At 43.0% G+C, this 64,832-nt stretch overlaps 3 protein-coding genes across 4 annotated transcripts in view; all 3 read right to left on the minus strand.

The window, feature by feature from the left end:
- Positions 1-2,102, minus strand: part of LOC132833000 (histone H3-like centromeric protein A) — a 16,667-nt gene extending 14,565 nt beyond the window's left edge. Inside the window, exons 1-2 of the mRNA XM_060851271.1 lie at positions 2,073-2,102; positions 820-1,002 (exon numbers count right to left, since the gene is read on the minus strand). Coding sequence (XP_060707254.1) covers positions 820-997 — 178 coding nt within the window. The 5' untranslated portion in view covers positions 998-1,002; positions 2,073-2,102. The remainder of the gene's footprint in view (positions 1-819; positions 1,003-2,072) is intronic.
- A 10,751-nt stretch (positions 2,103-12,853) lies between these two features.
- LOC132833001 (E3 ubiquitin-protein ligase TRIM69-like) lies at positions 12,854-42,192 on the minus strand. 2 transcript variants are annotated; one of them, XR_009647009.1, is made up of 5 exons: positions 42,002-42,192; positions 41,114-41,136; positions 37,142-37,257; positions 18,492-18,742; positions 12,854-13,299 (listed from the first exon to the last, which is right to left on the minus strand). XR_009647009.1 is itself a non-coding variant. In XM_060851273.1 (4 exons), exons 1-4 carry the CDS (start codon positions 42,185-42,187, stop codon positions 13,292-13,294), a joined length of 333 nt encoding a protein of 110 aa, XP_060707256.1. In that variant the 5' UTR covers positions 42,188-42,192; the 3' UTR covers positions 12,854-13,291. The 2 variants fall into 2 exon arrangements, 1 of the variants encoding a protein (XP_060707256.1); XM_060851273.1 differs by lacking the exon at positions 18,492-18,742.
- A 43-nt stretch (positions 42,193-42,235) lies between these two features.
- LOC132832952 (E3 ubiquitin-protein ligase TRIM52-like) lies at positions 42,236-43,066 on the minus strand. The gene is made up of 2 exons (XM_060851200.1): positions 42,656-43,066; positions 42,236-42,424 (listed from the first exon to the last, which is right to left on the minus strand). Exons 1-2 carry the CDS (start codon positions 43,064-43,066, stop codon positions 42,236-42,238), a joined length of 600 nt encoding a protein of 199 aa, XP_060707183.1.
- Between the last annotated feature and the right edge of the window lie 21,766 nt (positions 43,067-64,832).

The raw sequence follows: 64,832 nt of genomic DNA on the forward strand, positions 1-64,832 counted from the left end.
CTTTTATGTTGCAACAAGAGGAAATACCACAAATGGATCATTTTTTTCTCCCTTCATCAATCTGTTCAACATTGCTAATACACACCTCAGGATCAGGTGGGACACGAACCTAGCTCTCCTGCTCCAAGCTTAGGGACAATACCACCACATGTAAACACTCAATTCTTCACCCATCATCTATCCAGTCATGTAACCTTCAGGCATCAATTGGCATGCATCAAAAGCAGAAGACACTTCTCAGAATTTGGACCCCATTTTGACTATTATCTGTTCTTGGTGTGCCCTTCCCAAAATACATCACTTCACACTTTGCTGGCCTTAATTATATTTGTTATTTTTTAGGCAATCTGACTAGTCCACTGTTACTTTCCTGCATACTTCAGTATTTGTCCAGCCAGTCAACCACAACAACCATTTCCCATCATCCACAAATTTCTAAACCATACCACCCACCCCCACCTCACCTCACCTCTTCTGCTCATCTGTCGTATTTGATTGAAGTACATGTGCCAGGTGTCACCAAGCAACACCTTTACTGTCTATTTTTTAATCTTTATTTTCTTCCCCATTTATTCTCAATAAGTCGGACTGAAGGGTCTGTTTCCGTGCTGTACATTTTTATTACTCTATGACTTACTTCAGTTCACCTTCCCATCGCCAAGTCAGTTAGATCGGTATAGTACATCATCTTATATTGGGATGGTTTGCTTTCACTCCTACTTTGAAGTGCCAGGTCAGTCGCCTCAAAGTATTAGGAGTGAGAGGCTAAAAGAGTGTGCAGTGGCGCAGCAAGAACATCAAATCCTAAATCGGCCTTACTCGGTCTACTCGGGATAATCGGGGATCTCCTTCGGGGACTCATTAGTGTCCTCCTCCCATGTGGCGATCGTACAGGAGATGCTCTCGCAGGTGACCGTGCAGGGGGCTCTCTCAATGGTGATCTCCTCCTTGGCGTTTGTCCCCTCCGTCTGGCAGCTCCACGCGGCCTCCCGGTCATTGTTGCTGCAATTTAAAAAGTTAAAGAAATTAAGCTATGCCTAGAAAAAGACAAACTGCATTCAACATAGGGCCTTAGCTCCAGGGTCTTACTGTCACTGACTTATTTGGAGGAAATGGCTTCCATTTCTGTAGCACCTTCCATAATCCAGCTGCCCGTTTAGGAAGGAACAAACAACAGTAAGTCCCTGTTTTTCAGTCATGTCAACCCGTACTACCAGGAAAACATTTGTTTTTCTTCAAAATCGTGCAATGGGATCTTTTATGTCCATCAGAGAGAGGGCAGCTAGTATCATACCATCTCAAAATGAATCATACTACTGTTCCCTGCTAGCACCACTTCATATCACCCCACTCCACAACATTCCTGTTAGCACCTGAATTGGGTCATCCAGCATGTATTAAACAATCCCTTTACCAAACTTAAGTGACATTCGACAACATGCATTGACATAGTGCCTTGAAGCATACCAGGTAATTTCTCAGGAGTGGTTTGCAATTAGCAAGTGACATTGGGCCACATGGAGAGATGAGCATCCCTTTGGTTAAAGAAGTTCAGAAGGGCAGTCAGTCAATGTGAAACATTGACTTTGTTTTCTCTCCACAGATTCTGCCAGACCTGCCCAGTTTCTCCAGAAATTTCATTTTCTGCGTTTGGCCAAAGGAGACTGTTTAAAGCAAAGAAAGAGCAAGACTCAGCTGTTTAGGGAGATTTTCCAGAGCTGACGGGCTGGGAGGTCGAAGCTAAGATTGCATTGAGACATGCTTTGCAGGCAAATCTGATCTGCGGTCGCCCCACAGGTTTTAATTCTGGGTTTAAGACCAGGAACTAAACTTGCTGGCTTTAGGTACAGCTATGGGATTGCTACAGAGATGGGATTGTAAAACGTGATGCTTGCTGCCTTGCAAATTTTTTCACGGTGGATTTCTTTTTTGTTAGTGCATATATTTCATCCTCGGTTCATTTCAGGAACTAGGCCCGAGTCTGACAGCTCTCTGGGACCTACACGCCTGGTGGGGTACCCTCTCTCCCCCCACCGAACCTGGGCTCACCTGCACCCCATTCCCTCCCTCACCTGCTGCCCCTGATCGCGCCTGCGCCCCACTCCCTCACCTGCTGCCCCTGATCGCGCCTGCGCCCCACTCCCTCACTCACCTGCCGAACTCTGACCGACTTGGGACCAAATTCAAAAAATGCGGCTCGCGTCGTCGCCGAGGCAACCGAAGAGCTGACGGTTGGAAGGCGGGGCCTGACGCCACGGCGAAGAGGCGGTGCCAATGCCTGCCGCGCGCCCCCAAACCGCCCTCCGCCAATCGGCGCCGGTGTTCGGGAGGGTTCCTCTTCCTTGGTGGCGGAACCCGTTGCTGATTGGGGAGGCGGTCCACGCGATCACACACTCCATTGGACCGGGGTTGTGCCCCAGGATGATCGGCAGCTAAATTCACCAATAGCCAAACGGAACACTTTGAGATTGACAGATCGGTATTTGAATTGCTGTCATGAAGGAGACTGATGGAGAGTCATCAGTGAGGGAGGTTGGTGGTTGGAGTGAACAATGGGCAGGTACAGGAAACAAAGTTATAAGATGTTATTCTGTGCTTTACAGTCTGTTCTCTGGGCCTCGCTGAGACAAACACTGTTAAGTCGGTGAAAGACACGCTTTAATTTGCCTTAAACTTGAGTGTTGCGGATTGGCACATTCCAAGGTTCAGGAGCACATGCTGGGGGACACACTAAAGTGCAACATTGGGGAAAGACTACCGTGTATGGTCCTTCTGCCAAAGCAAAACTAGACGGTCCATTCAGTAAATGAACCTTGTTGACCGCTCAATTAAATACCAAGAGGTTAGTTGTGAGTAGGGAAAAAGTTCAATGTTTGTTTCATTCTCTGAAAGCAAAGAGAGTATAGATCTGAAAGGCTTCATTAACTATATACAAAATATTTCCTTTGATGAATAAAGTATATATTTGTAATGGAAAAGCTTATTAATTGGTCTGATTGGGAATTGGAACTCCTTTTGAACATTGGTAGATTTATGGTTTTAATGGGTCACACTGGTGACTTAAACACATTCACTTGTACGGTATCTTTCACATCCTCAGCAGAATAGTTAGCTCCTTTTGTCCAGTCTGAACGGCTCGATCTGATGTTTGTTTTCTTTATTGCCTTTCAAGGGAGGTAGGTTGTGATTTGTTCCCAATCCTGAATCACCCTTGAACTGAGTGGCTTGATGGATCATTGGAATGTGGGCGGCACGGTGGCACAGTGGTTAGCACTGCTGCCTCACAGCGCCAGAGACCCGGGTTCAATTCCCGACTCAGGCGACTGACTGTGTGGAGTTTGCACGTTCTCCCCGTGTCTGCGTGGGTTTCCTCCGGGTGCTCCGGTTTCCTCCCACAGTCCAAAGATGTGCGGGTCAGGTGAATTGGCCATGCTAAATTGCCCGTAGTGTTAGGTAAGGGGTGAATGTGGGGGTATGGGTGGGTTGCGCTTCGGCGGGTCGGTGTGGACTTGTTGGGCCGAAGGACCTGTTTCCACACTGTAAGTAATCTAATCTAATCATTTCAGATAATAGGTCTGTGTCTGCATTCACAAAGAGGCCAGATTTTTTTTTCCTCTAATGGGCATCACTGAACCCCACTCCAAACAATTAGTAGTGGTTTCATGGCTATTAATACACTCCTAGTTCCAGAGATTTATTGAATGCAATTAATCTGATTATTTGACTGATTATTAAGAGTGTCTCGGTGGTTAGCACTGCTGCCTCACAGTGTCAGAGATATGGCTTCTATTCCAGCCTCTGATGACTGTCTGTCTGTGTGGAGTTTGTATGTTTTCCCTGTGTCTGTGTGGGTTTCCTCCCACAGTCCAAAAATGTGCAGGTTAGGGTGAATTGGCCATGCTAAGTTTCCCATAGAGTAGGTGCATTAGTCAAGGATACATATGGGGAATGGGTCTGGGTGGGTTACTCTTTGGACAGTCAGTTTGGACTTATTGGGCCGAAGGGTCTGTTTCCATACTGTAAGTAACCTAACCTATTAGGGGCAGCACGGTGGCTCAGTCGTTAGCACTGCTGCCTCACAGCACCAGAGACCCGGGTTCAATTCCCGCCTCGGGCAACTGTCTGTGTGGAGTTTGCACATTATCTCCATGTTTGCATGGGTTTTCTCCGAGTGCTCCAGTTTCCTCGTTCAGTCCAAAGATGTGCAGGTTAGGTGAATTGACCATGCTAAATTGCCCATAGTGTTAGGTGGATCAGTCAGGGGTAAATATAGAGGGGTGGGTCCTCCTTCGGAGGGTCGGTGTGGACTTGTTGGGCCGAAGGGCCTGTTTCCACACTGTAGGTAATCTAAATCTGAATCTGCAGTGGTGGGATTTGAACCCAGCTCCCCCAGAACATTGCTTGGGTTTCTAGATTAACAGGTCAAGCAGCATCCAAGGAGCAGGAAAATCAATGTTTCAGGCAAAAGCCCTTCTTCAGGAATAGAGGCAGGAAGCATTCAGGGTGGAGAGTTAAATGGAGGAGGAGGGGAGTGGGGATGTGGAGCTGGGGAGAAGGTAGCAAAGAGTACAAAGGTTAATTGGGGTGAGGATGGAGGTCAAAGGGGAGGGTGGAGTGGATAGGTGGGAAAGGAAGACAGGTCATGAAGACAGTGCTGAGCTGGAAGGTTGGAACTGAGGTAAGGTGGGGAAGGGGAAATGAGGAAACTGGTGAAGTCCACATTGATGTCCTGTGGTTGAAGTGTTCTGAGGCGGATGATGAGGCGTTCTCCCTCTGGCTTCAGGTGGTGAGGGGGCGGCGTTGGAAGAGGCCCAGGACCTGCATGTCTTTGGCAGAGTGGGAGTTGAAATGTTGGGCCACGGGGCGTTGGGGTTGATTGATGCGGGTGTCCCGGAGATGTTTCCTGAAGCACTCTGTGAGGAGGCGTCCAGTCTCCCCAATGTAGAGGAGATCGCATTGGGAGCAATGGATACAATAAATGACATTGGTGGATGTGCAGGTGAAACTTTGGATGTGGTAGGTTCCTTTGGGGCCTTGGATGGTGGTGAGGAAGGAGGTGTGGGCGCAGGTTTTGCAATTCCTGCAGTTGCAGGGGAGGGTGCCAGAACGGGAGGTGGTTTGTTGGGGAGCGTGGATCTGACCATCCTCCCGTCCTGGCACCCTCCTCTGCCACAACAAGAATTGCAAAATCTATGCCCACACCTCCTCCCTCACCACCATTCAAGGTCCCTTCCACATCCATCAAAGTTTCACCTGCACATCCACCAATGTCATTTATTGTATCCATTGCTCTCAATGCGGTCTCCTCTGCATTGGGGAGACTGGACGCCTCCTCGCAGAGCGTTTCAGGGTTCATCTCCAGGACGCCCACGCCAATCAACCCCACCACCCGTGGCCCAACATTTCAACTCACCCTCCCACTCTGCCAAAGACATGCAGGTCTTGGGCCTCCTCCACCGCCGCTGTCTCACTACTCGATGCCTAGAGGAAGAACGTCTCATCTGCTTCGGAACATTTCAACCCCAGGGCATCAATGTGGACTTCACCAGTTTCCTCATTTCCCCTCCCCCCACCTTACCTCAGTTCCAACCTTCCAGCTCAGCACTGTCTTCATGACTTGTCCTATCTCCCTTCCCACCTATCCGTTCCACCCTCCTCTCTGACCTATCACCTCCATCTCCACCCCCATTCACCTATTGTACTCTTTGATACTTTCTCCGCAGCTCCCGCCCACCCCCCCTCCCCTCCCCATTTGTTTCTCCACCCTGGAGGCTTCCTGCCTCTACTGAAGAAGAGTTTTTGCTTGAAACGTCGATTTTCCTGCTCCTTGGATGCTGCCTGACCTGCTTTTCCAGCACCACTGTGATCTAAACTCTAGTTTCCAGCATCTCCAGTCCTCACTTTTTTCTAGATTATCAGGCTAGCCACAATACCACTCGGCCATTGTCTCCTCATCCATCCAGGTGGTCTTTTTAGTGAACATTTGGTGTCGATATTTTCAGTTCCACCGACACCCTTCACCTAGACATAGTCCCAAAAACTATTTGTCCCTGGATTTTATTTACCTTTTAAATCTTATTCAAAAACCTGCACTTGTGGTTACTACACACCTCTCAGAACCTCCTAGTCTCTCCAAAGACTTTTGAAGGACTTTTGTCCGAAACATCGATTTTACTGCTCCTCGGATGCTGCCTGAACTGCTGTAGTCTTCCAGCACCACTAATCCAGACTCTGGTTTCCAGCATCTGCAGTCATTGTTTTTACTTTGAATCTCCAAGCCACAGCCAGCATGGATGCAATGGGCTGAAGGGCCCTTGCTTTGCTGTTCGAGAACTCTCCATAGTCATTAGTGGTCATTCCTTCAATCATTTGGTTTCTGATTATCCAGTCTGCTTTGAATGTTTTGAGTGTTAAAGTGAATCACATAAATTCAACTTCTTGTTCAGAAACAGTATTCTTGAAGTGGCCGTGGCTGAGAGATGGTCGTGATGATGAAGGACATAGATATGCTGAGTGGACTAATTGTTAGAGCTGTATGGTAGAAGTTGTATCAAGGCATTGGGAAGACTTGGGTATCCTGCAATGGGAAGGCGAGCAGAGTTATTTGATAAAATGGAACTTGAATGTTGTCAAAGCTTTTCATTTTCCACTTGACAACATTCAGATGCATTTTAAATGTAAATGTTACAGCCTCCACCACTTCATCCATACTACCTTCTGTGTGAAAAATTTGCCCCTTGGGTCTTTTTAAATCTTTCCCCTCTAACCTTTAATCTATGCCCTTGAGCTCTGCTCTCCCCACCCTGGAAAAAAATATTGGTTATTCATCTTATCTATGCCCCTAATAATTTTATAAACCTCCATAAAGTCACCCCTCAGCCTCCGATGCTCCAGGGAAAATGGCCCCAGCCTATTTAGCCTCTCCCTATAGCACAAACCCTCCAACCTTTGCAACATTCTTGTAAATTGTTTCTGAATCCTTTCAAGTTTCAATATCCTTCCTATAGCAGGGAGACCAGAACTGAACACAGTATTCCAATAGTGGTCTGACAAATGTCCTGTACAGCTGCAACATGACTTCCCAAGTCCCATATTGAATGACTAATGAAGTCACACATATCAAATACATTTTTCGCTATCCTGTCTACCTGCAACTCCACTTTCAAGGAACTATGAACCTGCATTCCAAGGTCTCTGTTCAGCAGCATTCCCCAGGACCCCAAGTGTATATGTCCTCATCAGGACAAACATGAATGGCAAATTTGAAATGATCTCAAAAAATTTACTCTCCAGGAGAAAGAAGTGGTGATCAGTTGCCAGGTCAGCTGTTTGATGTATGCATTGCCAGGAAGAAAGCAACTGGAAACGAGAGACTCTCCAAGCTCCTAATAATTCAAACAGGTCATGAATCTTGCATATATTCTATTTGTATGAAGTGTGTCTCTTTAGCTGAAAAAACATATTCCTTTTATTGTTTTTAATAAGCAGAGTTCAGACAATAATCAATCAGCTCGTGCTTGCACATTCCATAAACAAAATAGTGCTGTGCGATATGATTCTTCAATTGGGCAGCAAATACTTAGCAATCCCAAGTGCACCAATGGCTGTACAAACCGCCAATTTAACATACATTGTCCAACTTGCAGCGTACCTCATTTATGCATGTGAATTGACCCACTATAAATAATAAAGTCCACAACAATTAACAGTGTGAGACGACAAACATTGTCAACACACAGTTGGCAGTGTAGAAATGGCAGTTGAGCTTTCCAGCTTATTTAGCAGCTGGGACAAAGACAACTCTGAGATTATAATTTGCTCTTTTGATACATGCTGCCTTGGTCCAGGGTTTTCTGTTTGAATTAAGGTTTAGTGAGCAAATTACCTCAGAGTTTGTGAGAAGATTTGTAGCTCGGGTGCTCGTCATCTGCATGTGTGGCTACTGAGGATAGCTGGTCGTGTCGTTTCGTGACTAGTTGGTGTTCATGGATACGGATCATTAGCTGTCTTTCTGTTTGTCCTATGTAGTGTTTTGTGCAGTCCTTGCATGGGACTTTGTACACTACATTGGTTTTGCTCATGCTGGGTATCGGGTCCTTCGTTCTGGTGAGTTGTTGTCTGAGAGTGGCTGTTGGTTTGTGTGCTGTTATGAATCCTAGTGGTCGCAGTAGTCTGGCTGTCAGTTCGGAAATGCTCTTGATGTATGGTAGTGTGCCTAGTCCTTTGGATTGCGGCATGTCTTCATTCCGTTGTCTTTCTCTTAGGCATCTGTTGATGAAATTGTGCGGGTATCTGTTTTTGGCGAATACATTGTATAGGTGTTCTTCTTCTTCTTCTTTTTGCAGTTCTGGTGTACTGCAGTGTGTTGTGGCCCTTTTGAACAGTGTCTTGATGCAACTTCTTTTGTGTGTGTTGGGGTGGTTGCTTTCGTAGTTCAGGACTTGGTTTGTGTGTGTGGCTTTCCTGTATAATTTTGTGGTGAATCCTCCGTTCAGTGTTCTCTGTACCATCAGATCTAGGAATGGGAGTTGGTTGTCCTTTTCTTGCTCTCTAGTGAATCGGATTCCTGTGAGTGTGTCATTGATGATCCGGTGTGTGTTCTCTATTTCTGTGTTTTTAATGATTACAAAGGTGTCATCCACATATCTGACCCAGAGTTTGGGTTGAATTGGCGGTAAGACTGTTTGTTCTAATCTTTGCATTACCACTTCTGCTATGAGTCCAGAGATGGGTGAGCCCATGGGTGTGCCGTTGATTTGTTCATATATTTGGTTGTTGAATGTGAAGTGTGTTGTGAGGCACACGTCCTGCATCCATGAACACCAACTAGCCACGAAACGACACGACCAGCTATCCTTAGTAGCCACACATGCAGATGACAAGCAACATGAGTTCGACTGGGACAACACTACTATTATAGGACAAGCCAAACAGAGAACAGCCAAGAAATTCCTAGAGGCATGGCACTCATCCACAGATTCAATCAATAAGCACATCGACCTGGTCCCAATATACCGACCACTGCAACGGACAGCTGGAACTGATAACCGAAAGCGGCAGATTCAAACCACTACAAATGCTGGAGGAAAGATCACAGAAGCGCTTCACAGGAGGCTCCCAAGCACTGAGGATGTCACCTAGACAGGGGATGAAACGTCTGCAACACAAATTCCCAGCTCGGCAACAGAACCACAACAAATTACCTCAGATCGATGGATCCACAGCATAACAGGGACCCCAACACAGATCATTGAGGGAACGTTTCTAAGATAGGAGAGAAATTTGGAAAATTATTTCTACTCTCCTCCATATATTACTGCAATTTAACTCTTGGTGAGGTGAGGTTTTTTGCACTTGACATCAAGGCAGAAAATGTCATCAAGGAGACCAAGTGAAACTGAAGCTAACTGGATTCAGGGAAAAAATTCTTCTCTGGTTGGAGTCAAACCTGGATCAAAGGAATCACCATAGAATTCCTACACTGTAGAAGCAGATCGTTTGGCCCATTGAACCCTCAATACTCCATCGAAGTGCATCCTACTCTTTCTCTCCTGTAATTCTGCATTTTCCAAAGCTAATCCACCTAGCCTGCACATTTTAGCATGGCCAATCCAACTAACCTGCACATCTTTGTACTGTGGGAGGAAACCCACATAGACATGAGGAGAATGTGCAAACTCCACACAGACAGTTTCCTGAGGCAGGGATTGAACCTGGGTCCCTGGTGCTGTGGCGCGCTGTGCCACTTAAGATAGTTGTGGTTATTGGACATCAGTCAACTCACATCCAGAACATCACTGGAGAACATTGTCAGGATAAATCAAATCATTTTTTTCAGCGCTGTTATAGCACACATCGAGAGCAGACAGGACTTCTACCCAGAGGTAGAAACACTACCACTATACTGCCAGAGCCCTGATTCTCAGGATTTTTCAGATCTGTTACTAAGCACCTCTGGAGCAGGTGGGACTGAATGTAGTGCGTCTGCAGACCATAGGTAGGAACACCACCAATGTGCCACAAGGGGTCCCTGACTTTCTAAAGACAGTGAGCTCACAAAGCGATTTTCAGCTGCTTCACTAATGGCCTTCCACTGTGCAGTTACAAATGTTCAACAAATTTGCAACTCCTCAGATATTGAAGCAGTCTGTGTACTTGTGCAATAAGACCTGAACAATATTCAAGATATGTTTGTGCCACATCAGTGCTCAGGTAGTGACCATCTTCAACAAGAGAAAACCTAACCTTTGCTCTTGATGTTCAATTACATTAATTTCACTGAATCTCCCACTATTATCATCCTGGAGCTTACATTTGACTAAAAACTGAACTGTGCACTATCCATTAGGCACACATCAGAAATGTCTTGGAATTCTCTCTGCTTGCTTGACTGAATGCAGTTCCAAGAATGTATAAAGTTTTGCATTATTCAAATCAAAACATCCGACTAGATTGGCACCCCATCCTCCACTGAGCATGTGGTCTCTGCACCAGTAATACAATGTCAGCAGTGCTTAACATCCAGAAGGTTCACTCTAGTAACTCACCAAGGGTCCTTCAACAGCATTCTCCAAACCTGTGACCTCTGCTATTCTAGAAGGACGAAGGCAGCAGAAATATGGGACCATCACCGTAGCAAGTTCTCCTCCAATCCAGGCACTATCCTGTCTTGAAAATCTGTAACCGTTTCTTTGTTACTGGGTCAAAGTCCTGTAACTCCCTTCCTAACAGAACTCCCTACATCCCAACAGCTGCAATGGTTCAAAAAGGCAGCCAAGCAGAACTTTCTCCAGTCGACCTCAGGATAGGTAGTAAATGTTGGCATAGCCAGTAACATCCACACAAAAAAAATTCTGTGACCGATGGAGATGTTCAAGCACTAGGAAACCCCTCAGTGGTAAGGCAGTAAGTTTCATGCTTACAGCCTATTGAGAGAAGCCTTTGACACCGTGTTATAATGTGTTAGTGCCATTGAGTAGTCCGACAGCCTTTGTGATGTTCTTTATCTAAAATTTCTGGGCTGAATGATACTGTTGTGTTTTCATAGGGATATATGGAATATATTTTATATCTGACAATTGGACATTCAAAATTACAAATCTGAGACTTGAGTTCATAGTTACAAAAAGAATACTGAATTCATGGAGCTATTAAATGTTGATACTTAAAAGGTACTGGCAAATGTGTTCTCCTTTCTAATGTCTAAAGTTCCCTACAGAACAGACATACAAGCTCCATGCTGTGAGAAAAATCTTAATGAACTTTACAGGGTGGATACTGACAGGGCTATTTCCCCGTGATTGAGGAACCTAGGACATGTGCGCACTGTCTCAAGATAAGGAATCAATCATTCTGAACTGAGATGAGGAATTTCTTAAGTTAACAAGTGAAAATAAATATATATTATGTTCAATATATTTCTATACTTACCTCACTATACCTGAGAAAGCTGCAGATGTAGAATTGCTGAGTATACTCAAGTCAGAATTTTAAGTACTGAGGAAATTAAGCGATTTGGGAATCGTGCAGAAATGTGGAGCTGTAGATGATCAGCTGTGATCTTGATAAATGGCAGTGTTCTGGATCTGCTTTGATTTATCCCTCTCTCACCTCTCCCTCTTTTATATATAATCTTTTCTTTTTATAGTTTGCATTGCCTTTAACAGACTTTGCACATAACTCATTCCATTGGAAACACAGGTGATTTACTATTAATTGTTAATAGATGATTAAGGTAATCCAGTGATGGGGCAAATAAAAATGTTCAGTTGTCTGTAAGAGCACTTCTGGATATGAAAAAATTATAAGAAAAAAAGACTAGCAGGACTGATGAAAAGGAACGAGACTGAATCGGTTCAGACTACAATTCATTGTAGTTTACATGAATGAAGTGGGGTGGAGAGGGGTGCTGACTCCCAGAAAAATCTTTAAAATTCTAATGAGTAGGCAAAGTATATTAGGAAGGATGTTCCTGATGACTAGGGAGTCCAGATTGCAGTTTAAGAATATAGGGTAGGGAATTTAGGACTGAGATGCCAAGACATTTTTCACTCTGAGAATGTTAAGCCTGTGGAACTTTGAGCCTTTGGGGTGGCATGGTGACTCAGTAGCCAGCACTACAGTTTTATAGCGTCAGGGACCCAGATTCGATTCCCAGACTTGAGTGACCATCTGAATGGAGTTTGCACGTTCTTCCCCGTGTCTGCGTGGGTGCTCTGGTATCCTCCCACAATTCCTGAAGAGGGGCTTATGCCCGAAACGTCGAATCTCCTGCTCCTTGGATGCTGCCTGACCTGCTGCGCTTTTCCAGCAACACATTTTCAGCCTAGTAACCTCCCACAATCCAAAGATGAGCAGGTCAGGTGGATTGATGATGCTAAATTGCTCATTGTGTTAGGTGCATTGGTCAGAGTGAAATGGGTCTCGGTGAGTTACTCTTCGGAGGGTCGGTGTTGATTAGTTGAGCTGAAGGGCCTATTTACACACTGTAGTAAATCTAATCTAAAAAAGACTCTTGCTTGCTACAGTAGGCCTCTAAGGCCATAACACTGACTGTTTTAAGGAAGGAGTTAGATTAATGTTTACAATTAAAGGAATCAGATCTAACCATGAGGGTGCTGCATTTTTTGTGGATCATACTGAGTGGCAAACCAGGCTTGACAAGCCGAATAGTCTACTCCTGCTCCTATTTCCTAAGTTCTCTGTTTAGATAGGTGACAAGGCCCAAGCAGCCCATCCTAGCTTCTTATGTATCCACATTCGCAGTTAAATCAGTTAACTATTGTGCAACTGTGATTTATTGTAAGATTTTAATTCTCTGTTTAATCCAATAATAATTAGAATTAATGGGGCATTATGCTGCATATGCTTTGTGGCTGTATATGTCATTTTAAGAAGCATTAAGAAGATTTATGCTAGCTGGGGATCTTCTTGCTGGGACAGATGGCTCCTGAATGATGTTCTTTATATTCGAACTCTTCCTTGGGATGGAACTGTTCTTGGAGAAACACTTCACTGGCATTTTCCTTGCTACCTTTGTAGGCAGGCATCTTTCTGGCAGCCTCTTCCCTCCCTTCGTGAGTGGCACCCTTCTTTCCGACTTCAGACAGTGGGTGGGTAGCCTTGGCTTATTGGATAAGCGCCTCACTGGCAACCCCTTCATTCGTAGCAGAGGTTTCATAACTGAGCCTCTGAGAGGTAACCACCACAGTGGGAATGATAACTTCACCGGTAGTTGCCTCAGCGAAAACCTTCTTTGTACTTTTGGCTTCTGCTTTTTCTGTTTCATTGCTTAAGCGTCTGAAAGTAAAGCACAGAATAAGAGCTTAAATTTATTAATAATAGCCTGCATTGGCATCCTCACTTGTCTTGTGATAGGTATCTTGATGCACTTTGCTCTTGTTAGGACAAGATGGTCTGATTGGCCTCATGAATAGTGCTGGAATCATTCAATGACTATCAGGAGAGGAATAGGTGATAATGAAGCACAAACAATATATGTTTAAAGACTGTGGCACAGTGGCTCAGTGGTTAGCACTGCTGCCTCAGTGCCAGGGACCTGGGTTCAATTCCTTACTGAGGTGACTCAATCTGTATCGGAGAAAGTGAGGACTTCAGATGCTGGAGATCAGAGTCAAAAAATATAGAGCTGGAAAAGTGCAGCCAGTCAGGGAGCATCCGAGGAGCAAGAGAGTCAATGTTTCGAGCATAAGCTCTGCATCAGGAATGAGGGGGGTAGCCCAAGGGGTCTGAGAGATAAATGGGAGGGAGGTAGGGCTGGGGGGCAAAATAGTTGGGAATGCGATAGATAAATTGAGGTTCGGGGAGATGGCGATAGGCTAGAAAAGAGGGTGGAGCGGATAGATGAGAAGGAAGATGGACAGGTAGGACAGTTCAAGAGGGTGGTGCTGAGTTGGAAGTTTGAATCTGGGATAAGGTGGGAGGAGGGGAAATGAAAAAACTGGTGAGATCTACATTGAATGTATGTAGTTAGAGAGTCCCAATCTGGAAGATGAGGCGTTCTTCGTCCCACTCTGCCAAGGACATGTAAGTTCTGGGCCGCCTCCACCACCAAAGTCTAGCCATCAATGCCTGGAGGAAGAACATCTCATCTTCTGGATTGGGACTCTCTAACTATGGGCGGCACGGTGGCTCAGTGGTTAGCACTGCTGCCTCACAGCACCAGAGACCCGGGTTCAATTCTCACCTCGGTGTGAGTTTCCTCCGGGTGCTCCGGTTTCCTCCCACAGTCCAAAGATGTACAGGCTAGGTGAATTGGCCATGCTAACTTGCCCGTAGTGATAGGTGAATTAGTCAGGAGTGAATGTAGTGGAATGGGTCTGGGTGGGTTGCTCTTCGGAGGGTCAGTGTGGACTTGTTTGGCTGAAGGGCCTGTTTCTACACCTTAGGGAATCTAATCTAAAAATCTAATCTAACTACACGCAATCAATGTTGATTTTACAGTTTCTTCCTTTCCCCTCTCCCCACCTTATCCCAGATCCAAACTTCCAACTCGGCACCACCCTCTTGAACTGTCCTACCTATCCATCTTCCTTCTCACCTATCTGCTCCACCTTCCTTTCTGGTCTATCGCCATCACGCCCAACCTCCATCTTTCTAACTCATTCCCAGCTACCTTCCCCCCCAGCTCTAACTCCCTCCCATTTATCTCTCTGCCCCCTTGGGTCACCCACTTATTCCTGATGAAGAGCTTATGCTTGAAATGTCAACTCTCCTGCTCCTTGGATGCTGTCTGACCGGCTGTGTTTTTCCAGCACCACATGTTTTTTACTCTATCTGTGTGTGGAGTTTGCACATCCTCCCATGTCTGTGTGGGTTTCCTCTGGGTGCTCCTTTTTCCTCCCACAATCCAAAGATGTTCAGGTTATGTGGATTGGCCATGGGAAATGCAGGGTTACAGGAATAGGGTAGGAGGGTGCATCTGAGTGGGATGCTCTTTTGAAGGTTGCTGTAAATTCAATGACTTGCTTTAAACTGTATGGATTCTATGAATCTCTCACCGCTTGTTTTGACATTGCTTGCTGTTGTATTTTTGCAGTATATTTTCTTTCCCTCTGGCTCACCGCTAATCTTTGCCACATGTTCTTCCGACTTCCATGTTCTTCCATCTGCCTTCTCTTGCCCACAAACTCACCCTTTAAGCTTCTATGCATCTTTCTTCCAATTTCTATTTCCACCAAGTTTTGTATCATCTGCGAACTTGGAAATGTTACAATTGTCCCTGTGTTAATATGTCTGATATAGGTTGCGAACAGCTGGGAACCCAAGCATTGATCCATGTGGTATGTCACTGATCACAACCTGCCAATTTGAGAATGACTCAGCAAGTTTTCATAAGATTTGTAGCTCAGGTTGATGTTCTGGATGAGCTGCAAGGTTCATTTCCAGACATTTTGTCACCCTACACAGTGCTTCGCCTGAGGCCCACTGAAGATGTTACCTCGTAGGGTGACGAAGCACCTGGAAATGAACCTTCCAGCTTAGCAAGCAAACCTACATCCTGAGGATGACTCATTTATTCCTAAACCCTGCTTTCTGCCTGCTAAACAATCTTCATTTTATTGCTAGTTTATTATCCCATTCCAATGTGCTTTAATTTTGTTTGCTAACCTCTTGAGTGGGACTTTATCAAAAAGCATCTGAAAATCCAAAACTAATAACCTGCTCCCTTTCCCTTGAAGTGGTTGGATTTGTCCCTCAACAAACCAATGGTATGGTTAATCTGTTCAATTGGAGATAGCTCACTTTTTTTTCTCCTTCTCAACCTGCCTGTTCTGTTACATTTTGTACTGAAGGTAAATACAGAAATCGGACATTCAGAACTTCCAGAAGTAGAATATTTTGAGCAATTTCCCCTCTTCTCTTCCCCTCCCTCCGTCTCAAAAACCGAGCATCAAATAGTTATATATTATCACAAATAATCAGTCATGAGCATCCGCAGTCAGCAAATTATTTGTGTCAGCAACATATCATTAGTAAAAAAAGGACCAAATTAAGCTGATGCTGAGCAATGATTTGTCTAATGATACTGAGATAGTGACAGAAACGTCTCGGTCTGTAAAAGTGGACACTGAAGTCCCAGGCTAGCAAGAACATTGGTGAGAAAATTGGATGCTGAGTGTGAGGAAAACCCAGGTGTTTGCTCCAAAGATGTTTAGACGTCAGCAAGATTTCCTAATCGACCTGTTCAGACATATTACAATAGACCTCAGGAGCAGGTGGGATTTGAGCACCCTGGCTCAGATGTAGATGCACTGCCAAAGCATCACACGAGCACTATAAACAATGCTGACTAACATTCTGGTGACAAGCAGCTTCTAAAAAAGTCAGCATGACCTTTTCTCATCACCTTGTTCAGATTGCTATGACACACACCTGGAGCAAATAAGACATGAATGTAGGCCATCTAGCTCAGAAGTGGGGATACCACAACTGCACCAAAGGAACATCTAGAAGTCAACATTAAGCAAGTTCTCGAAAATAATTGCAGCTGTGCAATGTGAACAAGAAGCATTGACATGGCGACAATGGCGAACCTTCACTGAGGTTTGGCTGTGTGTAAAGCTCGTTTTGGGTCAGAGGAGTGGAAAAGTATGGCGCTGGAAAGCACAGCAGGTCAGGCAGCATCCGAGGAGCAAGAGAATCGACATTTTGGGCATAAGCACTTCATCAAGAATATTTTGGGTAACAGATGAATCTTCCTTTCTGATATTTAAAGATTGTTTTTGTTTGTTTCAAATAGTTCTAGCATAGTGCAACAAACTCTTTTGTCTTTTGTATGTAATAAACTTTGTTCTTTTAAAAACTACTTTGGCAGTCTCTTGTGAAAATGATTAGGAGACACCGGTGTTGGACTGGGGTGCACAAAGTTAAAAATCACACATCAGGTTATATTCCAACAGGTTTATTTGGAAGCACTAGCTTTCGGAGTGCTGCCTCTTCATCAGGTGATTGTGGAGAATAAGACTGTAAGACAGAATTTATAGCAAAAGTTTCCAGTGTGAGGAAACTGAAATTATATAAAATATTGAAAAATACCCAAATTGTTTGTTAAGTCTCTCATCTTTTAGAATGGCTATGTTGGTATCAGTTCTTTTATTTGTAAATCACAAAACATTTTTAAAAAGTTACATTCTCAAGTGCACTTTAAGAATTGGTGTCATGATGGCCCAGATAATGTATTGAACATGTTAACTCCCTGTGAGGCTGTCTGTGCCACAATGATCAGACTGATTCTAATCTAAAAACGGATTTTCAGAATCTTACATGGATTCATCCAGTTTTTGAGTAAAGTAAAATGTAATTCTGCAAGTACAAATTCACCCCACAAAATTATATGTGTGTGTGTGTTGGGCTGGGGGAGGTGGTCGGGGATGAGTATCTGTGAGAGGGTGTGTGTGTGTGTGTGTGTGTGTGTGTGTGTGTGTGTGTGTGTGTGTGTATCGTGCAATGTGGTCACCTGTGTGGTGACATGAACCCAAAGCCTCAGTTGAGGCCATCCCTATGGGTACCGAACTTGGCTTCAATACCTTATCTGAGCCAACATGACACCAGTTGTTAAAGTGCACTTGAGAATGTAACTTTTTAAAGAAGTTTTGCGATTTACATATGAAAGAACTGATACCAACAAGACTTAACAAACAGTTCGGGTCTTTTTCAATATATAATTTCAGTTTCCTCACACTGGAAACATTTGCTATAAATTCTGTGTCTTACAGTCTTATTTTCCACAGTCACCTGATGAAGGAGCAGCACTCCGAAAGCTAGTGCTTCCAAATAAACCTGTTGGACTACAACCTGATGTTGTGTGATTTTTAACCTTGTGAAAGTGTTTAGTGATTCTCTATTACTGCAAACAAGTAACAAAATCAAATCTTAAGGTTTCCGAAGCCAGGTTTCACTCAGCGATCTGATTTGACCGATATTAGCATCAGCTGGGATCATAACACCATAAGAGGCAAGAAGCAGGAAGAGACCATTCAATTCCTTGAGGCTGTTCCACCGTTCAGTCAGGTCATGGCTGATAATCCACCTCAGTACTATTTTCTCACCTCTCCCATTTCCTTCAATTCCCCAAGAGAACAGCATCTTTTATGTCCTCCTTAAATATGTTAATGGAATGTTTTGGGCTACTCGTCATTACTGTTTTACAATGATTCTTAAGTCCTGCCTCATTGACCAAACTTTAGGTTACCAATTTCATTGTGTTTCTTTGGTAGTTTAGTTAAATTTCTGTCTGATGATACTGCTGATAATCATAATGAGATACAGATTAAACCCAATGCTGCATCTGTTGATGCCAACTCTAAGCCAAATGGATGTAAGCTATCATATCCTTCCTAAAGTATGTCCAGAATTGAACATAATACTCCCAAGCTGTTTTCTTTCAGGATTTGAGATATTGTGAGAAATTGACTAACATCCAGTGTTTAAAATGAGCAAAAGATGTGTCAAAGGTCAGTAATACCCACCGCTTTGAAGTGCTGGTGAAGTTTCTCTCTCTCTCTCTCTCTCACACTCACTGGGTAGAGTGTTGTGATGATGAAATGTATTGACACCATCCCCTGTGCTTTTGGTCAGTTGTTACATTATCAGCTTTGACATCAGTTTCCATCGCCATGGTTTCAGTGATTGTTATGTTTCCAGCTGAGATGATGTTCGAGGATTCTGTCACCAGGTCTCAGTAATTGCAACACCTTAGTGATGATGTTCAGCACAATGACTGGTTGATGGCAGAATGACTATCATTAGATCACAATTGTTCCATCAACAATTGCTTAACAGTACAAGGACAATGTTTAGGAACATTTTACAATCTCTATTTATTGGTACTGGTTGTGATTTCAACATTGATACAAAAGTAAGAAATATGCAAACATTAAGGATGATAACATGTGAACGAGTCGGTTGGAATTAAGAACATTGAGTTAAAACAATATATGAATGTAAGAACATAAGAATTAGGTGCAGATGCAAGCCATTTGGCCTCTCAAACCAGTTCCAATACAATCACATTAACCATGACCATAACTCGCTCATCCCAACCCCAATAACTTTTGACTCTCTTTGGAGATTAAAACAATTGGCGAACTCAGCCTTGAACACATTTAATGAACCACTCTACTTTTCCCTGGGACATGATATGGGTAATGTAATTTCTGCAGTTTCACACACACTCTCTCTCTCTCACACAGGAGTCACACATTCTCACACACACACTTACACACACACACACACACACACACATCACACATGCACATCTACACACGCACATCACACACACACACACACACACACACACACACACACATATTCACACCACACATACACATCTATACACACACACACACACACACACACACTCTCTCTCTCTCTCTCTCTCTCTCTCTCTCTCTCTCTCTCTCACACACACATACTCTCACACATACACACACTCACACCACACACACACACACACTCACACCACACACACTCTCTTTTGGTATGGGTGAGGTAATTTCTGTATTAAAACTGAGGTTTAATAAGTAAAGGCTAATTATGAGATAGATATTCAACTAGGCCATATGAGAATATGAACCAGAAGTCACCTTTGTTATGTCAGGAACATAGTAACCTTGGGCAAGATACCAAGGAATGCTTTAGCTAGACACAGAGGGCAAAATACAATAGAAGCCCTTTATGACATGCAGATAACCAAGGAATGCTTTAACCAGCAGAATTGTTAAAAACAATATAACATTTAATTCAGCAGAATTGTTAAAATAATATAACATTTAATTAAAGAATTGGCAGAGAAAAGCGTGAAATGTTTTAACCAATGGTATTGTACTAATGTTTTCTAATGTAAGAATAATGTATAAATATTACTGCTGTAAACCTTTCGTTGCGATTCTTCCGAAGCCCCTTTCGAAGACGCCCAAACTTGCAAGTTTGAAATAAACATCTGTTGCTTCGTTTGTGTGTCTCGCAGCATTTCGATTTGCCACGGGAAAAGCGGTAGCCGGAGGGGATGAGGGCTGGTGCTGACAGCTTGGAGTGCGCCTCCTAGGACGGGACCTTGTGGACAGTCTCCCTTGAAGTCAAGGGTTAAAGGACAGTCCGCGGTCGGCAGAGTGTGGAGGCAGAACCTGGTTGATCTGAACCATAGCCCTAGTGTAGAGTAGTTAGCCGAGTGTCAGGGACTATTCTCCGGAGATTTAGAGTACCTAGACAGAAGTCGCTTATAACAAATTTGGGGGCTCGTGTCCGGGATCTTAAAAAGAACTCCCACGGGAGGCTCTGAATGATTCCGGGACACTGTGACACACACAGATATTTGAGCAAACGATGTGAATAGAAAGCGCTCATAATAAAGTAAAAGGTTGAAGTTTTGATAAGGTAACAGCTTGAAGTTGTTATGTTGAGTCGGACAACTCCATGCACGGATCAAGGTAAGAACCTTCTCTGGTATTTGGGGTTTTCGCAGAATTGTTGAGAGAAGTGTACACTGCCTTGTCGACTCCGTGGTTGTGACAGGTAACCGGGAAATTAAGGATTAACTTGGTAACCGGGATAAAAGGGTTGACTAAGTAACCAGAGTATAGAAAACAGGTTAGCCTGAAGACCAACCATGGGTGGCCAATGTTCCGGGTCGAAAAAGGAACGGGAAGACGAAACCCCGAAAATTCCCCCTGATAGATTCTACAGAGATTGTGGAGAGCTGAAGAGATTAGTTACAAACTGATAGTGTTGAACCCCGTTTCTGGATGGTCCCTATTATCTTTACATAGAAGCAGTATAAGGGGGACAACTGAAGTTTATTTTTACCAGCAGCTTGCAGTAAGACCGGCAGAGAGAGAGAGAGAGAGAGAGCGAGAACAGCTAGCAAAACATTTAACCCTTTGTGATTTGGTTTGAATGCACATTTGTTTGTTGGCGATTGAATGAGGAAGTTTTATTCACTGGAGCTTGAGTTCCAGGATTGTTTTAAATGTGATTTTTATGTAAACTTAACATGATTTTTTTTCAATATGTGAAGTACAGTTGAAGTTTCAGTTCAACAGTAGGCTGTCGAAAAAAAAGACGATAACTTCCATGGTTATTATCTGAGACCTTGGATTCGGCCATTAGAATTTCTTTTAACTTGAATTGACAAATTATTGTAAGACAGCTCTGATTATTTTACGACCTAAAGTATTGTAATTGAGAAATGATTGGTCAGGAGTACATAAGAAAACTAATTTTGGATCTAAATTAGGGTACTAAATCTGGGTGATTACAGTGGATTTCAAAATTGGGAACTGTATGCATTTTACATTTTAAATATTAAATACTGAATAAATGGACGTAAATATATAAATATGTTTACAAGTTAGGAACAGGCTTTAAAGTTAGTCAAGCATGAATTAATAAATTGGTGTTTGAGGATATGAGAAGCTAGGAACATTGCAATATTTCTTAAAAAAAGGAAGAACGTAACGACTAAAATGCCGATAGGGGACAAGGAGATTGTGTTTGTGTATGACCCCCTCACCAGTGGGGAGGTTGGAACATTTAAAAGGAAATGACGGTCCTGGTTGAGAATCCGATAGGATTGTCAGAACAAATTAATTTATTTTTGAGGCCCGGTCTGTATATGTGGGCTGAGTTAATGTTTATTTTTGAATATACTATTTACTGGGGGAGAAAGGAGACTTATATGGGGATACTGGATAGGGAAAGTGTTAATTGAGATTTCGAAAAAACTAGTAGCAGCGCCGGTATTGAGCTTGCCTGACAATTTGGCATGAGAGGGGGATGGTGAGGGGTGAGGACAAATATCCCCTTCAGAACCCTAACTGGGACCACCACAATATAGAAGGGATAATACGTCAGACTTGCGAAATTTGATAATCCAAGGGATACAAACTTGCACCCCCAAACAGCAAAATTTAGCCAAGGTTTTCGACCTGAGGCAGGGAAAGGACGAGTCTCCCTGTGCGTTCTTACACAGATTAAGGGAGTCGGTTAAGAAATGTTCGGGTATAGAACCAGATGGGGAAATAGGATGAGGGATGGTAAAGGTTCACTTCGTGATAAAAGCATGGCCTGATATCCAGAAGAAGTTACAGAAGATAGAGGACGGGAGCGGTAGAAATGAGTCGGAGTTGTTACAGGAGGTTCAGAAGGTATTTGTATAGAGAGACATAATGGCGGAGGAACGGAAGGCTAAGATAATGGTAGCAGTAGTAAGGGAGGACTGTGAGTCCCCCAGGAGGATGAATGAAGGACAAAAGGAAGTCGCGGAAGGGTGGTGAAGAGAAATGGAATGTGAATAGGGAAAGGAGTCGGATAAATAAGGCGGATATCTAAATCTGAATATTTATGTATGTGTGAAAGAGATGGGCCGGCCCCGATAGGATCTCTGTGTGTAAATTTGATTGTGAAAAATAAAGTAGTCTCTGTGGATGTGAGAATTTGTGTTTGTGTATGGATCTTTTTGTGTGAAATTCTCTGCGAAAATCTGTGTGGAAAAGTGCAAGTAAGAAATGCTGCAAGCTTTATCATGGTGTCTGTGAGAAAGAATCTGGCAGAAGGCTTCTCAGCTAACAAGCAGTTTAACACTTTGTGCTCTGGCTTGAATTCATCTGTTTGTTAATGGTTTTATGTTTGAAACTTGTTGTCTGTCATTTGATTCAGTGTGCTATTTTTGACTGTAATTTTATGAATGCTTAACGTTATTTTCTTTCATGATATGATTTTATTAGAACTTCAGGAGGGAAAGGAGGACCATTCATGAGATTGTTCGTGGGGGCTAGAAAATGCTCTTATACAGTAATTAAATCATGCCACATAATTTAAAAAATTCATAATCATAGGCTACTTCAGTACTAAAGGCACAATAGAGAAAAGAGAAAATGAAAATGACACTGCAAAGTAAATAAAATTTCTGCCCTTTTCAGTTAAATGACAATGTTATAGAAAATGAAGTAGTTTTTACCATCAATGTGTAAACTATAATGAAAGTGAATACTCTCACTTTGTCAATGTGTCATGTTAACATGCAGGATTAAATTCTAAAAAAAAAAATTCAAAAGATGTTGATCCAAAATGTGACATTCACCAAGAGTAGAAAATCTTAATGGTGTTGCAAAGCATAGCTATTAGAAGCCCTAACTTTCATAACTTTTTATGGGACTGAGTTCACTTGAAGTACTCTACTTTATCTGCAATGAAGGTAATTGAAAATTTGGTACTATCTTTAAGGTCAAGACAGTTACTTTTTTTAAAAAAAAGTTGAACTTGTAATTCATTGGAATCTTGTGTATTTGACACATCATGTTCGAATAAACATCAATTGCTCATTTGTGTGTCTCACAGCATTTCGATTTACCACGGGAAGCGATAGCCGGTGGGGATAAGGGCTGGTGCTGACAGCTTGGAGTTCGCCTCCTAGGACGGGACCTTGTGGACAGTCTCCCTTGAAGTCAAGGGTTAAAGGACAGTTCGCGGTCGGCAGAGTGTGGAGGCAGAACCCGGTTGATCTGAACCATAGCCCTAGAGTAGAATAGTTAGCCGAGTGTCAGGAACTATTCTCCGGAGATCTAGAATACCTAGACAGAAGTCACTTATAACAAGAGTGAGGGGGAGTGTGAGGCAGAGGGTGAGAGCAGAGTGAGGCTGAGGGAAGACTGACCGGATTGGGAGCTGTGCTCAAGAGGATAGTGGGGGATAGGGAGGAGAGGGCTGAGTGGGTGTAAGGATTGAGGAACAGGGAGGCAGTGAGATGGAGGGGGAAGGGAAGAGTAGGAGGGGGTGAGTGGGCATTGATGGGGAGGGAGATTGGAGAGTGTGGGCAACCAGTGTGTCAAGGGGAGGTGGAGTGACAAGGAGAATGAGGATTGGAGAGTGAGGTGGAGGGTGAAGGGATTTGTGAAAATTGGACAATGAAGAGAGGGTGGGGGAGGACTGAATGGTGAGCAATCGAAAAGAATGGATAGATGTGGAGAATGTGGAGGTTAGTGGGTTGGAGGTGGAGAAAGCAGTGAGGCCTTGGTCTGTGGGGACAGTGAATGAGAGGGAGGAGTGAATGGAGAATGAGCAGGAGGGCAGAGAGCGAGTGTGAGATGCAAGGGTGGATGATAGGAAGAGTAGGGTCAAAGGTGGGAGTGGGAGTGAGCAGCAGGGAGACAATGAGAGCAGGAGTGAGTGGGCTGGGATACCAGGAGGGAGTGTTGGTTAGAGGTAGGGAATGGAGAATGAGGTCCATGGAAGAGTGATAGGGTGGGAGGGAGGGGGAGGTGAGTGAGGCCTGTGTGGAGATGGAAGGGGAATGCAGTGAGAGATAGGGACAAGGAAACTGAGGAAAAATTGATGGGGTGAATAAAGAGGTAGGCTTGTGCGATGTCATGAGTGTGGAGGAGGGGAGAGGCAGGGTAAGGGAAAAGGAGAGGGAAATTGGCAGTGAGGAGGAGTGGGAAGAGGAATGAAAATGAGGAGGATGACTTGGAGGAGAATCAGGGAGATGGGAGGAGAGAGTGAAAAGAAGATGTGTAGGGGAAGGCCGAGAGTGTGGGAGTATGTGAGGGGTGTGACGATTCTGCTCATTTAACAAGGTTAGGTTGTCCTTGTTTCTTTTTTCAGGGAGGTTGTAAACACATAGTGTCTAGTTTGTATGGGTTTTAGGGCCAATTTGATAAGAGCCAACAGATTGTGCCTCAGGTTTTAAAAGGCTTTTGAGTAAAAAAAAATCACTTGTACAATGAAAGGGGAGAGGCCAGTTCCCCCAGCTCAACTTTATTTTTCCTTTTTTGCCAAGGGGGTGTTTATGGGGATGTTGCAAATATTTGGAACAGCATCATTAATTTGTGATTGAGTTGATTGGGTTTTTAAATAGTTATATAATTCTAAATTTAAATTCTTCTGTTCGTGTGAAAATAAATACTGCTTTGTTTTAAACTGAGTGGTTGGGCCAGCTGCATCCCTCCTGGAATATCCACTGTCCACCTGCTGACAACAACGAGAAATGTTAGGGTCTGGGCTAACATCTCAAAATGTTTTGAGGGAGTCTGGCCTGGTCCTTAACAAGCGAGTGAAGAGTCAGGGGGATGTGAGTGTCAGGGAGTTGGGGTGAGGTGGGGGAGTAATTGGAGAGTAGGCTGGAAGAGAAACTGAGGGGAATTGTGAGTGAGAGGGAAGAGTGAGGACAAGTGAATATGAGGGTAAGAGGGCCTGGAGAGTGATGTTTTTGACATTGGCGTAGAATGTGTGTAAAATATGAGGAGAGAACGGGGAAGTGTGATTGACGTGGAAGCATGTAGGAAGCCAGGAATAGGATGGGGGTGTGGAGTGGGGAAGGCTGTCTGAGGAAGAGTGGTAAATGGCAGAGAAGTGTAGGAGAAGTGGGGCATTGTTAAATGGGCTTGCTTTGCTGGAGGGAGTGGATCTAATTGAAGAGGGAGAGGAGATGAAAGAGTGGGTTAGGCAAGGGTGAGGAGGTTGGACAACTTCGGGATGGTGAATGGGTTGTTGTAGGAGTGAGACAATGGGGGATAATGTGAGGTCTGCATGATGTGATGGTAGAAGAGAGTCTTCACAAGGAAGAATTTTAAAAACAAGAAGCATTACTTAAAGAGAGAAAACCTGCAAAATTGTGAGTTACAGAGTGATCTGGGAGTTCCAGTACATAAGTCAGAAAATGTTAGTGTGTAGGAGCAGTGAGTAATTAAGAAGATTATTGAGAGGTTAATCTTTGTGTCGAGATAGCTTAAACAAAGATAAACATGTTATCTTTTAGTTATAGAGAGAATCAGAGAGTCCACTTCTTGAATCATAGAAAGTGAAGCTGACATAGTAGAGAGACTGGTTTCTGATCTGAGAGCAGGCTGGTGTTGAGTTTATTGTCAGCGTTATCATCCCTCATTGATGGGGCATGGATGAGAAGACAGGACCTTCACAGTGTAGGAATTGAACCTGCACTGTTACTCTGTGTCACCCACCAGCTGTCCAGCCAACTGAGCTAATCAACACACATGGCCAGAACTAATACAGCATAAAATGAAGCCCTTCAGCCCATTGTGGCCATGCTGGTCTTTAAGAGCCTATCAACTTCTATTCCATTTCCCAGCAACTAGGGAACTTGGGGAAATAAATAGTGATGTCTTGAAAAGAGTTCATGTTACAGAAGAGGAGATGTCTTCAATTGTACAAAGCTAGATAAATGCCCGGGTCCCAATAAGGTTTTTTTTTTAGATTAGATTAGATTACTACAGTGTGGAAACAGGCCCTTCGGCCCAACAAGCCCACACCGACCCGCCGAAGCGCAACCCACCCATACCCTACATTTACCCCTTACCTAACACTATGGGCAATTTAGCATGGCCATTTCACCTGACCCCGCACATCTTTGGACAGTGGGAGGAAACCGGAGCACCCGGAGGAAACCCACGCAGACACGGGGAGAACGTGCAAACTCCACACAGTCAGTCGCCTGAGTCGGGAACTGAACCCGGGTCTCAGGCGCTGTGAGGCAGCAGTGCTAACCACTGTGCCACCGTGCCGCCCACCGTGTTTCCCAGAAACTAGGGAATGGGGGGAAGAGATTGCTGGAGCCCTTACTGACAGACTTGTATTATCAACAGCAACAGGTGAGGTGCCAGAACCAGAGGTTGTCTAATTTAGTGCCATTATGTTAAACAGGCTGAAAAGAAAAGTGAGGAACTCTAGACCAGTGAGCTTTACATCAGTGGTTGGTAAGTTATCGGACAGGATTTATATGCAATTGAAAAGTCAAGGACTAATTAGGAATAGTCGAGACGGCTTTGTAAGTGGGAAATTGTGTCTTGATTTGAGTTTTTTGAAGAGGTAGCAAAGATGATTGATTAAGGCAGAGAGCTAGATATTGTTGATGTAGACTTGAGAAAACAGGGTTTCAACAGGGTTCCCCATGGTAGATTGGTTAGACAGGTTAGATCACATGGGAATTAGCCAATTCAATAAAAATTGGCTTGAAGGTGGGAGACAGAGGCTTATGGTAGAGAGTTGCTTTTCAGACTGGAGGTCTGTGTCCAGCAGTGTGCCACAAGGATAGGGGCTGGGTCACATTGCTTTTGGTCATGTACTTAAATTATTTGGGTGCAAACATAGAAGGCATGGTTCGTAAATTGGCAGATGACACAAAAGAAATATCTAGTGGACTTTAAAGAAGATTATTTCAGACAGCAACAGGACCTTGATCAGGTGGCCAATGGGCCGTGGAGTGGCAGATGGCGTTTAATCTTGATAAATGTGAGGTATTGCATTTTGGTCGGGCAAACCAGGACACCAATAGTTGCTGGTGGGGAGTGTTACTGAGCAGGAGGTCAGGGGGTACAGGTACATGGTTCCTTGGAGTGGAGTTGCAGGTGGACATGGTGGTGAAGAGGGAGTATGGCACGCTTACTTTCATTGGTTGGAATGTTGAATGTTGGAGTTGGGATGTCATGTTGTGGCCGGGCGGCGCATTGGTGAGGGACATTGGAGTGTGGGGTTTAGATTAGAGTGGTGTTGGAAAAGCACAGCAGTTCAGGCAGCATCCAAGGAGCAGTAAAATCGACGTTTGGGCAAAAGCCCTTCATCAAGAATGCTGATTCCAACTGAAGGGCTTTTGCCCGAAACATCGATTTTCCTGCTCCTCGGATGCTGCCTGAACTGCTGTGCTTTTCCAACACCACTCTAATCTAAACTCTGGTTTCCAGCATCTGCAGTCATTGTTTTTACCTACATGGAGTGTGGTTCTGGTCACCCTTTCATGGGGTAAGTATGTTGTGAGGCTTGAGAGTGTGTGGAGGGGATTTGCAGGGGTATTGCTGGGACTGGAGGGTTTGAGTAATAGGCAGTGGTTGAATAAGCTTTCTTTCCCTGGAATGTTAGAGACTGAGCGGTGACCTTACACCAATAAAACCATGAGGGGCTTGGCGAGGGTGAATAGCCAATATATTTTGCCCAGGGCAGATGCCTCCAAAGATAGAGGGCACAAGTTTAAGGTGAGATGAGTAAGATTTAAAAAGAACCTGAGGGGTAACTTTTTTACGTAGAGGGTGGTGCATGTATGGAACGAGCTGCCAGAGGAAGTGATGGAGTTGGATTCAATAACAATACTTTAAAGGCATCTGGATGTGTACATGAATAGGAAGGATTTTTCAAGGAATCCTCCTGTCTACCCAATCTGTAATCCTCATAACTTTCTATACTTTCATCAGGTTGTCCCCTCATCCTTCTCTGCTTCAATGAAAACATCCCCAGCCGATCGAGGCTGTCTTCAGAGGTGAAACACTCCAGCCCAGGCAACATCTTGGTGAATCTCAGCTGTTCCAGCCCTGCCCTGTCTCCTGTTGGATTTTCTACACACTGCCTTAAATAGATCATGTGGAGACATTTTAAAGAATTCTGTCCTGTCTAAGCCATTCACAACCTGCCTGTCCCAGTTCATCCAGGGGAAGCTGAATTTCCTTGATATTATTAACATATTGTGTTTGCACTTCTCTGAGATTTGCTACAATATCAGCACTTAATCTATCTCTGACTGGCGTGGGTCTCTAGTAAACTCCAAACAATGTAATTCCCAATTTTTTTAATAAAGTTCTCCCCAAAGATGGATTCTGGGTAATCCAAGATGGAGATCTGGAAAAAATTGTGGCAGTGATTTCCTCAAATTCCTTGAGCCGCAATTACTGATTTCTAAGCTTTTGCATTGTTTTGGAACTTTGAGGGAGGAAGGATGAGGAGGAAGACAGACAAAGGCAGTGACCACATGGTCAGAGAAAGAAACCTATACTATTGTCTGACACAAGATCACCACTCAGCCTCTGATGCTCCAGATAAAACTGTCCCAGCCTATTCAACCTCTCTCTATGGCTCAAATCCTCCAACCCAAGCAGCATCTTTGTATGTCTTATGTGAACCCTTTCAAGTTTCACAACATCACTCTGATAGGAGGGAGACCAGATTTGCACACAATATTCCAAAAGTGGCTTAACCAATGTCCTGTCAATGACATTGACCTCCCAATTCCTGTACTCAATGCTCTGACCAATAAAAGAAAGCATACCAAACACCTTCTTAACCATCTTATCTACCTGCAACTCCACTTTCAAAGAATGATGAACCTGTACTCCAAGGTCTCTTTGTTCAGCAACATTCCCTAGGACCTTACCATTAAGTGTATAGGCCTGCAGCTATTTCCCTTTCCAAAATGCAGCACATCACATTTATCTCAATTAAACTCCATCTGCTACTCCTCGGTCCATTGGCCCATCTGATCAAGATCCAATTATACTCTGAGGTAACCTTCTTCTCTGTCCACAACACCTTCAATTTTGGTTTCATCTGCAAACTTACTAACTATACCTCCTAGGTTCACAACCAAATCATTTATACAAATGCTGAAAAGAAGTGGAGCCAGCACCGATCCTTGTGGCATTCTGCTGGTCACAGGCTTCCAGTCTGAAAAACAAACCTCAACCACCATCCTCTGTCTTTGACCTTTGAGCCAGTTGTTTATCCAAATCACTAGTAGTCCCTGGAATATATGTGATCTAACCTTCACTAGTAGTCCCTGGAATATATATGATCTAACCTTGCCAACTAATCTACCATGAGGAACGTTGTTGAACGCTTTACTGAAGTCCAGACTGATAATTTCTGCTGCTCTGCCCTCATCAATCCTTTTTGTTACTTCTTCAAAAAACTCAATCCAATTCATGTAGCTGAACAGAGAGATCTTGGAGTGCAAGTTCACAGTTTCTTGAAGTTTGTTCCTCTGAGACAGGTAAGAAGGGGTAAGATTAAGGAACCTTGGATGATGAGAACGGAGGACCTTCTCATCAAAAGGAAAAAGGCAGCTTAGGTAAGGTGGAGGAAGCAAGAATCTAGCACAGCTTTGGAGGATTACAAGCTTGCTAGAAAGGAGCTCAGAAATGGACTGAGGAGAACCAGGAGGGAGCACAAAAAAAGGCTTGGCAAGATGTATTAGGGAGAACCCAAAGGCGTTTTACTCATACGTGAGGAATAAGGAAATGCTCAGGGAGAAGGTAGGGCAGATCAGGAATAGCGGAGGAACTTGTGCGTCGAGTCTCAGCAGACAGGGGAGGCCCTAAATGAGGTTTTTGCTTCAGTTTTCACCAAGGAAAGTAAATGAAAACTTAGAGGAGCTGGGATACCGTCTTGACCAGATCAAGATTGATGAAGTTGATGTGCTAGAAATGTTGGAAAACATTAAGATTGATAAGTCCCCAGGACCAGACCAGATTTATCCTAGGCTGCTCCGGGAAGTGAGAAAGGAGGTTGCTAAGCCACTGGCATGAATATTTGCCTCCTCACTCTCCACAGGAGTCATACCAGAGGATTGGAAGGAGGTGAATGTTGATCCACTTTTCAAGAAGGGTATTAGGGAAATCCCTGGCAATTGCAGACCAGTCAGTCTTATGTCTGTGGTCAGCAAAGTTGTGGAAAGAATTCTGATGGATAGGATTTATGACTTTGGCAAAGCATAGTGTGATTAAAGACAGTCAGCATGGCTTTGTGAGGGGCAGGTCATGCCTCACAAATCTTATTGAGTTCTTTGAAGAGGTGTCAAGAGAGGTCAACGATGGTCGAGCAGTGGATGTGGTGTATATGGATTTCAGCAAGGCATTTGGATTCCCCCTGGTAGGCTCATTCATAAAGTCAGGAAGTATGGGATACAGGGAGATTTGGCTATCTGGATTCAGAATTCGCTGCTGACAGAAGGCAGAGAGTGGTTGTAGATGGAAAATATTCTGCCTGGAGGACAGTGTTGAATGGGGTCCCGCAGGGCTCTGTTCTTGAGCATCTGCTCTCCTTAGTTGTTATACATGACTTGGATGAGGAGGTTGAAGGGTGGGTTAGTAAATTTGCAGATGACACAAAGGTTGGAGGTGTCATCGATAGTATAGAGGGCTCCTGCAGGCTACATTGTGACATAGACAGGATGCAGAGCTGGGCTGAGAAATGGCAGATGGAGTTCAACCTGGATAAATGCAAAGTGACACATTTTGGAAGGTTGAACTCAAATGCTGAATGTAGCATTGAAGACAGGATTCTTGGCAGAATGGAGGATCAGAGGGATCTCGGTGTGCAAGTACATAGATCCCTCAAAATTACCACTCAAGTGGATAGGGTTATTAAGAAAGCATATGGTGTTTTGGCTTTCATTAACAGGGGTATCGAGTTTAAGAGCCGCGAGGTTTTGCTGCACTCGTGGGCGGCACGGTGGCACAGTGGTTAGCACTGCTGTCTCACAGCGCCTGAGACCCGGGTTCAATTCCCGACTCAGGCGACTGACTGTGTGGAGTTTGCACGTTCTCCCCGTGTCTACGTGGGTTTCCTCCGGGTGCTCTGGTTTCCTCCCACAGTCACAAAGATGTGCGGGTTAGGTGAATTGGCCATGCTAAATTGTCCGTAGTGTTAGGTAAGGGGTAAATGTAGGGTGGGTCACACTTCGGCGGGTCGGTGTGGACTTGTTGGGCTGAAGGGCCTGTTTCCACACTGTAAGTAATCTAATCTAATCAAATCTACAAGTCCTTGGGGAGACCACACTTGGAATATTTTGTCCAGTTCTGGCCGCCCTACTATAGGAAAGATACAGAGGCTTTGGAGAGGGTGCAAAGAAGGTTTTCCAAGATGCTGTCTGGACTGGAGGGCTTGCCGTATGAAGAAAGGTTGAATAAGCTCGGACTTTTCTCTCTGGAGAGAAGGAGGAAGAGAGGAGACTTGTACAAAATAATGAGAGGAATAAATAGATTCAATAGCCAAAGACTTTTCCTCAGGGCAGGATTGACTTGTATGAAAAGTCATAGTTTGAAGATACTAGGAGGAAGGTATAAAGGAGACATCAGAGGTAGGTTCTTTATGCAGAGAGTTGTGAATGCATGTAATGCGTTGCCAGTTGAAGTAGTGGAAACAAAGTCATTGGGGACATTTAAGTGACTGCTGGACATGCATGTGGATAGCAGTGAGTTGAGGGGTGTGTAGGTTAAGTTACTATATTTTACATTAGGATTAAGTCTCAGCACAACATTGTGGGCCAAAGGGCATGTTCTGTGCTGTACTTTTCTATGTTCTATGAAAGTAGAGTCACAGGTAGATAAGATCATGAAAAGGCGTTTGGTATGCTTTCCTTTATTGGTCAGACCATTGAGAATAGGAGTTGGGATGTCATGTTGCAGCTGGACAGGCCATTGATTCGGCCACTTTTGGAATATTGTGCGCAGTTGTGGTGTCCTTCCTATCAGAATGATATTGTAAAACTTGAAAGAGTTCATAAAAGATTTACAAGGATGTTGCCAGAGTTGGAGGATTTGAGCTATAGGGAGAGCCTGAATAGGCTGGGGCTATTTTCCCTGAACTGTCAGATGCTTAGTGGCAACTTTATAAAATTATAAAAGGTTTGTAAAATTATGAGGGGCATGGATTAGATAAATAGACAAGGTCTTTTACCTGGGGTGGGTGAGTGCAGAACCAGAGGACATAGTTTTAGGGTAAGAGGGGAAAGATATAAAAGGGAATGAAGGGGCAACTTTTTCACACAGAGGGTTTTGTGTGTATGGAATGAGCTGCCAGATGAAATGGTGGATTCTACTACAATTACAGTATCTAAAAGGCATCTGGATAGCTAAACGAGTAGGAAGGGTTTAGAGGGATATGGGCCAAGTGCTGGCAAATGGGACTAGATTAGTTTAGGATAACTGGTCTGCATTGGTAAGTTGGATTGAAGGGTCTGTTTCTGTGCTGTACATCTCTATGACTCTCTATGACTGATGTGGCTTCAATGGAGTGAAAAATGAGCTGCTGTTTTTCCAGTTTGTGCTGAGCCTCAAGCTGGAAGAACAGGATCTCATTTCCCACTTGGGGACCCTGCAACCTTCAGGTCAGTATTGAGTTCAATAATGTTAGAGTTTGAGCACCTTTTTCCATGTCCTTTACCCACATGGACATCCCATGCCCTGTCATGACATGAGCTACTTTCAGTACAGCCAACCCTATTTCACATTCTTATAATACTCACTGTCAACTTTTCTGTCTCCCTGGCTCACGATTATCCATCTCTTTATCTGACTAACTTTGTTCTCTGCTTCTGGGCTCTTTGTCTCCAATGATTGCTTTGTTTCTTGCCAAACCCCACCCCGCGCTCCTACCTAGACAGTCTATCTTCAGCATATATATCACCTCTTTCAAGCTACTATCTAGTTCTGTAGGTGGGTCACTAGATTAGAAACATTAACTCTGCTTACTCTCCATAATTTCTGCCAGAAATACTCGTTTTTTCTTATAGAATCTGTTTTGGTTTCAAATTTCCAGCATCCACGGTTCTTGATTTTATCTTATGGTTAATTATGTTGATGTGAACTGCCTTGTATTATTGATATCCAGAGGAGATGGATGGACCAGAGAAAGTGTGAATAACTATGAGGAGGGAGTGTGATGTCGAGTGAGAAGGAAGAATGTGAGATTATTAACGAGTGAGATTTGAAGTAACGGGGATGTAGAGCTGGGATTTGATATAGAGGGAACGTCAATGGAATAGCAGAGCCAGGTGGAGGGGAGGGATAAGATTGAGTGTGGGTCATCAGGAAGAGTGAAGTGAAACAGAGCATAAAGCTGAGGGTGAGAGTGACAGTAATGGGAACTGACAGGAATGGGCATTGTGGGATAGAAGGGGAAGGGAGTATGAGAGCGAGGGGAGAGACAAAGCGTGACGACAATCTTCTTTGTGACCTCTTCAAAAATCTCAATCATGTCAGTGAGTCAAGATTTCCCATGCACAAAGCCATGAGGACTATCATTGCCTTTCCGAATGATGATAACTGGCCCTCAGAATCTCCCACAACAACTTACCCACCAATGACGTCAGGCTCATCAGTCACCTGGCTTTTTGTTACAGCCTTACTTAAATAATGACACAACATTAACAATTCTCCAGTCTTGCCACATCTCACCCTTGGCTATTGATGATACAAATATCTCATCAGTGTGCCAGCAATCTCTTTGCTAGCTTCCCACAAAGTTCTGGGATAAATCTGATCAGGTTCCAGGGACATATCTTCTTTATGGATTTTAGGACTGACAGCACCTCCTCTTCTGTAATATGAACTCTTCACGACATCACTATTTATTTCACAAGTTCCATGTCCTTCTCCACAGTAAATCACCGATGTGAAATATTCATTTACCATTTCCTGTGGTTCCACATGTAGACATCCTCTTTGATCTGTATGGGACATTATTTTCTGTCTAGTTATTCTTTTGCCCTTCATGTACGTGTAGAATCTATTTGGATTCTCCTTAACCCTATTTGCCAAAGCTCTCAAGTCCAGTTTTTGCCCTCCTGATTTCCCTCTAAGTACACTCCTCCTGCTCTTGTACTCCTCTCGGGATTCACTCCATTCCAGCTGTCAATACCTGGCAAATGACTCCTTATTTTTCTTGACTCGAGCCTGAATTTCTCTAGACCAAGCAACTTTGCCCTTCTCACTAATTGAAACACACTGTCTCTGAACTCCCGTTATCTCATCTTTGGAGGTTTCCCACATTCCAACCATCCCTTGATCTGTAAGCAGTTTGCCCCAGTCAATATTTGAACGTTCCTGCCCAGTACCATCAACTTTGTCCTTACTCTTATTTGGAAGCATATTTTTAGATTCGGTCTATTCTTTTTGATGACTGTTTTAAAACTAATAGAATTATTATCACTTGCCCCAAGGTGACCCCCAACACCTCAGTCACTTGCCCTGTCCTATTTCCCAAGAGAAAGTCAGGTTTTGCTCCTTATTTAGTAGGTGCATTCACATACTGATTAAGAGAATTTTCTTGGACACACTTAAATTCCTCTCCCAACCAAGCCCTTAACACAATGGCAGTCCCAGTTTATGTTTGGAAAGATAAAATCCCCTACCATAACAAACCTATTAATTGTACAGATATCTGAGATTTCCCTACATATTGCTTTTCAATTTCCCACTTAATATTTAAGGGCCAATACTGCAATCCCAGTGACGTAATCATCCTTTTCTCACTTCTTAGTTACACCCATATAACTTCCTAAAACGATCTCCCAAGAATATCCTCTTTAAGTAAAGCCATAATGTTGTCCTTAGCCAAAAATGCCATTCTCCTTCTCTCTTGCCTCCATTTCTATCTTTATTGTGACATCTATACACAAGTAAATTCAGCTGCCAGTTCCGCCCTTCCCTGCTCCACGTTTCATCGCGAATACCTATGATATCCCAATCCCTTGTTCCCGACCATTCCCTAAGTTCTTTTGCCTTAACTGTCAGGTCTCTTGCATTAAAATAAATGCAGTTTAATTTCTCAGTCTTACCTCATTCTCTGCAATGCTGTTGTTCACGTTGAGCATTGAACTTGCTCCCTTTTACTACTATATCAGCCTCAGACTTATCTCTTTTCTCACTATCTCTTTGAGCTCCCTCTATCAGCTCCCTTCTAACCACCCAAACCCTCAACCACCACGCCCCCCCCCCCCCACTACCAATGCCCCCCCACCTCCACAACCATCTCTTAATATCTTAAATCCTCCCCAGTCACACGAGCAAATCTCCCCACCAGGATATTGGTCCCCTTCCAATTCAGGTGCAACCTGTCCTTCTTGTACATGCCATTTCTACCCCAGAAACAATCCCAATGGTTCAAAAATGTGAATCTCTACTCCTTACACCAGCTCCTTGGCCATACATTAATCTGTCCTATCCTCCTATTCCAACTGCATTACCACATGGTACAGGGAGTAATCCAGATATTACTACCCTCTCAGACCTCCTTTTTAATCTCCTGCATCACTGTTAGAAATAATATAATGAATAAGTTCCCTTGGTGTCACTGAACTTTTCCATGACAAATAATATCACCAAACTGATTACTTTTTCATCATCACAATGTTGTTTCTCTGAACTCAGTCTGTGAAGATTGATTCTCTCATTTCCTGCATTTACAACAGGAAATATTCCCCCAAAATAATTCATGGTTCAGAAGCTTTTTGGTTTATACTGTGGGCACACGGGCGATATTTGAACACAATTTCATTTATCGTACGCTCCTCTGCAATGATTTCACCATTACCAGAAGTTGAGTTACTTATTCACATGGCTATTCATTGCTTCTTTGTTTTCCATTTCCACTCATGTTCCCATCATCCCAAATCACACCCTTCCCTAACCTGGAAGTGATAGCAGTTTTCCAGTCACTTGTCCCTCCTGCAGACCACCTATTACTTTCTCACCCTCCAAACGTTTTGAAAACTGATTGGATGCAGATGTTCACAGGTAAAGGGACGGCTGGAAAATGGGAAGCTTTCAGAAATGAGATAACAAGAGTCCAGAGAAAGTATATTCTTGTTAGGGTGAAAGGAAAGGCTGGTAGATATAGGGAATGTTGGATGACTAAAGAAATTGAGGGTTTGGTTAAGAAAAAGAAGGAAGTATATGTCAGGTATAGACAGGATAGATCGATAGAATCCTCAGTAAAGTATAAAGGCAGTAGGAGTATACTTAAGAGGGCAAAAAGGAGACATGAGATAGTTTTGGCAAATACTGTTAAGGAGAATCCAAAGCATTTTTCCAAATACATTAAGGATAATAGCGTAACAAAGGAGAGAACAGGGACTATCAAAGATCAGCAAGGCGGTCTTTGTGTGGAGCTGCAGAAAATGGAGGAGATACTAAACGAATATTTTGCATCACTATTTACTGTGGAAAAGGACATAGAAGATATAGAATGGAGGAAAATAAATGGTGACATCTTGAAAAATGTCAATAGCTTCCTACAGAGTTCTAGGGTTCACCTGATCAGATCCTGGTGATTACCCACCTTTATGTGTTTCAAGACATCCAGCTCCCGTCACTCCAGATGGAACCAGCTGCTCAAGAAAGCCTGTTTCTGTGCTCTGTTCCTCTGGTTAGGCTGCACTGAGACACTTCTCTGACACACATAGGTGATAGCCTCCAAAACTTGTCCAAATGGACCCACAGAAAGTACAATGTTTCCAGGGATAGTCTCTCTGAATTAACAGCTAGCGATGTGAAGATGTAAACTGGGGCCTTATAGCCCCTGAACGACTCAATCTATCATCAGGAAAGTGAATACACATGTTTACCTGGGTGAATGGTGTGTATCATTTCTCTCCAGACCGTGTACTGTAAAGGACTGGTGAACTGCCTGAGAAACAGAGAGGCATCAGCAGCTGCCAGTGTGTTCTGCACCACACTGATCCTGTAAATATTAAATAGATGACATTATAAATTTCACTTTGTTAAAGTATTTATTAAATGAGTTAAATGTTCAAGCTTTAGTGTTGTTTATGTTTCATTCAATAGGTTAAAAAGTGAAATGTTCATCTTATTTTTATAATTGATCCAAACAGAATTTGATAATGTGAGGGCAAGGATTGGAAACCCCAAAGTCCAGAGCAAGGCCAATGTTCTCCTCACAGTTTAGTTATTGAGACTTGACACACTAGGGAGATGACAAGCATTACGTTCAGCCCCTTGCTGTTTTATAAACAGAACTTGTGGAACAGAGGCAAAAAACTGATATTTCTAAAAGCCTCATCTTCAACTGTGCAAGAGTGAGGACTGCAGATGCTGGAAGCCAGAGTTTAGATCAGAGTGGTGCTGGAAACACACAGCAGATCAGGCAGCATCTGAGAAGCCGGGAAATCGGCATTTTGGGCAAAAACGCTTCATCTCCAACTGTGTCATACATGGGTCTCAAAACCATCTGATACTCAACTTCCAGACTTTTGATCATCTCTGATTTCAGTTGTAGAGTCATAGAGACATACAGCACGGAAACAGACCCTTCAGACCACTTGTCAATGTTGTCCAGTTATCCCAACCCAATCTAGTCCCACCTGCCAGCACCCAGCCCGTATCTCTCCAAATACTTACTATTTATATACTCACCCAGATGCCTTTTAAATGTTGCAATTGCACTATCGTCCACCACTTCCTCAGGCAACTCATTCCACACACATAATACCCTCTGCATGAAATGTTTGCCCCTTAGGTCTCTTTTATATCTTTCCCTTGTCAAGCTAAACCTATGCCTTCTAGCTCTGGACTCCCCCACCCCAGGGAAAGGACTTTGTCTATTTATCCTATCCATGCACCTCATGATTTTATAAACCTCGATAAAGTCATCATTCAGCCTCTGAAACTCCAGGGAAAACAACCACGGCCTACTCAACCTCTCCCTATACTTCAAATCCTCCACGGTGGCAACATCTTTGTAAGTCTTTTCTGAACCCTTTCAAGTTTCACAACATCCTTCCAATAGGAAGGAGACCAGAAGTGTACTTCCAAAAATGGCCGAACCAATGTCCTGTACAGGTGCAACATGACCCGCAAACTGCTGCACTCAACACTCTGACCAAAAATGGAAAGCATACCAAACGCTGTCTTCACTATCCTATCTACCTTCAATTCTACTTTCAAGGAACTTTGAACCTGCACTCCAAGGTCTCTTTGTTCAGCAACACTCCCGAGGACCTTACCATGAAATGTATAAGTCCTGCTAAGATTTGCTTTCCCGAAATGCGGCACCTTGCATTTTATTTAAATTAAACTCCATCTGCCACTCCTCAGCCCATTTGCCCATCTGGTCCAGATCCTGTTGTAATCTGAGGTAACCTTCCTCACTGTCTACTACACCTCCAATTTTGATGTCATCTGCAAACTTACTAACTATACCTCTTATGCTCACATCCAAATCATTTATATAAATGTGAAAAGTAGTGGACCCAGCACTGATCCTTGTGGCACTCCACTGGTCATAGGCCTCCAGTCTGAAAAACAACCCTCCACCACCACCCTCTGGCTTCTACCTTTGAGCCAGTTCTGTTTCCAAATGGCTAGTTCCCCCTCTGTTCCATGTGATCTAACCTTGCTAACCAGTCTTCCATCAGAACCTTGTTGAACACCGTACTGAAGTCCATGTAGAACACATCAACCACTCTCCCCACATCTTTGTTACTTCTTCAAAAAACTCAGTCACACACACAAAACCATATTGACTATCCTTAATCAGTCCTTGCCTTTCCAAATACATGTAAGTCCTATCCCTCAGGATTCCATCTAACAAGTTGCCCATCACCAATGTCAGGCTCACTGGTCTATAGTTCCCTGGCTTGTCTGACCATCTTTCTTAAATAGTGGCACCACGTTAGCCAACCTCCAGTTTTCCAGCATCTCACCTGTGCCTATCGGCGATACAAATATCTCAGCAAGAGGCCCAGCAATTACTTGGAGTAAAAAATGAGGTCTGCAGATGCTGGAGATCACAGCTGCAAATGTGTTGCTGGTCAAAGCACAGCAGGCCAGGCAGCATCTCAGGAATAGAGAATTCGACGTTTCGAGCATAAGCCCTTCATCAGGAAAGCCCTCCTGATGAAGGGCTTATGCTCGAAACGTCGAATTCTCTATTCCTGAGATGCTGCCTGGCCTGCTGTGCTTTGACCAGCAACACATTTGCACCAGCAATTACTTCTCTAGCTTTCCACAGCATTCTAGGGTACACCTGATCAGGTACTGGGGATTTATCCAATTTTATGCTTTTCAAGACATCCAGCACTTCCTCCTCTGTAATAAAGAAATTTTTCAAGATGTCACCATCTATTTCCTGACATTCTATATCTTCCATGTCCTTTTCCACAGTAAAAACTGATGCAAAATACATGTTTAGGATCTACCCCATCTTCTTCAGCTTCACAAAAAGGCTACCTTGCTGATCGTTAAGGAGCCCTATTCTCTCCTTAGTTACCCTTTTGTCCTTAATGTATTTGTAAAAACCCTTTGGATTCTCCTTAACTCTATTTGCCAAAATTAGCTCATGGCCCCTTTTTGCCCTCCTGATTTCACTCTTAAGTATACTCCTACTGCCTTTATAATCTTCTAAGGATTCACTTGATCCATCCTGTCTATATCTGACATATACTTCCTTCATTTTCTTCAAACCTTCAATTTCTTTAGTCATTCAGCTTCCAGTTTTCCCTTTCACCCTAACAGGAATATACTTTCTCTGGACTCTTGTTATGTCATTTCTGAAGGCTTCCCATTTTTCAGCTGTCCTTTTACCTGCGAACATCTGCCTCCAATCAGTTCTTGCAAGTTCTTCCCTAATACCATCAGAATTAACCTTTCTTCAATTTAGAACTGCAACTTTTAGATCTGGTCTGCCCTTTTCCATCCCATTTTAAAACTAATAGTTCCTGGCCCCAAAATGCTCCCCCAGTGACACCTCACTCACCTGCCTTATTTCTGAAGAGTAGGTCAAGTCTTGCAACTTCTCTAGTAGGTACATTCACATATTAAATCAGAACTATTTCTTGTACACACTTGACAAATTCCTCTCCATTTAAACCCTTATCACTATGGCAGTCCCAGTCTATGTTTGGAAAGCCCTTCCCCCATTGGAGGTTGGATCTTCGAGACCCTCAGCTCTGGAATTCCCTCCCTGGAACTCTCCATCTCTCCATTCTTCTTTCCTCCTTTAAAATGCACTAAAATCCACACCAATCATCTGGGTTAATATCTCAGTAACTCTTTTCTATACTTTCCAGTGGTCCTGCAAAACTCCTCAGAACAATTTATTGTACCCTTTATAAAGGCTACAGTGTGAGTGAGTGTTATAAAACGTGAAACAAAAATGATTCCCCCTTTAAACTCTGACTGTCTCAGGTTGGTCAGGAGCCATACAGGGACAGGGATGGCCCATTCCCTGGAAACATGGGCCATATGTCTCTCTCAGGGTCAGGGGTCACAGTCACACAAACAGCCCAAATCAGGGCAGTGATCCCTTCCAACCTGAGAACCAGGTTGGATTACTTACAGGCATCTTGTCATTGTTTACAATACTGCAGAAGAGTTTAACAAAATCTAAAACTGTTTCACACCTGCAATGAGCTACTTATGATAAAAAAAACACTCCTGAGTGAACCATAGACGGAGTTACTGTCGCCCAATAAGCGACCCTTTAAAGTGGCGACAATAACCAGGAAATAAACCCATAATAACCCGTCACTGAGTTACTGAGCAAACTGTGCAGAGTTTCAGTAAAGAGCATGTCCTACCTTCTCTTCCGACAAGCTTCCTCCTGAAAGAAAAGAATCATAAACTGTGAGAATGACAGCTACAGATTTCAGGAGGAGACAGACAGGCTGCTGAAATGAGCGGACACAACATGCAAGTGTAAAATGATACATTTTTGAAGGAAGGTTGAGGAGAGGATAAAATAAACTGAAACTGACCATCAGTCCCGCTCACAGACACAGTGACTCTCATACTTCCACTGTCGCAGACACACCCACATACTGTCCACATGGAACTGGAACTGGATTACCATGGGAATTTCAGGAGATAATTAAACTTGGGGAACACCGTGGGCGGCACAGTGGCACGGTGGTTAGCACTGCTGCCTCACAGCGCCAATTCCCGCCTCAAGCGACTGACTGTGTGGAGTTTGCACATTCTCCCCGTGTCTGCGTGGGTTTCCTTCGGGTCCTCCGGTTTCCTCCCACAGTCCAAAAATGTGCAGGCTAGGGGAATTGGCCATGCTGAATTGCCCGGAGTGGTAGGGGAATGGGTCTGGGTGGCATATGCTTCGGCGGGTCGGTGTGGACTTGTTGGGCCGAAGCTCTTGTTTCCACATTGTAAGTAATCTAATTTCATCGAATAATAACAAAACAAGTAAAAATGTCACAAGCCATTCCCAGGAGAATGTCGATATTCCCGAGAATCTGCAGACAGTGCGGCAGCGGTGACAAAAAAACCCCCAGAAATTACTGGAAAATCTCAGCAGGTTTGAAAGAATCTGTGTTTCTTCACTGACAACGGCAGAACCGTCCGGAAAGTCACAGGTTCAGTTCAACTTTTTTTTACATTAAATCCCATATTATTTTTACAGTTGTCGTCATCATGTCCGAAATCTGTCTGAAATAACCTGCAATATCTTCCCTCACCTTCAGAAACATCAATTCGTCTTTTTGCTCCATCTGTTTCTGTAACTTTGAGAGTTTCTCCTCAATAGAATTTAAATTCTCCTGAATCTCTCGAAGGTTTTTCTCCATTGGTTCTACAATCCTCTCCTCTTCTTCCCTGAGATCTCTGAGTAAACGCTGCTCTTTCTCAGTGAGAATCTGGTGCATTTTAGTGAACTCGGATGTGATGTGGGTCTGCAGACTGCTCGCCTGTTCCTACCAAATGAAATGTGAAACCTCATTAATGTCCCGCGGTAAAGGGAACAAAACTAACCGAGATCCCAGAAAATCAGCACAGGGAGAGCTCACCCTCACTTCGGAAATCTTCCGTTTCTGGGTCAGTTCCGTTTGTAGAACCGCCGATTTCTTCTCTGTGAGAGAATCTAAGGAAGACTTCAGCTGATCCTGGAATTGGAAAATAATATAAAATTACATTCTTAAAGTATGAAAATGTGATAAAACCTTTTTAAAAATATTTCAGAAGAACACTAAAGTACGGGAGCGTAATTGTCAGCGATAGAGTTTCTGTCTCTGGTCCCTGACGGAGGGTTCCGGGTCTCCCCTGTTCCTGACTTGTCTCATAGAATGGTCTGAGCAGATTGATGAGAAATATTGATTACAAAATGCAATATTTACCTTGTAGATTTCAACAGCCTCATTTATCGGCAGGAAGTTGTGAGTTTTGTGTTCCCGCGAATCTCTACAAATCAGACAGATCAATTTCTTGTCAGTTTCACAAAACAGCTCCAGTTCTCTCTGATGTACCTCACAGTGAGGTTTATTTTCCTTCTCTTTCGGATCCAGCTTTAATTTTCGAGCTTTCTCGGCCAGATTCGCTAAGGCCCGATTTACCTTGAGGTTTCTTTCCGGAAACCCCTCTCTACATTCCGGGCAGGAGTTCATCTCCTTCTTTTCCCAACTCTGGGTGATACAGGAGCGGCAGAAGTTGTGTCCACATTCCAGTATAACCGGATCGGTGAAGAAATCCAGACAAATGGGACAAACTGTCTCCTCGGTCCAACTCTCTCCCTGCTGTCTGGAAGCCATGTTCACCCGCAGCACTTCCTGAGACAAACCGCTTTCAGTTTCAATGTTGCTGCGCTGGTGAACACACTCAGAGACTCATCCAGATGTACAGCATGGAAACAGATCCTTCGGTCCAACCCGTCCATGTCGACCAGGTATCCCAACCCAATCTAGTCCCAACTGCCAGCACTCGGCCTATATCCCTCCAAACTCTTCCTATTCATATACCCAACCAAGTGCCTCTTAAATGTTGCAATTGTATCAGCCTCCACCACATCCTCTGGTAGCTCATTCCATACACGTACCACCCTCTGCATGAAAAAGTTGTCCTTTAGGGCTCTTTTATATCTTCCCCTCTCACCCTAAACCTATGCCCTCTAGCTCTGGACTCCCTGATCCCAGGGAAAAGACTTTGTGTATTTACCCTATCCATGCCACTCGTAATTTTGTAAATCTCTATAAGGTCACCCCTCAGCCTCCGATGCTCCATGGAAAACAGCCCCAGCCTGTTCAGCCTCTCCCAGTAGCTCAGACCCTCCAACCCTGGCAACATCCTTGTAAATCTTTTCTGAACCCTTTCAAGTTTCATAACATCATTCTGATAGGAAGGAGAGCAGAATTGCATGTGGTATTCCAACAGTGACCTAACCAATATCCTATACAGCCGCAACATGACCTCCCAACTCCTGTACTCAATGCTCTGACCAATAAAAGAAAGCATACCAAACACTTTCTTAACCATCCTATCTACCTGCAACTCCACTTTCAAAGAATGATGAACCTGTACTCCAAGGTCTGTTTGTTCAGCAACACTCCCTAGGACTGTACCATTAAATGTATAAGTACTGCTAAGATTTGCTTTCCCAAAATGCAGCACCTCGCATTTATCTGAATTAAACTCCATCTGCCACTTCTCAGCCCATTTGCCCATCTGGTCCAGATCCTGTTATAATCTGAGGTAACCCTCTTCGCTGTCCACCATACCTCCAATTTTGGTGTAATCTGCAAACTTACTAACTGTACCTCTTATGCTCGCATCCAAATCATTTATGCAAATGACAAAAAGTAGAGGACCCAGCACTGATCCTTGTGGCACTCCACTGGTCACAGGCCTCTAGTCTGAAAAACAACCTTCCACCACCACCCTGTGTCTTCTACCTTTGAGTCAGTTCTGTATCCAAATGGCTAGTTCTCCCTGTATTCCATGAGATCTAACCTTGCTAATCAGTCTCCCATGGGGAACTTTGTAGATCGCCTTATAGATCACATCTACTGCTTTGCCTTCATCAATCTTCTTTGTTACTTCTTCAAAAAACTCAATCAAATTTGTGAGACATGATTTCCCATGCAGAAAGCCATGTTGACTATCCCGAATCAGTCCTCACCTTTCCAAATACATGTATATCCTGTCCCTCAGGATTCCCTCCAACAACTTGCCCACCACCGAGGTCAGGCTCACCGGTCTATAGTTTCCTGGCTTGTCTTTACCGCCCTTCTTCAACAGAGGCACCATGTTTGCCAACCTCCCGTCTTCCGGCACCTCATCTGTGACTATTGATGATACAAATATCTCAGCAAGAGGCCCAGCAATCACATCTCTAGCTTCCCACAGAGTTCTCAGGTACACCTGATCAGGTCCTGGGGATTTATCCACTTTTAACCATTTCAAGACATCCAGCACTTCCTCCTCTGTAATCTGGACATTTTGCAAGATGTCACCAACTATTTCCCTACAGTCTATATCTTACATATCCTTTTTCACAGTAAATACTGATGCAAAATATTCATTTAGTATCTCCCCCATTTTCTGTGGCTCCATACGAAGGCCACCTTGCTGATCTTTGAGGGGCCCTATTCTCTCCCTAGTTACCCTTTTGTTCTTAATATACTTGTAAAAACCCTTTGGATCCTCCTTAATTCTATTTGCCAAAGCTATCTCATGTCCCCGTTTTGCCCTCCTGATTTCCCTCTTCAGTATACTCCTACTTTCGTTATACTCTTGAGGATTCACTCAATCTATCCTGTCTATTCCTGACATATGCTTCCTTCTTTTTCTTAACCAAACCCTCAATTTCTTTAGTCATCCAGCATTCCCTATACCTACTAGCCTTCCCTTTCACCCTGACAGGAATATACTTTCTCTGGATTCTTGTTATCTAATTTCTGAAGGCTTCCCATTTTCCAGCCGTCCCTTTACTTGTGAACATCTGCCTCCGACCAGCTTTCAAAAGTTCTTGCCTAATACCATCAAAATTGGCCTCTCTCCAATTTAGAACTTCAACTTTTAGATCTGGTCTATCCTTTTCCATCACTATTTTATATCTAATAGAATTATGGTTGCTGGCCCCAAAGTGCTCCCCCACTGACACCTCAGTCACCTGCCCTGCCTTATTTCCCAAGAGTAAGTCAAGTTTTGCACCTTCTCTAGTTGGTGCATCGACATACTGAATCAGAAAATTGTCTTGTACACACTTAAGAAATTCCTCTCCATCTAAACCTTTAACGCTATGGCAATCCCAGTCAATGTTTGGAAAGTTAAAATCCTCTACCATAACTACCCTATTATTCTGATAGATAGCTGAGTTTGTTTCTCAATTTCCCTCTGACTATTGGGGGGGGGGGGCGGGGTGTATAATTCAATCCCAATTCCAATGTGGACAATAAAGTGGTCATCCCTTCCTCATTTCTCAATTCCACCCAAATAACTTCCCTGGATGTATTTCCAGGAATGTCCTCCCTCAACACAGCTGTAATGCTATCCCTTATCAAAAATGCCACTCCCCAACCTCTCTTGCCTCCCTTTCTACCTTCCTGTAGCATTTGTATCCTGGAATATTAAGCTGCCAGTCCTGCCCATCCCTGAGCCATGTTTCTATAATTGCTATGATATCCCAGTCCCATGTTCCTAACCATGCCCTGAGTTCATCTGCCTTCCCTGTCCGGCCCCTTGCATTGAAATAAATGCAGTTTAATTTACTAGTCCTACCTTGTCCCTGCCTGCCCTGACTTTTTGAGTCACTTCTGTTCTCAGCTGTACCCATCTCAGATCGATCTCTTTCCTCACTATCTCCCTGGGTCCCACCCCACCACCTAACTAATTTAAATCCTCCCAAGCAGTTCGAGCAAATTTCCCTGCCAGTATATTAGTACCCTTCCAATTTAGGAGCAATCCGTCCTTCTTGTACAGGTCACTTCTACCCCAAAACAGCTTCCAATGATCCAAAAATGTGAATCCTTCTCCTCAGCCATTCTTTCATCTGCTCTATCCTCCTATTCCTGCCCTCACTAGCTCGTACACTGGGAGTAATCCAGATATTACTATCCATGAGGACCTCCTTTTTCAATTTCTGCCTAACTCTCTGTAATCTCCCTTCAGAGTCTCAACCTTTTCCTTTCCAATGTCATTGGTTCCAATGTGCACAATGACCTCCTGCTGACCCCTCTCCCCTGTGAGAACATTCTGCGCCCTCTCTGAGACACCCTTGACCCTGGCATCAGGAAAACAACTCACCATTCTGCTTTTTCTCTGCTGGCCACAGAAACGTCTGTCTGTACCTCTCACTACAGAATCCCCAACACAATTGACCCCTCATTGCATTAGAGCAGTCTCACTACCAGAAACTTGGCTGTCCATGTTAAATTCCTCCGAGAATCCATCACCCCCTACATTATCCAAAACAACATACCTGTTTGAAATGGGTATATCTACAAAAGACTCCTCCTAGGTGCCGACCTCTCTCACCCTTCCTGGAGTTAACCCATCTATGTAACTGTATCTGAGACTTCCTCCCCTTCCTGTAACTGCCATCCATCACATTTGCTGTTGCAAATTCCTCATCAGTTCTATCTGTCTCTCCAACCAATCCACTCGATCTGATAAGATTCACATCCAACAACATTTATGGCAGATATAATCCGTAGTAACCCTTAAACTCTCTTTAACCTCCCACATCTGACAAGAAGTACATATTACCGCAAAGGTCATTTTTGCTCCTTCACAATCTACAGGCCCAGGAAATAGCACCGTCTTATTCCTCTACAAACCCTGCCCCAGGTTAAATTAATAGCTATTGCTTATATTTTAAGTTTTATCAAGAGACTTATCTCCAAAAACATATAATTAAGTAAGAATCCACTATACTCACTACTGCAGCCTTTCTCTTGGACAGACTTAAAACCACAATTTACTTATCTGATTCTATGCTGTAAACTTCGCCCAACAGTTCCTCCAAGATTAGTTGTGAATTTCACTGTTTGTTAATTTTCCCAGATGCACTCCAATGTCCAGCGATACACGAATTCAAACAGCAAAGGCGGTAACTGTGCAGGTTCTTTCTCTCTCTCCTGCACTGTCCTCACCATGTGCTTCCTTTGTCTGCTCTTCTCCCTTTTAAACTGCTGTTGTTTTGACTTTTTTTTCCCAAACGTTCCAAAACAATACAGCAGCATATAAAACAGTAATTGCTGCTCCTGGAATTCGAGGACATCTAAAATACCTCAAAAAAAGCAACAGCTCTTAAAGCCAGAAATTTTTCCCGTCCTCCTTCTTGGATTACCCAGAATCCGATTCTGTCTGAGAAATTCACAGCCATCCAAGGGAATTCAAAATTCTCCTCATCTCAGACCGAAGTGAGAGCTGCTTTATGTTTAAATTGGGCCCTGGTCCAGGAATCTCCAGCCCGGGCGGCACTGTCCACCTCTTTAAGCATTTTGTAAGTTTCAACTTGATCATCCATCATTCTTCAAAACTCTGGAGAATACAGGCGCCGTTGCCCAGTTTCTCAACATTGGACACAGTCCCACCATCCTGGGAATAAGTCTGGTAACCCTTTGCGTTGTTCCCTGGAGGGCAATTATATAGTTCCTCTGACATGGAGACCAAATGCGCACACAGTCCTGCAGATGGAGGCGAACTGAGCTCCTATACAACTGAAGCAAGTCTTCCCTGCTTCTGTACTCAGATCCCCGAGCAATGAAGGCTCACTCACATTACTTTAGCCTTCCTCACACCTTGCTACACCTGCTTATTGCCTTTCAGTGATTTATTGACAAGGGCACCGAGGTCCCACTGTACACCTGCACTCTTCAACCTCATTCTTTAGGAAATACCCTGCAAATCTATTTCTCCACATGGTTTCACATTTCTCCGCATTATGTTCCATCTGGGATGTTTTTGCCCATTCATGAAGCCTGACAATTCCTCCAGAAGCTGTTTTACATCTTCCTCACAGCACACCTTCCCCCTGAGCATTGTCCTTCCCACAAATCCGTAAAGATTACATTTGGCCCCCAGCTTCTATTCACTGATGTATTTTGTGGACAGCTGGGGCCCAAATACTGACCTTTGTGGTTCCTGTCAGTCACAGCCTATCACCATGAGAATGTCCCAGTCACTCCTCCTCTTTGTGTCTGTATGTTCACCAGTCATTTATTCATACCTGTATCTGATCGTAAACTCATCTTTTTTCTGTTGACATATTTAGGAGGAAGAGGTAAATGTAGCTTTGAAAGAGGAATAGGTTTAAAATGTGGAAGGTGAATTGACTCTGGGCTAGGAGGGTGAATGTACATATGGTGCGTCCAATCCGGATGGGGTGGGAGATATAGACAGAAAGAGAGGGACGTGGGAGTGATTCCTGGGAACCACTGTGCCATACACTCTGCTACAGACTGACCTCATGGCTGGTGGCAACCTCTCTGGTGAAATCCAGTGTTAGACCTAGGTGCATAACCTATATTGTGTGGATGTAGTGTGGGTTGGCATCATGGCTCATTGGTTAGCATTGCCGCTTCACCGCGCCAGTAGCCCGGGTTTGACTCCAGTCTCGGGTGTGGAGTTTGCGGATTGACGGATGACACTAAGGTTGGTGTAATTGTGAATAGTGCTGAAGGATGTTGCAGGTTGCAGAGGGACATAGATAAGCTGCAGAGCTGGGCTGAGAGGTAGCAAATGGATATTATTACAGAAAAGTGTGAAGTGATTCACTTTGGAAAGACCAACAGGAACAAAGTATATAGAGCTAACGATAAGAGTCTTGTTAGTATAGCTGAGCAGAGAGAGATCTTGATGCTCATGTGCAGAGATCCCTGAAAGCAGTCATCCAGGTCAATAGGGTTGTTAAGAAGGCACATGGTGTATTAGCTTTTATTAGTAGACTGGTTGAGTTTCAGAGCCACGAGGTCATGCTGCGGCTGCACTAAACTCTGGTATGTCCGCACTTGGAGTATTGCGTACAGTTACTGCATTACAGGAAGGCTGTAGAAGCATCGAAAATGGTTCAGAGGAGATTTACTGGGATGCTGCCTGGTAGGAAGGGAAGGTCTTATGAGGAAAGGCTGAGGGACTTGAGGCTGTTTTGGTTTTGAGAGAAGAAAGTTGAGAGGTGACTTAATTGAAACATATAATCTAATCAGAGGGTTGGATAGGGTGGGTAATGAGAGCCTTTTTCCTTGGATGGTGATGGCTAGCATGAGGGGATATAGCTTTAAAATGAGGGGTGACAAATGTAGGACAGATGTCAGAGGCTGTTTTTTTTTGTCAGATAGTGGTAGAGGTGTGGAATGCACTGACTGCAACAGTAGTAGACTCACCAACTTTCAGTGAATTTAAATGGTCATTGGATAAAAATATGGATGACAATGGAACAGTTTAAGATAGATAGGCTTCAGATTGGTTCCACAGGTCAACACAACATTGAGGGGTGAAGAGCCTGTATTGCGCTGTGATGTTCTGTGTTCTAGGTTCCTTCAACTCATTATTCTCCCTAGCCACTTGGATCTCTAGGCACGCAATACAGATTATTGTCCAACAGTTTTATTTGCAATCACAAGCTTTTGGACCACTACTCTTTCATCAGATGAAGTGAAGAGAGGCACACAAACACAGAATTTTTAGGAAGAGAGCTCAAAATGGAGCACAAATAGTGCAAGTAGAGTGTAGATGACTGACCAGCAAGGGCAGGGATGATCTATAATCTGATTAATTGACACAGAGAGACAATTGCAAAAAAAATGAAAAGGTGTTGCTGGTGACAAACCAAATGGCTGGAATAATATGATGGGGGTAAGAGTCACATGTCAAGGGTCTCATCAAAGTGACAAGTAATTAAACTGTGAAAACTATAATAAGGTAGAGAGACTATGACAAGTTATCAAAGTGATGGTGTCAAAACAGGACAGTAAGGAAGTTTTTAGGAATGGAGAACAGTAAGGTGAGGTGACATGTAATGCAACATAAACCCAAGATCACGATTGTAGCTGTGTTCATGGGTACAGAACTTGACTATTAGCTTCTGATTGGTGATTCTGTATTGTTATGTATCACAAAGGCCACCTTGGAAGATGCTTAACTGAAGATCGGAGGCTGAATGTCCTTGACTGCTGAAGTGTTTCCCGATTCGTAGGTAACATTCCTGTCTGGTAATTATTGAGTGGTGTCCATTCATTCATTGTCATATAGTCTGCATGATCTCTCAAGTATAACATGCTTCAGGACATCCCTCGCTGCAGTGTATGAGGTCGACTATAGTAAGTCTGATGGTGGCATGAAACTTGTTGATATCATTGTGTAGTCATTTCAGTGATTCGTCACTGTGAGGCCAAAATCAAATGAACAGCTAAGAATGGAGACTCTTAGTAGCTAACAATGGGTGGGGTGCAATACAGAAAACATATTGGACTATCAAAGTTGTCATCTGGATGACATAAAAGCCATAGCTACACTTTTACACTGATGTAAGAAAAACACTGACACAATTCAAGGTAGCGTGACAGCATTCTCATTTCTTTCTTTTTTTTATCCATTCGTGAAACATGCTACATAGGTATCACTGTCTGGCAATCATTTAATGGCTGTGCCTAGTTGCTCTCGATAAGGTGGTGATGTCCAGCCTTCTTGATTCTGACAACATTTGTCCCTACACTACCATGACAAATAACTAGTTGTCAGCTTATTGCTCTGTGAATTGTTAAAACACACTGACGATACACTGTTAATGTTTCAAGTCCAGTGACAAAAGTCAGTGTTCTGAAGCATTAACTCTGATTTCTCTCCACAGATGCTGCCAGACCTGCTGAGTTCTCCCATCAATTTCTGCTTTTGTTTCTGATTTCCAGCAACCACAATTCTTCATTTCTTTTTCCAGATACACTCTCAGGTTTGTATATTTTAACAAAAAGAAAAATAAAATATTACAGATGAATTTCATTCACATTAAATTCGATGACTGTCTATCCTTAAGTGCACAGAGGAGTACACAGATAGATACAGATGAAGATATGAACTTTAGGAGTTAAAAACTGTGATGGTACGGTTTGATTGGCTTCGATTGGCCATTTCATTTTTATGTCTTCCAGCTTCCCTCAATCTTTTCATAAAAAATACAACAGTTTTCCCAATTATTCAATCTTCAGTCAATGATTTAGAATAGATGCTTACCCTACTCTGGAAGGTTTTGTTTTTGTTCCTTCAGTCAGGAAATGCTAAAAGTAGTTTTGTGGAAATGGGTAGATGAGAATGACTAACATAAGAAATGAGGAGCAATGGTCCAGAGGTATAATTGCGAGAATATTAATCCAGAAATTCAGACAATGTTCTGTGGATCCATGTTTGAGTGTAATGGAATTTGAATATATATAAAAGCAAAAAAGCAAATAAACTCCATGAACCTATTTTTAGGAAATCCCATTTGATTCATTTATATCCTTCCGGCAAGGAAACTGTCGTCCTCACCTGGTCTGGCCTTCATATAACTCCAGAGTGGTTAACTCTCAACTACCCTCTGAAATGGCCAGGCAAGCCATTCAGATGGGCCAATCATTAAAAAGTCACTTCAAGGGCAACACACTGTCCAGCCAGCAATGCCTCTATCCCAAAAATAGCTTTTAAAAAGAAGCTGGATTTGCAGGTACATTTCAAATGTAGATGTGTGAGAGAGTCAGAGTTCGCTAGATTATTTCCCTGCAGAAGTTAAATACTTCATTCTCTTTAACATGGAAAAACTAGTCTCCATGAAATAAAGACTGTTTCTCATTTGCTCTGTCTCCAATTCATTCCTTTTGGTCAATTGAAAAACTTGCTATTGTCAAAACATTGTCACTGTGAAGAATTTTCCTGAAAACAAACAGAGATAAATTACCTGGCTTCGATCTCCCCACACAGTAATACCATTTATTACGCACCCGTTCAATTCTCTTGCTCCGCAAACTACACGCAAATTCAGCAAAAGTCATTTCTTTATAAACTGTGACCATTTTCTGTCCATAGTTCAATGCAATATGTTCCAATTTTGATCCATAGTTCAAAAGTAAATAAAATGTTTTTAAAAAGATGTACTTTTCAGGAGGGAAACCTGCAATTCTAATCTGACCTTCAGGTTTCTCCGGAGTCATAACGAAGTGCTTGAGTGTTAACTGCCTGTGGTGGTGTACAAATCACTTGGAAATACTACAATCAAAATGGAATGCAGAAAATGGACCAAAAAATGAGTTCACAGAATGTTCTGAGGGCGATTAGGAATGGCAATAACAAAAGACCATGCTGGACTAATGACAGTCTGTCGGGATCAACAAAAGGGCTGTGGCCTGTGTCAGAATGATTCCTTCTTTCTTCATGTAGGAGCAGAAATAAAATGCATGCTCTGGAACATCAATGAGAATGTGATCTTGGTAGTTCCTCACAAAAAAGATCCCTGAAAGCATCTCACCTGCTGGGCATCACTGAGCTAACATCTGGCTGAAGGAATTGTTCCGGCTATAATTGCCATTAGGAGTGAGACGAATCCACTATAGTCCTTGCTACGTGTGGGACTCCGCTATTCAATTAATTCCAAAATACTTATCTATATAACAGCAGAACAAACGTGTAACACCTCGCGAACATACGGCTTCCAATAGCGAGCGAAGTTCGCCTATATCTCCTGTGCTGTAAGATAGTGTGCGCTTGCGCGGACCTGCCGTAGTTTGGGATCTCTGCTGGCTGGATTTGTAGAATTTAAGTGATGACTGGAGCGGGTGGTTTCGGAAACTCAGTATGGAGGCTCTAAAGCTTGCAGAATGAGTAGCTTGGGTTTGCAGACAGGTTTTGTTTTAAACCCTCCTTGCCGGAAAACGTGCGATTCTGGGGTAGAGAAAGGGGGATAGTTCATGTAACCGAGCTGGGGCTCGAGGGTGACGGACATTGTGTGTAATAGAACAAAGAGCGCAGGAACAGGCCCTACTGTCCTCCAAGCCTGCGCAGTTCCATTTGGCCCTGTTTGTTGAATGCTGCTATTGTATCCGCATCCACCATCTCTTCTGGCAGTGCGTTGCAGGCACTCAACTCTTTGAGTATAAAACCTGCCTCACACATCTCTTTTATTCCTTCAGCTAATCTCACCAACACCTTGAACCTGTATTCCCTACTAGTTGCCTACCTAACACTGGGGAAAAAGCCTAATGTTTTCCACTCAATCTATGCCATTTGTAATCTTATAAACTTCTCTCGTGTTGCCCTTCAACCTCTTGCATTTCAGTGAAAACAAGCACAGTCGATCCAACTTTTGTTTTCAGCTAAAATTTCTCATAGCAGGCAAATTCTTGGTAAATATCTTTTTCTATACCCTGAGAAAAGCCTTGGTATCCTTGTAATAGTGTGGTGCAAATGTAACTTAAAATTGCAAGTGTAGCTTAACTAAAGTTCCATAGAGCTGCAGCACAATGTTTCTATCCTTATACTCAATGCCCTTTTCAATGAGGCCAAGCATGACATCGGCCTTTTTTACTACCTTATCTATCTGTGCTGCCACCTTCAATGACCTGTGGACCTGCACACCCAAATCCCTCTGCATTTCAATCCTCCTAAGGTTCTGTCACCACAGTTTCCACCTGTGTTTGATTTCAAAAATGCATCACCTCACATTTGTCCAAATTAAACTACATCTGCCGTTTCTGTTGCCCATGCCTCCATCTGATCTATATGCTGCTATATCTTCTGAAAATCCTTCTCACTATTTGCAAATACACCAATCTTTTTTATGTCAGCAAACTTTCTAATTATGCTAGCCACATTTTCCAACAAATCATTTATGTAGGCTACAAACAGCAGAGGTCCAAGCACTGATCCCTCTGGAACCACATAGCACAACATTCCATTCCGAAAAGCATCCTTCCACCACTCTCCTCTGTCTCCTGTGATCAAACCACTTCTGTAAAACCTTGGCAGTTCATCCCTAATATCATGTGACTTCACCTTTTGCATCAGTCTGTCATAGGGGCCTTCTCAAATGCTTTGCAGAAGTCTGTAATGTGAATAATTTCAACCACTTTTCCCTCAACAATCATCTTTGTCACTTCCTCAAAAAACGCAATCAAGTTAGTGAGGCAAAATCACCCTTACAGAAAACCATGAAGTCTATAAACAAGACCTTTCACTCTGAGGAGATTCGAATGACGCCCCTGATCTCTGATGAGGAAGGAAACCCACAGAGCTTGGCAGGGAAGGTTATTCACAAATGTCTGTGACCCCTTGAATCAGTGATTTGTTTTTCAGTCTGGAGAACTAAAGGTTTATAAAATTATGAGGCCAATGTCTTCTTCCTCATGTGGGCAAGGCCAAAATTAGAAAGCAGAGGTTTAAAGTGAGAGTGGAAAGATCATAAAATAACCTGAGGGATAACATACAAAGGGCAGTTCATGCTTGGAACAAACTGCCTGAGGAAGTTCTGAGGCAGCTACAATTACAACATTTAAAATCGTCTGGGTGCTTGTATGAATAGGAAGTGTTTTGAGGGCCAAATATTGGCAGACGGGCCTAGGTCAGACTGAGATTTATAGTTGGCATAGATGAATTGGGTTAAAGGGCCTGTTTGCATTCTGTATGAATCTATGACTTTACGTATAGAAGGAATTGAACTACATGGAAAAAAAATTATAATTGCAGGTTCTCCTTGGTAATCTTAATTGATAGCACTGTCTAAACTGTGATCTCTGCCGCTTAGAAATGCAAGGGCAGCAGATGTTGAAGAACCTACAAGTTACCCTCGAAAACAAGTTCCATCCTGATTTTGAACTATATTGCCATTTCTTCAGTGTGACTGCATCAAAATCTTGTAACCAACACTGTGCGTATCCCTACATGCCAAGCATTCCAGTAGGTCAAAAACATTACTTTCTTCCATCTTCCCAAAGATTATGATGATGGGCAACACATTTAGGCCTTCCCCGTGATGTTCACATCTTCCCCTGTCTCTTATTGTGCATTAAATTGAATTTGTCCAAGTTTTAACTATTTAGATTCCTTTCCCAAGTTAATCTGTTATTTTATCATCCCACTCATCAAAAGCAATTATTTCTCCTGGTCTGTAATCAGTTGCACTCTTGAGTTTGTGCCTTGATTTTCTTAAACAGGATTCATGTAAGCTCCAGGTGGAGAGGGTTTAATAACAAATAGCCCAAGCATTAGACAAATGACACACAAGTGCCTATGCTCCCATTACTTGTAACTTTTTGAGGTCCCTCTCAGAGCTGGCTTTGCACACAAACTATCACATTTCATAAGCAAACACAGAAGTTGGTACAAAAACTCAGCAGGTCTGGCAGCATCTTTCCCAAAATACTAATTTTGATTTATCTTCACAAATGCTACCAGACCTGCTGAGCTTTTTCAGCAACTTCAATTTTTGAGTCTGATTTACAGCTTCCACAGTTCTTTTGGTTTTTATTCAGTTTGTGCTTTACTCTCCCAACAGCATTGATCAGTGTGTTGTCAATCAATGTTTCTCTATTACTAAACAGATAAAGTATTCATTTCATGCTAATGAAGACAAATCTCCATCGGTTTATAGCTGACAGGAGAAACAAAGATGGTGTGAAATTACATGCAGGACCTGTGAGTGATCTTAAAGCCTGCAGATTGTTCTTTCCACCATTCTTAGATGCCGAATTGAAGACGGGAAAAATCCTTTCATTGAAACTGTCGGTGAAAGTGTGGAAATTGGACACTCTCCCTCTCATTCTCTGCTTCTCCCCCATCGCTCTGCCCCTTGAGTGATCAAAAGTGTCTTGAGTTCCTCCCTCTCTTCCATTCTGATTTTTCACTGCTTCTGGAGTGTTATATCTTATATCTCAGAACATGAAGACAAATGGAAAATATCTATTCTATTTATTTGTCAGTTCCTTATTTTCCATTATTAATTCTTCATCCTCACTTTCTACAGAACCAACACTCACTTTGACCTTTCCGTTCTAAATATTTAAAGAACTACTTACTTTCTGGTTTTGATATTTCTGGTTCACTTTCTCCCACAGAGTAATTTCTCATTTGTCTTTTGGTCATTTTTTGCTTTTTAAAAATATGTTGACCAATCTTCTGACCTGTCATCTGTCTTTCCAGAATTACATGCTTTTCTTTATGTTTGACACCAACTTTAAAATTTTGAGCTAAATTTTGGTTGTTGATCCATCCTTTAGAATTTTTCTTACTCATTGAAATGTATCTGCTGAAAGATGTGCACATTTGTAAAATATTGCAGAAATAGAATACTTTTTTTGGAAATTCTGCAATGTACGTTCACGGAAATCTATAGCTAATATATCTGGATGCACATTCATGAATATTCCATTTGTTGAGGCCAGAATGTTTGCTTTGATTATTTCATTTGTATTTTGTGTGTAATGTAAGCTGTGGATATGATTTCAGGCAATTGCAACCCATCATTTTCTGAATGTGCCAACATTGGCTTTCTGAAATTCTGGAATGTTTCTTCAGCATCAGTTTCCTCTTTGGACCTTCCATGGCTGGAAAAGGAAATTGCACAAAAAATTACATGTTTCAATTTCATCATTTCTCTGGTGGAATTAGTCGTTCATTAAAACACCGACTTAGAGGAGTAAGGTATTTCTTATTCATTGAGAGACCTTGGTATCCAATATTCCTTGAGGTATCTGGTGGTGCTTTGTTTCATTCATGATGGAGAAAGTAAGGACTGCAGATGCTGGAAATCAGAGCTGAAAAATGTGTTGCTGGAAAAGCGCAGCAGGTCAGGCATCATCCAAGGAGCAGGAGAATCTAAGTGAGGACTGCAGATGCTGGAGATCAGTTAAGAAGGGCTTCCTGAAGAGGGGCTTATGCCCGAAACGTCGATTCTCCAGCTCCTTGGATGCTACCTGACCTGCTGTGCTTTTCCAGCAACACATTTTTCAGCTTCATTCATGATGGGGCTGACTTGATACCAGAAAATTTGAGAAACGTTTTGGACACTTTAAAATAGACTGTATCACTTAAAGGATGTGGATAATAGTGTCTCTTTTCTTCATTTCTCTCCTTTTCTGAAAGAAAGTGTTGTTGATTTTTTTTTCTGATATCAATGGGTGTTAATGTCTGTTTAAGGATGGGGAGAGTGCCTACTTTTAATTCCCTTGTTCATATTACTTTTTTTTCTTTCCTTTCTTGGCTTGAGTCTGGGATGAAGCTCAAGCTGGAAGGAGTTATGAAGATGTTTTTGGGATATGTAACTGCCCCCTGTGGGCAAGGTGTACACCCCCTTACTAAGTGCCAAATGTTTGGTTTAGTTTGTTGTTTTTTTTGTACATGTAGTTACTAGTATGTTACTTGTAGTAGTTTTAGTTTATGTGTTCTTTAGGCTTCATGAGGTTTTTTTTGTTTATGCTCAGCAATTGGTATGTTGAATTCTTCCTTTCTGGAGTTCAAATGTTGTTACAGAGAGTCATGGCAAATTGTGTCCTCAAATGGTGTACCTGGAGAGAGCCATTCTCCAGCGAAGAGAAAAAAGGTGCTTTCCAGTCTGAGAAAGGAGAGGGTGGACACTACCCTTTCACAGGAGACTCACCTTGGTGATAAGGAACATCTGAAATTGCAGCAGAGTGGGTTTGCTTGAGTGTATCACTCCTCCTTCAATACTAGGAGTAGGGGACAGGCCATACTTATGAGGAAGAATCATTCATTTAAGTTGCTAGATCAGATTAAAGATGAGTATGGGTAGTTTGTCATTTTTAAAGCCTCACATGGAGAAGAGTATGGCATTTTGAATGTGTATTGTCACCCGGAGCATCCCATTAAATATTTGATCAATGTGCTATCAAACTGATGGCTCTTGTGCTGTGGCAGATTATTATAGGGGGAGAATTTAATTGCCTTATACATCCCACAGTGGATTGAATGCTGAGAGTCCCCTTGATACCATCTTTACAATCTAAGCAACTAGCAGTCTTATGTGCAGAATTGGGATTGATGGATGTCTGGTGGTGTCTCCACCCCACAAGTGGGGACTTTACATCTTTTTCTAATCCGCACAAGTGTTATACCAAGATTGATCTTTTCCTCACCACTGCATTGTCCTTGGATTCATTAATATCTTGTATAATTGGAAATAATATTATTTCTGACCACGCTGCAGTATATTTAGAGATTGAGGTTAAGGGCAATGTTACAGGCTCTTGGCACTGGTGAATACATCCCTTTATACTTAAAGACAATAAGTTCATCGAATATTTCTTTAATGAATTTAAACTTTCTTTAGCCACCAATTCAGATACGGCCAATAGTCTGTCTATACTTTGGGAGACAGCTGAGGCATATGCCAAGGGGATAATTATTTCTTATTCTGCCAGTCAGAAGTGACAGAAGGGGGAGCAGCAATGCCTGCTTGAGGCACGATTAAAGACAGCAGAGCAGGCATGCTTTGATCAGCCACCAGTGGCTAAGCTGCAGTGGGTTACAGCTCTTCGGACAACCTTGAACTCTACGCTCACGCAGACAGTAGGAAGGAACTTTCTTTTGTGAAACAAAGACTGTTTGAGCATAGTGACAAGCTGAGCAGGTATCTAGCAGACCTTGCCAGGAGAAAGAATGCCCCCAGTCAATTACCTCAATGAGGGATGGAACTGGGATAGTTACTTGAGATTCTAAAAAGATCAATGCTGCATTTTGTAAATGCAGACATTGATAAATTCTTTGTAAAACTTCTTAGGAAGACGGTCAGGGCCAAGCGCCTTCCCACTCTGCATCTGCTTCATAACCTCCTGTACCTCTTGCTCTTAAAGGAGCGTTAAGGAAAGATGCCTGTTCGGAGGTAATGCCTGGAAGATCCAGGTTCTTAAAGAAGGACTCCATCTTAATCTGCACAACACAGGAATATGCCTCCTGTAGGCCCATCTTACTTATAAATTCTGATTTTAAAGTCCTGTCCAAGGCTCTTGCGTTAAGATTGGAAACTGTCCTGCCTTCCATTGTTAAAGATGACCAGACTGGTTTTATAAAAGGCCATAGATCCACCAGTAGGAGGTTACTGAATATGATTCAAGTGTGTCAGCAGCAGTCAGTTCAGGGATTAGTGATCTCCTTGGATGCAGAAAAGGCATTCAATTTGATTGAGGGGCCATAACTTTTTTATACCCTTGAAAGATTTGGTTTATTGGAGGTTTTATTAGTTATCTGAATTTTCTCTATAGTGGTCCTCTGGCACGGTTCTCACCAATGGTGTCAGATCCTGTAATTTTAACACCTGTAGGGTCAGACAGCAAGGCTGTTCCCTCTCACTACTACTTTTTACATTGGTGACTGAGACACTGGCAGAGGCTATCTGCAGGGATCCTAATATAGCTGCCCTGGAGGTAGGATCAAAATCCCAAAAGATCACCTTGTATGCAGATGATGTTCTTGTCTTTTTGTCGAGTCCAGTGGTTTCAGTACTTCATTTGATACAATGTATCAATTCGTTTGGCTCCTTCTTGGGGTATAAGATTGTTTTCTCAAAACCGGAGGCCATGCCTATAGCGGGTGGTTTAGGAGAATATCTGATGTACAGGGTGAGTCACGGTTACTTTTTAAATGGACACAGTGGATTTCTTTATTTTGTCATCTTCGTTACTCCTGTATTTGATCAGTTGCTTAAGGCCAATTTTAGATTAGATTGATGCTGGAAAAATACAGCAGGTCAGGCAGCATCCGAGGAGCAGGAAAATCAACGTTTCAGGCAAAAGCCCTTCATCAGGAATAGAGGTAGGGAGCCTCCAGGGTTGGGGGAGGGGGGGGGATCTGGGGAGAAGGTAGCAAAGAGTACAATAGATGAATGGGGGTGATGGTGGAGGTGACAGGTCAGAGAGGAGAGTGGGGGTAGGTAGTAAAGAGTACAATAGGTGAATCAGGGTGTGGATGGAGGCGATAGGTCAGAGGGGAGGGTGGAGCGGATAGGTGGGAAGGGAGATTGGCAGGTAGGACAGGTCATGAGGACAGTGCTGAGCTGGAAGGTTGAAACTGAGGTAAGGTGGAAGGAGGGGAAATGAGGAAACTGATGAAGTCCACAGTGATGCCCTGGGTTTGAAGTGTTCCAAGGTGGAAGATGAGGTGTTCTTCCTCCAGGCATTGGGTGGTGAGGGAGTGGTGGAGGAGGAGGCCCAGGACCTGCATGTCCTCAGCAGAGTGGGAGGGGGAGTTGATAAGTTGGGCCATGGGGCAGTGGGATTGATTGGTGCGGATGTCCTAGGGATGTTTCCTGAAGCACTTTGCGAAGTGGCGTCCAGTCTCCCCAATGTAGAGGAGACCGCATCAGGAGCAACGGATACAATAAATGACATTGGTGGATGTGCAGGTAAAACTTTGATGAATGTGGAAGGCTCCTTTGGGGCCTTGGATGGTGGTGAGGGAGGAGGTGTGGGCACAGGTTTTGCAATTCCTGTTGTGGCAGGGGAGGATGCCAGGACAGGAGGGTGGGTTGTTGGGGCATGGACCTGACCAGGTAGTCACAGAGGGAATGGTCTTTGCGGAAAGTGGGAAGGGGTAGGGAGGGAAATATATCTCTTGTGGTGGGGTCCATTTGGAGGTGGCGGAAATGTCGGCGAATGATTTGGTTAATGCGAAGGTTGGTAGGATGGAAAGTGAGGACCAGATCTAGGCTCTGGTTCCAGCATCTGCAGTCTTCACTTTTGTCTGAGGCCAATTTTGCCCATTTGCTTGACAGGATTAAGCAAGAACTTCGGTGATGGGAGGTGCTTCCAATATCTTGGCTATGCCGAGTAACTCTCATTAAAATGAATATCCTTCCCCATTTGCTACCCTTATTTTTCTGCGGCATAGTTCCTTTATGTGTTGCCATAAGTGGCCTTTCATTAAGCTGGCAAAATTGCAGTTGCCCATTGGTTGGGGGAAGTGGACCTCCCAATATTAAAAGATATCAACTAAGTTCTCTTTCATCTTTTGTTCGTAACTGGGCTTGTGAGGATCCAGCATCAATATGGTTAGATCTTGAGGCCTCCCAGGTAAAATGCCCCCATTTAGCCTATTGTTTTTAGATAAATTGAAGACAGTTATGGAATATTGTCATAATCTGATAATTATTAATACTGTCAAAGCATGGAGGGCAATGCGGCAGAATGAGGGTAGCATATCCAAAACTTCTTTTCTTACCCCTATAGCTGGTATGCCTTTCAGCCGGGGTTAATGGACCCTCGGTTTAAGCTTTGGGAAGCTAGTGGAATCTCCTGTCTGCGTGATTTATGTGAAGGTTAAAGAATGATATCCTTTGACTAAATAACCCGTAAGTATGGTTTGGCTAGCAGTGAACCTTTTTTGTTTTTTTTCAGGTCAGGGATTTTATTCAAAAAGGGACTGTGCTTTTGACCAACTCCTTCAGATCTGTCACAGAGGGGAGGGTGCATCATGCTATAAGTACTCTCTCTGTTAGTACTGTTCATCATGTATTAGGGGTGATCTTTCAGAAGACGTTGAATGGCTTTCTGGGTTCTAGGAGGAAGAGCTAGGGATTGAGCTGTCTATGGAGACATAGGAGGACATTTGTGAAAATGTGAGCAATATTTCAATCTGTAACAGGACCCATGCCATGCAAGTAAAAATTCTGCAGAGGACCCATTTGGCCCCAGAACATCTCACAAAATTTAAGGTGGGAATATTTTCACTATGTCCTCAGTGTAAAATACTCTCACTCATTGTCTGTGGTCTTGCCCAGGTAGATATTGGAGTGCTGTGGCAGGAGGAATAGAGAGGTTCTTTGGGATTGAAATTAAGAGGGACCCTATCTCTCTCCTCCTGGCCCTCCCCAATTTCTCTGCATTAGAAGATCATGGGAAAAAAATTCTTAATATTCTCACTTTTCATGCGAGGAAAAGAATTGTGCTGTGGTGGATCTCTGAAAAAAACCCCGGGTCTGTTGGTTTGGCGTAGGCTTATTATGGAACATATTCTTTTGAACTTTCTGTTGAATATGGTATACCGAAAAACTGAAAATTTCTATCAGAAATGGTGGCCCTTTTTGGGATATCTGGATGTAGATTTATCTGCCATCTTAACTAGGGTTTTTGTTTTGCCATGATGACCTGATTTAGTGAACATCATGCCCTTTAAGGAAGAATTTCAAATAAATTCATGTGTAATATTCAATGCTCTCAGAGAGCAGGAGCTAATGTTTCATTGTGCTGAGCTGTTTTATTTATTTGTTTATTGCATTCACTGATTTGTTCAGTTTGCACATGAGGATAATTGGGTTTTGTTTGCATTCCTGTTTCTTGTTGGTATTTTTGTTTTTTTTGTATATAGTACTGTTTTTTGTTGGTTTATTGTGGTTGTACTTCTTTAATTTTACAAAAAAAAACTTCCTGTTTCAACAAAAATGTCAATATGAAAAGAAAAGGGACTAAGTGACAACATTTTCAAAACAAACTGTGTAATCAACTGCCAGAGGAAGTGGTGGAGGCTAGTAAAGTTACAAAGTTAAAAGGCATTTCGATAGGTATATAAGTAGAGTGGGTTGAGAGGGTAACAGTCAATTGCTGGCAAATGGGACTACATTAATTTAGGATCTCTGATTTACATGGACGAATTAGACCATAATGTCTGTTTCTATGCTGGACATCTCTATGACTATTTGACTCTATAACTGAGATGAGGAGGAATTTCTTCAGCCAGAGGGTGTTTAATCTTCAAACTCATTGATGCAGAATGATGTGAAGACTAAGTCATTGAGTGTGTTTAAGATAGAAATAGATAGCTTCTTGATTAGTAAAGGGACCAGGGTTACATGGAGAAGGCAAGAGAATGGTGACTGAGAAATATATCAGCCATAATTACATGGTGGAGGAAACTCGATTGGTATATGACATCATTCTGCTACTGCATCTTATAGTCAGCAGAGGGGAAGCCGGCAATTGGATATATTAGTGACTGTCTTATACTTATAAACCCTAGTCGCCATCACAAGTATACTGACCCTGTCAAGCTCCTGAATAACCTATTGAATGCTTCAAATAAAAAGACTGGTATTTACATAATGCCGTTAATGACATCTCAAAGCTTCTCACTGGTCATGAAGTATTTCAGAATTGTATTCAATGTTGCAAGGTGGAACATAAGGCAGCCAGTCTGTACAGAGCAGGCTACCTTAAACAGCAATGTTAACAGGTCATCTAATCACTTTGATGTTGAATGAGGTATTAATATTGGACATGGGATCTTTTTTATATTCACCACCACATGGGTTTTAGATCAAAGTGCCATTGATCAGAATGCACTCCCTCAGTACTGCACTCAAGTGTCAGTCTGGGTTATTATGATCATGTCACACACTGCAAGCTCAGACCACCTACCTTCTCCTCCAAATTACTCATATACAGTGACTCAGCATAGATCGCTGCACAAGACCACTGGATGCAGATATCCAGTCAGAAAAACATTCTTCCATGCTATTCTCAGTCTTCTATGATCAAGCCAGTTCTGTATCCATCGTACCAGCTCACTATAGATCCCATATGATTTCTCCTTCTATATCAGCCAGCCATGAGGGACATTGTCAAAGGCCTTACGGAAAGTACATTTTGACCAACATCCCCCACTCAGCATTCATCAATCTTCTTTGTTGCTTCCACAAAGAACTCAATGAAGTTTGTCAGATATCACCTTTCCTTTGCTTTACCATTTAATCAGATCATTCTCAAGGCTATTTTCCAGCCTTCACTCCATAACCTTTGATTTCCTTCCTCATTAAACATCTGTCCATGTGACCTTTGTATATACTGAATGACCCAGCCTCAACAGTCCTCTGCAGCATCAAATTCCACAAAAAGACTGAGAATGCTGGAGAAACTCAGCAGGTTTGGCCACAGCTGAAATGTTTCAAATCCAGTAAGACTCTTGTTCAAACCTGTTTGTGTCTGTCCATTGGAAGGATGTAGAAAAGTGTTGATTTATGTGATGGCTTTGAGAGAGTTCACAATCCATTTCTCACCACAGAGGCATGGTCCTGCAATGTAAAAGGGAATTCAAGAAGATACCATGGAGTCCTTGATTGGCAATGGGGAAGCTAACATCTCAGCCTACTTGAAACCTAATTCACCAACACTTTGAAATCGTCTGGAAAAATCTGAATTACAAGGTATCCTACCAAAATAAAAATTGCTCGAGAAACTGGAGTTGTGTCACTGGAACTAAAATGTCAGATTGCTGATTCTCACCAGCAGTTAAGATTTGCAAATGCTGGAAATCTGAAACAAAACTGAAACTGATGGAGAAACTGCTTTCTCTTCACAGATGCTGCCAGACTTGCTGAGTTCGAGTATTCCTGAAACAGACCGATATGGAACATCACTGCAAAATTCTTTCAAACATAGGACACTGAGAAGGGATCTGAGAGAAGTGAATAAGATCGTGAGAGGTATAGATAGGGTGAATGCACTCAACTTTGTCCCCAGTGATGGGGAACCAAGGACTAGAGGACATCGGTTTAAGCTTAGAGGAGAATGAATAAAAGTGCAACATTTTTACCCAAAGGGTGGTATGCTTATG

Source organism: Hemiscyllium ocellatum, chromosome 35 (assembly GCF_020745735.1).
Source record: "Hemiscyllium ocellatum isolate sHemOce1 chromosome 35, sHemOce1.pat.X.cur, whole genome shotgun sequence".
NCBI classification, from domain to species: domain Eukaryota; kingdom Metazoa; phylum Chordata; class Chondrichthyes; order Orectolobiformes; family Hemiscylliidae; genus Hemiscyllium; species Hemiscyllium ocellatum.

What these genes read in the sequence shown, in the direction of transcription:
- LOC132833001 (XM_060851273.1), bottom strand. Translation starts at nt 42,187, where the DNA reads ATGCACCAGATTCTCACTGAGAAAGAGCAGCGTTTACTCAGAGATCTC. An exon ending in ACGAATTGATGTTTCTGAAG is followed by an intron (nt 41,137 to 42,001) that starts GTGAGGGAAGAT and finishes CTTTTCTTTCAG; the next exon opens with GAGGAAGCTTGTCGGAAGAG. An exon ending in GAAGCTTGTCGGAAGAGAAG is followed by an intron (nt 37,258 to 41,113) that starts GTAGGACATGCT and finishes TAATATTTACAG; the next exon opens with GATCAGTGTGGTGCAGAACA.
- LOC132832952 (XM_060851200.1), bottom strand. Translation starts at nt 43,066, where the DNA reads ATGGCTTCCAGACAGCAGGGAGAGAGTTGGACCGAGGAGACAGTTTGT. An exon ending in AGGCTGTTGAAATCTACAAG is followed by an intron (nt 42,425 to 42,655) that starts GTAAATATTGCA and finishes TTCCAATTCCAG; the next exon opens with GATCAGCTGAAGTCTTCCTT.